General features: G+C 41.0%; 2 protein-coding genes and 2 long non-coding RNA genes across 4 annotated transcripts in view; 3 read left to right on the forward strand and 1 right to left on the reverse strand.

Moving 5' to 3' along the window:
* Positions 1 to 8,200, reverse strand: part of LOC113118526 (extracellular calcium-sensing receptor) — a 14,594-nt gene extending 6,394 nt beyond the window's left edge. The window contains exons 1-4 of the mRNA XM_026287771.1: positions 8,119 to 8,200; positions 7,221 to 8,006; positions 6,870 to 7,091; positions 6,489 to 6,612 (exon numbers count right to left, since the gene is read on the reverse strand). Coding sequence (XP_026143556.1) covers positions 6,489 to 6,612; positions 6,870 to 7,091; positions 7,221 to 7,901 — 1,027 coding nt within the window. The 5' untranslated portion in view covers positions 7,902 to 8,006; positions 8,119 to 8,200. The remainder of the gene's footprint in view (positions 1 to 6,488; positions 6,613 to 6,869; positions 7,092 to 7,220; positions 8,007 to 8,118) is intronic.
* A 33,288-nt stretch (positions 8,201 to 41,488) lies between these two features.
* On the forward strand, positions 41,489 to 45,055 carry LOC113118523 (extracellular calcium-sensing receptor-like). Its single transcript, XM_026287768.1, has 6 exons — positions 41,489 to 41,687; positions 41,992 to 42,283; positions 42,527 to 43,354; positions 43,486 to 43,662; positions 43,883 to 44,006; positions 44,097 to 45,055. The coding sequence occupies exons 1-6, from the start codon at positions 41,524 to 41,526 to the stop codon at positions 45,008 to 45,010; spliced, it is 2,499 nt and encodes an 832-aa protein (XP_026143553.1). The 5' UTR covers positions 41,489 to 41,523; the 3' UTR covers positions 45,011 to 45,055.
* A 669-nt stretch (positions 45,056 to 45,724) lies between these two features.
* LOC113118529 (uncharacterized) lies at positions 45,725 to 54,999 on the forward strand. The gene is made up of 2 exons (XR_003294329.1): positions 45,725 to 45,821; positions 54,789 to 54,999. It is a non-coding gene; the product is annotated as an uncharacterized LOC113118529 (long non-coding RNA).
* Positions 55,000 to 55,240: 241 nt separating this feature from the next.
* LOC113118528 (uncharacterized) lies at positions 55,241 to 57,945 on the forward strand. The gene is made up of 3 exons (XR_003294328.1): positions 55,241 to 56,283; positions 56,470 to 56,596; positions 57,907 to 57,945. It is a non-coding gene; the product is annotated as an uncharacterized LOC113118528 (long non-coding RNA).
* The last annotated feature ends 14,144 nt before the right edge of the window (positions 57,946 to 72,089 follow it).

Here is a 72,089-nt window from a genome sequence, read left to right on the forward strand (position 1 = left end):
GAGAGTCCATAGTTTCTGTTACATCATCAAGTTGTTCTGAGGTTTTGGATATGCTAAGGAATTCGGATACATCAGGAAGATAACTTAAAAAGCAGTCTTTTGTGGTAGAAGTGATGGTTCTTCGATACTTGTAACAAGAAGTAGAATTTACAATTTTGGCTATATGAAGTTTACACAGAACTAAATAATGATCTGAGATATCATCACTTGGCTGAATAATTTCAACACTATCAACATCAATTCCATGTGACAGTATTAAATCTAGAGTATGATTTCGACAATGAGTAGGTCCTGAAACGTGTTGTCTAACACCAATAGAGTTCAGAATGTCTATAAATGCTGATCCCAATACATCTTTTTCATTATCGACATGGATATTAAAATCACCAACTATTAAGACTTTATCTGCAGCCAGAACTAACTCGGATGTAAAATCACCAAACTCTTTAATAAAGTCTGTATGGTGCCCTGGTGGCCTGTATACAGTAGCCAGTACAAACATAACAGGGGATTTATCATTAACATTGGTTTCTCTGGATAATGTTATATGAAGCACCATTACTTCAAACGAGTTATACTTGAAGCCTGTCCTCTGAGAAATCCTGAAAACGTTGTTATAAATTGAAGCAACTCCTCCCCCTTTGCCTTTTAGACGCGGCTCGTGTTTATAACAATAATCTTGGGGGGTGGACTCATTTAAAATAATGTAATCATCAGGTTTTAGCCAGGTTTCTGTCAAGCAGAGCACATCTATATTATGATCAGTTATCATATTATTTACAAAAAGTGTTTTCGTAGAAATGGATCTGATATTCAATAAGCCAATTTTTATCATTTGTTTATCCATATTGCATTTGTTTTTTATTTGTTGAACCTCAATTAAATTGTTAACCTTAACTTGGTTTGGACGTTTTTTGTATTTTCTAGTTCGTGGAACAGACACAGTCTCTATAGTGTGATATCTAGGTGAAAGAGTCTCTATGTGCTGAGAATTAACTGACCTCTGTGACGGGAGGCAGCTAGCAGACGGTCGGTTTAGCCAGTCTGTCTGCTTCCTGACCTGGGCCCCAGTTAGTCAAGTATAAACACTAAGACTATTTGCCATATTTCTAGACAGAAGAGTGGCGCCACCCCAGGAGGGATGAAGACCATCTCTTTTAAACAGGTCAGGTCTGCCCCAAAAGCTCGTCCAATTGTCTATATAACCTATGTTATTCTGTGGGCACCACTTAGACATCCAGCCATTGAGTGATGACAATCTGCTATGCATCTCATCACCACGGTAAGCAGGGAGGGGACCAGAGCATATTACAGTGTCTGACATCGTGCTTGCAAGTTCAAACACCTCTTTAAAGTTATTTTTAGTGATCTCCGACTGGCGAAGTCGAACATCATTAGCGCCGGCATGAATAACAATCTTACTGTATTTACGTTTAGCATTAGCCAGCACTTTTAAATTTGCCAAGATGTCAGGCGCTCTGGCTCCCGGTAAACATTTGACTATGGTGGCTGGTGTCTCTATATTCACGTTCCGTACAATAGAATCACCAATAACTAGAGCACATTCATCAGGTTTCTCAGTGGGTGCATCACTGAGTGGGGAGAACCTGTTTAATGTTTTGATCGGAACAGAAGAGCGGTGTTTTGACCCACGACTACGCTGCCTCACCGTCACCCAGTTGCCCTGCTGCAGGGGCTCTGCTGGAACCGGACAATGTACAGGAATCCCTGAGCTAGACGCATCCAAAGCCGTATCTAGAGCCCTAACATTCTTACTGTCCTCAATTAAAGTTTGGATGCGTGTCTCTAATTCTGAAATCTTCTCTGTCAGCCTAACTATTTCCCTGCATTTATCACATGTGAATCCCTCATCAGCGACAGAGATAGATAAACTGTACATGTGGCAAGAGGTGCAAATAACAATTGTAGGAGAAGCCATTACTCACCGTGCTTGATGAAATATTCTTACTGCGGTTGTTTGATGAACTTGTGGAAAACTGCAGTGTAGGAAAAGAAAACGCTAATGACAAGCTAACGAGTGCTAACGCTTTGCAGGTGTGCTGCAGTCACGGAAGAGTGAACGATCAAAGTTAATCTGATAAGATTGGTCGGTAATATCAGAAATATGGTGTGAATTAAGTTATATTTTACAATTAAAAAAACAAACAAACAGACAGTGATAGTAAGAAAGATTATAGAGAAAAAATATAAAATAAAAACAGCTACATGGAGCTATGATTAGCTAAAGAAGGCCAACAGGAAGTAGAGAAAACACTGTCCATATTTGTGTATATGTGCACAAATCTTTAGGTTGTATATTTCTGGACTGCATGTGCACATCTGTATTTTAAATACGTGTTATATTGTGAAGCTGTGTAGGTTCCGAATTGGTAAACCATATGTGCACCTTTTTTTGGTATACCGTATGTGCACATATTTGTACATATGAATATTTGTACTGTTTGTGCATAGCTATTTTTGTTTGAATTTAATGTGTATTTTTATTTATGTATATTGCATGCATACATTTGTTTTGAATTAAATATGTATTTTGAATATTTGAACTTTATTTATTTGCCATGGGTTCTACATGTTCATTGGTGTATTTTGAATTCATGCAAATAATTTTGCATATTTATATTAAATACTAGGCTCACCAATATAGAGTATTTTTGTCATTTAAAAGTTAAAACAGGTTTTTAAAATTGATGTACTACTTAAATAAACAATTCTTTATTTGAAACCAGTGTATATCATTTATGAAAATAATATCATGAATAGTTCCCACCTTTAGGAAGGTGCTATGTTAACCTATAGTTGGGTTACTTTCGGTGTTATTTTTAACCCAACATTTTTTAATGAGTAGTAACATTTACAAGCAATATGAATGAACCTGAGCTAGATTTCAGCTGTCTCAGATAAGGGTATGAATACTTACACAATGTAATATATATATATATATATATATATATATATATATATATATATATATATATATATATATATATATATATATATATATATATATATTATAAATTTGCGAAGATGTTAAAAACATGTTTTCACTCTACCATTATGGTATATAGAGTATAGACTGATGGGGGGAAAAAAGGTAATTTATAGCAGTTTTATAGCAGTCCTATAACATTTATAGCATAAGTCAGTAAAAAAAAAAGAAAATAATATATATATATATATATATATATATATATATATATATATATATATATATATATATATATATATATATATATATAGAGAGAGAGAGAGAGAGAGAGAGAGAGAGAGAGAGATAGATAGATAGATAGATAGATAGATAGGAATAGACACATATATTTTCATATTTAGATATTTTTCTTTCTTTATAACAAAGCATTCTGTATTTAGAAGATTGTTAAAGAGTGATTATCAGTTCCACACAGAGTTATATAAATTGTACATTGATTTAATAATAATAATAATAATAATAATAATAATAAGGGCGATGATAACGGACCAGTATCTGTATGGGCCAATACTGATCCCTAGGTATTGGAATCAGTATCTGAGGTGAAAAGGATCAAAGCATCATTATTTAAAAAAAAATATATAATTAAAAAAAAATATATATATACTAATTTGTCAAGATTATCATTATGGGCAAAACATATTAATCATAAAAAGTTTTGTTGGTCACAGAGATTATTTTCTGCAGTAATTCAAAACCCAATTGAAAAATCCAACTTTTTTTTCTTTTTTGTCAAAGTAATCACGGTGAAGCTGACTTCTGGGTTGGTCTACAAAATTGCACCATCATTGCAGAACTCTGTTCTGATCTTGCTTCTTCAGGTGGCACTTTTAACTGTGTATAAGTACTGAACATGAGATTTACAACAGATCTTTTATCTTTTTCAAACTATGTTTTTTTTCCAACAATATATATTACAGTACATACAGAGTATACAGTACATATTTGCACTTATAGCATCAATATGTAAAATAGTTAGCCTAAATCAATGGTTTAAAAACCGGTACATTAATATTAAAGGACGACTGATATCTAATATTAAGCAGTTGCCAATTGCGTGAATTTCAGAGGGCTTTTGGCGGTACTTTGCCCATTAAATGTTTTTTTGTATTCTGCTCTGGTCGAAAAACAATAATGAAACACTTGGGAGCAAAAATGCATAGAATCAAACCAAAGCTTGAAGCTAAGATAGCAAATATCTCCACAGCTACGGTGAATTTACCTGGTGAGCTGACATAAGAAGGAATAAATGTGATCCATACAGCACAGAAGATGAGCATACTGAATGTGATGAACTTAGCCTCATTGAAGTTATCAGGCAGCTTTCGGGCAAGAAAAGCTAAAACAAAGCAAAGGAAAGCTAACAAGCCAATATAACCCAGTACAGCCCATAAACCTATTGCTGATCCTAGACTGCATTCTAGAATTATCTTTTCTTTGTACTGATGCATATTGTTATAAGGAAAAGGTGGATATATTTTTAACCAAAGCACACATATAAGTACCTGTACAAGAGTGAAGCCTAAAACACTGAGTCTCTGTTGAAGAGGCCCAAACCATTTCATAACATTACTTCCTGGAAGTGTAGCTTTAAAGGCAATTAACACCACTATTGTCTTCCCCAGAACACAGGAGATACAGAGGACAAAAGTGATTCCAAATGCTGTGTGTCGTAACATACAGGACCATTCAGTGGGACGACCAATAAAAGTAAGTGCACAGAGGAAACTCAGAGTCAATGAGAAGAGAAGCAGGAAGCTTAGTTCTGAGTTGTTGGCTTTTACTATCGGAGAGGTCCTGTTTTTGTAGAACACTAAAGTTATGCTCAAAGCCACTAAAGAGCCAGCAACAGAGAAAGCAGCCAGTATAATCCCAAGGATATCATCCCAGGAGAGAAACTCCACTGGTTTAGGAAGACACTTGTCCTTCTTATTATTAGGCCAATACTCAGGTAGGCATTCGTGACAATCTAAAGAATCTGAAAGATCAAAAAGTCAGTGTATAACAGTCATTCCTGAACCACAGGAAAAAAAATGAAACTTACAGATTATCAGACTAAACTTTTTTAGAATGACCAACTCAGTAGATAAAGAAGGGTAAATGATATCATGCAAAAACGTGTGTGTGTGTGTGTGTGTGTGTGTGTATGTATGTATGTGTGTATATATATATATATATATATATATATATATATATATATATATATATATATATATATATATATATATATATATAGTACAGACCAAAAGTTTGGAAACATTACTATTTTTAAGGTTTTTGAAAGAAGTTTCTTCTGCTCATTAAGCCTGCATTTATTTTATAAAAAATACAGAAAAAAAAGTAATATTGTGATATATTATTACAATTTAAAATAACTGTTTTTCAATTTATTATACTTTAAATTATAATTTATTTCTGTGATGCAAAGCTGAATCTTTAGGATCATTATCACATGATCCTTTAGAAATCATTCTAATATGATGATTCATTATCAAAGTTGGAAACAGTTCTGCTGCTTAATATTTTTTTAGAACATGTGATACTTTTTTAGGATACTTTGATGAATAAAAGTAAAAAAAGAAAAAAAAAAGAAGAAGCTATATATGTTTTAAAATATTAATATTTTTTAATAACAATATACACTACTGGTCAGTAATTTGAGGTCAGTATTTTTTTCTTTCTTCTTTTTAAATAAAATCAATACTTTTATTCAGCAAGGATGTGTTAAATTGATAAAAAGTGATAGTAAAGAAAATATATTATTAGAATATATATTATTAGATTTTTTTTTTTTTTATATAAATGCAGTTCTTTTTAACCTTTTATTCATCAAATATATTAGACAGCAGAACTGTTTCCAACACTCATAATAAATCTGAATATTAGAATGATTTCTAAATGATCATGTGATAGACTGGATGCTACATGTGACACTGAAGGCTGGAGTAATGATGCTGAAAATTCAGCTTTGCATCACAGGAATAATTTTTTTTTTTTAAAGTATATTCAAATAGTAAACCTATTATTTTAAGTTGTAATAATATTTCACAATATTACAGTTTTTTCTGTATTTTTGATCAAATAAATGCAGGCTTGATGAGCAGAAGAAACTTATTTAAAAAACATTAAAAATAGTAATGTTTCCAAACTTTTGGTCTATATATATATATATATATATATATATATATATATATATATATATATATATATATATATATATATATATATATATATATATATATATTTGGTTTATATATATAAAAGGCGGCATATCCAACCCGATCTCGTTGGCATATCATATATGTTAGCCAATTACATCAATGTCTTTTTATTTTTTTTAATTTATGGTGTAAATTTAACTTGCCCTATGCACATTATTTCAGGAGATTTTTTAATGATTCCTTTCTTTATTTTAGACACATACTTATCAGTTAAATGTTTTTAATTTCTTAAGAATAATGTAAAAAAAAAAAAAAAATACCTGTCTCATTGCTGATCTCTCCGTCTGCACAGTTAATGCAGTCATAACAGCAGACAGGTCTTCCATTTTTCACCGCCTTCCTCGTACCTGGAAGACAGCTATCACTGCACACAGACACAGGCACCTGCGGGTGACAGATAGACACAGCATCAGAGTCAGAAAAAAAAAAATATTTGGGTACAAATGTTCTAAAACTGACAGATTCGGTTAGATGTTTAAAATAAAGGGGCAAAATGTTTCGTAATGAATTAATCTGCTTTTATTTCTCATATTTTGGTATGTCTGGTTTCTTTTTTTTTTTCATTAATTTATTAAATCTAAGTATATGACGGGACTAGACTTAAACAATATATTTAAAGTAAATAAATAAATAAAAAGTACCTTTTCACTGCTATCATACCAAATGATAGCTCTGTTCAGACTGAATTCTTGGCCTTTAGGCTTGGATGCATCATATTGACCCACTGTCACAAAATCGACAGAACCATCTCCTTTAAGTTGCCAGTTCACAAGTTCATATCTGGCCACAGGGTCTCCATTGGTGTCGAATGAAACGGGATAATTATTTTTAGTAAAATTCACTCGCTTGAGTTGATCAAAAACCTACATGATGGACAATAAATAAATACATAAACATTACAATTTTATGGTAAGATTCAAAGCTAAATGTATAGCTACTATTATATTAACACTAATTCCTTTTTTAAGTTATTCCACGATGAGCAAACTTACACGTCGGTGCTCAACTTTGATGTTTTTGTCACATTGTTTTTCGTTGCAGATGATGCTATGGAGGGCATGCGCTATAGCATATGTGGCTTTGTACACCATGTTACTGATCCTCAACTGGGACGTGTCTGTGTACGGGTTCTGTATAGCGCGCAGGTCCTCCGTGCCATAACACGCTGGCATTCCAGTGGAAGAACCTGTCTGCCGTTTTAGACTACAGCTGAATGAACTTTCCCATAATTCTGTCAGCAGGGGGAATTTAAGCGCTTGTTCTGGAGACAGGTCAAGTAGAAAATTACGAAAACCAGGGATAACAGACCGCGGAATTGCGAAACCTACAGCACCAATACAAAAATTAAACCGCATCATTTGGGGGTCTGTAACCCACGCCTCGCTGCCGATCCACTGCATCGGGGGAGGAGGCTGCTGGCTCAGCTCTTCTAAGAGAAATTTTATATCACCTACCGCCATGAAGGCAACTATTACGCGAGCCGATGATTTGCGAATAACATCAGCCACTCTTTTCAATTTACTGCGTGGCTGGGTCCTGTAGTAGGCCTCAGAATACTCCACGCAGATTCCCTCCCGCTCCGCAGCTTTCAGGAATGATGCCATGCCATTGTTCCCGTAGTCTGAATCACTGCGCACAGCTCCGATCCACGTCCATCCGAAGTGCTTGACCATCCGTGCCAGTGCTGCCGCTTGATGGTGATCACTGGGGATGGTCCTGAAGAAAGTAGGATGCTGCCGCTTGTCACTGAGACACGCACATGTTGCGTAATGACTCACCTATATGTGTGTGTGTGTGTGTGTTGAGAGAGAGAAAGCGAGAGAAAGAGAAATTGTGATACAGCACCAGCATGTTTTTCATTATAATAATACTATCGTTTTGCGCAAGCACCTGTGGAACTCCAAGAGGACCCAAAAGTCTTGAAATGCTTACAGCCGGCGTGGAAGCGGAATCTCCGACCAGTGCGGGAACTGCAGCAGATTTCGCACAGGAATCAGTGTCGTTAAATACAGGATCTAGTCCGTTGGCAAGCTGCAAAGCTACTTTAATCGCCATTGGCACAGAAGTACACGAGTCATATATGTGGTACCCTATAGTGACGCCCGGTAAAAGATCGGAGCTGTTGTTGATCTCTTGAACAGTGAATTCCAAGACACGAGCCAGTCGCAACCCTCTTAAATCCATGCTGTTGAAATACACACACAATTGCATCCTATTAAAAATAAACGGTTTGCTCGCTTCTTATTTTAACTCATTTTACTTAACCACAAATAAAATAATGCAAATGAAATGTTAGCACAATCAGTAAAAAAAAAAAAAAAAAAAAAAAAATGCCCTGGTCTGTTAAGGATTGTGTTAAATGTTGAATCAAACACAAACCTTCCACTGCACACTAGTGGTTGTGGCCTTCTAGTATAGGTGTACTTCTCTGCTCTCACGTAGTAATGAATTGTGAAAGCCCCTCCAATAATGAAGTCTCCATCCTCGAACAGATCAGGGAGCTGAGGGTCACCTTGGAGGATGCAGGTGCCTAAATTAATCCCACACACAGCAGGACAAAGACTGGTAATGCACAATAGTGTCATTGTCAGTAAAAGATGAACATTCATTTCTCCTGCTATGCAAGCAACCACTCAAAATGTGAGTTGAGCATTATTACACTTTGTTTTATATACCCACCAGCCACTGCTGTTGTAAGTTATAACTCTTCACTGGGAAACCTAAGAGGGTGTGGTTAAGATTTAACTTCAGTCAATAAGAGAATGTGCCTCAAGTGTATAAAAGTTTCAGGTTTTTTAGATCGCTTGTCAACCCCAAGATAAATGAGTCACAATCAAAGCATGTTTGGTTTATATTTGCTTTTACTTTATTTTTATTTTGCAAAGGATTTGTCATGTCTCACTTTTGTTTAATTACACAGACGTGATTATCTAAATGCAATTATAAAACATTATAAATAAAAAGTTACAATCATTGTACTTTTTTTGTCCAACTTTAATTCTATAAAGATCTAAATGCTCTACTTGTCCTATATATAAATTAATTTAAAGAATATGTCAAAATACAAATAAATAATAACCTTAAAATAAAATACATCCATCAAGTTAATAATCAAACCTAAAATCTGTGTGGACGATGGCGCTGTTGTATTATTTATTGGAGCTTTGCCATAAATTCCATATATTATCATTAGAGATTGAAACGTCACATTTTAATTTATAATCAAATGTATTTATTCTGTATTTGACTTTTGAATGAACTGTACATGTAGGCCTATCTATCAGGTAATTGCTGCAAAGCCTGATGTCCGCCCTCACCTCCATTCTCCAAAAGTAAAAATGTCAGCTACTAAAAAAAAAAAAAACAGTGCGAGAGTAACCAGCTAGCCTACTCAGTTGAACTTTTCCGCGTCTTGTGTTTGAATGCTTTAAACTCCTTTGAATGTTTAAATTGGCAAGTGGCTAGTCTTAAAAACACGTGAAAATGATCAGCTTGTGTGATGACACGCAGCAGTGGGCTGTCAACTGTCTTTTTAGGCTGGCCTCAGCCAGAAGGTTGAGATCACCAGGGGGCCCCCCTCAGCCATGGGCACCTATAATCGCCACCACCTTTCACCCCACTAGCGACGGCATCTTTGTAGAATTCATGTTGGTAAATACAATTCAATTCAAGTTTATTTGTATAGTGCTTTTAATGATACAAATAATTGCAAAGCAACTTTACAGAAAATTAAGTTTCTACAATATTTAGTAGTAGCTTATCAGAGGTGACTGTCAGTTTATGGTCATATAACAGACATTTTCAGAAAAACAAATCTACAAGATGTAGTCAACCAGACGATGAACTCTATTAACAATCATTAGCAATCACACTTGTAGTAATAATTGGTAGTTCTGTATGTTGTTTCAGGGTAAGCATCATCTGAGGTCCTCTGAGGGGTTGGCATCATCTCTTAGGTGTTCTGGATCCAGACTGGAGCTGATGTAAATCCTGTGACAAAACAGAGAAACAAATAGAGACATAATTAGCATAGCTGCTGTTCCAACCAAGTAAAATTAATTAGCTTAACCCAAGCTAAATAATAATACTGCACATTTGATCAGATACAACTGCAGTCACAAATTAGGAGATGCATTATTTGAATGCTTGGCAAAAGCGATGTGTTTTTAATCTAGATTTAAACAGAGTGTGTCTGAACCCTGAACGTTATTAGGAAGGCTAATCAGTTCAAGTTCAAGTTCAAATTCTTTATTTGTCCCCAATGGGGCAATTCATTGTGCAACAGATAGTATAACAGATCACACACAATCACATACACAGTACCAATACAAAAGTTGCCTATGGTTAAAATAATAAAAACAATAAACAATCAATAAATAGAAAATCACTAAGTTATCTGTGATTCTTTATAGAATTAAGAAGCAGAATGGATGCAGGCACAAAAGAGTGTTTATATCTGTTGGTTCTGAATTTTAGGAGTTTAAAGCGTAATCCCGATGGCAACATCTGAAATTCAGTGATGGCAATTATCTAACAGGATAGATTCAACCCTTCTTAACATCTTATCTAACAGGATAGATTCAACCCTTCTTAACATCTGCTTCTGATAAAGTTCCTCCAGACCTTTCTGCATAGAACCAGTGATGCTGCTGCTCACCTTAATTCAATCAATACACATGTCCTTGGTCTTAGAGACATTCAGTTCAAGAAAAGCATCCTGACACCATGTAACAAAGTGATCAATGACCAAACTGTGTGAAGTTTCCTCATTGTTCAATAAGCTGACAATAACCGTATCATCAGCAAACTTCACAAAGTATCGGTCCTTAATCACAGACCGACAGTCATTAGTAATCATTAGGTACATGAGCTGATATGGTTGTCACAACTGATTCCACAGGTATGTGCTCCATCCATTTCCCAGCTACACGCACAATGTATTTTCTGTTCATAGTACATTTCTGTACTTTCTGGCAAACATATGTCCAATCGGAATCAAATTTTTCGCTAAGGTGGTGTCAAATTCTGCCTGGACCAGCCGTCTGCATTGGCTGATTATATTAATTCTTATTATGCAGGGTACTGCATTTTCAGGGCCAGAAATGTCTTTGACCACTAGAAAGACACAATTCAAGATCTTGATTCCCATTGCTCACTCCAACCTCTAAGTAACCCAGGTAACACACATTGTCTCTGAAACAAATATTGGTTACTGTGCTTACCTTCCTATGTCCATTAGGCCTTTAGTGGTGACACCACAAATGGAAAGCTCTACCACAGGGCATGTACCAACTGCACATTGCAACAACTGGTCAGATATTTTGCTATTGAGGGCAATTCTTAGCAAAATATCCAGCGACTTGACATTTGAAACATATTGGCTGTCCATCCTCAGTGAACCTTGGCTTTACTTATAAAGCCATGAATGGTTTAGCACCTCAATATTTGAACAAGCTCTTGTTACATTATAATCTTCCATGTCCGCTGCGTTCTTAAAACTCAGGCAATTTGATAATACCTAAAATATCAAAATCAACCGCGGGCAGCAGATCCTTTTCCTATTTAGCACCTAAACTCTGGAATAACCTGTCTAAAATTGTTTGGGAGGCAGACACTCTCTTGCAGTTTAAATCTAGATTAGAGACCCATCTCTTTAACCTGGCTTACACATAACATACTAATATGCTTCTAATATCCAAATCCGTTAAAGGATTTTTAGTCTGCATTAATTAGGTAAACCGGAACCGGTAACACTTCCCATAACACCTGATGTACTTGCTACATCATTAGAAGATTGGAATCCATGCTAATATTAGTCTGTTTCTCTCTTAAGGTCACCCTACCACAGTACGTATCCAGACCAGATGGTGGACCAGCACCTAGAAAGGACCTCTACAGCTCTGAAAGACAGCTGAGACCAGGACAACTAGAGCCACAGATACCGATCCCCTGTAAAGACCTTGTCTCAGATGACCACCGGGACAAGACTACAGGAAACAGATGATTCTTCTGCACAATCTGACTTGGCTGCAGCTTGGAATTTAACTGCTGATTTCATCTGGTCAGAGAAGAACTGGTCCCCTGACTGTGCCTGGTTTCTTCCAATGTTTTTTCTCCATTCTGTCACTGATGGAGTTTTGGTTCCTTGCTGATGTCGCCTATGGCTTGCTTAGTTTGGGACAATTCATTTACAGCAATATTGTTGACTTGATTGAAAATGATTTCACAGATACTATTTAAACTGAACTGAGATGATGACATCACTGGATTCAATGATGAACTGCCTTTAACTCTCATTTTGCATTATTAATACACTTTTTTCCTAATTAATGTTGTTCAGTTGCTTTGACGCAATCTTTTTTGTTTAAAGTGCTATATAAATAAAGGTGACTTGACTTGACTGTGACTTAGGCCTAGAGGTCTCCTCCCTCATACTGCCACACCTGGCAGCCAAATTTTACACAGCTCTAGTCAGTTCACTTATTGCTTTGCCTTGCTCAGCTACCACTTCAAGAACATCCACTAAGGTGACAGTTTTTCTTTCTTGCACCTTGAGGACCATGTCATGTTACTAAAACAGCGAGACTTACTCATTTTTGAACTTGCTGATGGTTCTTCAACAAACCAAAGCTGGGCTTTATCTCGCACATCTATCATTGTACACCTAGGGTGAATTTGCACACATTTGTGAAGTTCCCTTTAAAGTGATGGATCGTGGACCCCTTCAACAAATTGATCTCTTAATACCACCATTTCATTCAAAATAGCATAAGGGGAACATTTCAGAAATTAACTGAGAGCTTGTGACAGAGCATGAGATAAATCTCTTATATTTCCCCCTGAAGTTGTTTTTGACTATAAAAACTGTACAGGAGTTGAGGTCTCTAAACGCCTGAGGTACCCTGAGGTACTCAAACATAACCCCATCATCAGTAACACTACGAAGGCAGACCTCTTTAAAGGCTGTGCCCCTTAACAAAACCATAACAAAATCATTTTGATCTTGGTCATACTGATGTCTAGCATGCAGCACCTGATCTGTCATCTTTCTCCATGTCGCCACAATATGGTAATATGTGCTTTTCTCTTGGAACATACATGTAAGATCTGTGGTTCATTGCGGAAATCGCAGCCATTGCATGTTCATGTTCACTGTGCAACTCTCTTATTTTTTCTTTTACATTAGCTCCACTATGATCATCTTCTGGGGCCGACATTGTGAAACCTCAAGTCCTTAAATGTCTCTATGCAAATATGCATAGAGTGTATAGTGTTCCTTACCCCAAGTACCTGGTGCACATAGACACCAACCATAAACTCATCAGGTATGTCTGCAAGCTTGGTATTAATTAACATTTCTATGCTTGAAATCTTCTTGGTCTGTTGTAACAGTGGTCAGACAGTCTCTTTTAGCTGCCTAGCTGGTGAGATCTCCTGGGTACTTGTGATGCTCCACAATACTCTGCCTCCCTCCTAGCAGGACCCGTTCCTCTTCTCCTGTTCCATCTTGCCTCCAGTAATCTCTTCACCACTACCATATTATTTACTACACTTTATATTGCACACACAGACATACAGACACACACACACACACACACACACACACAACCTTGATTCTTCTAACTCTGTTGAAATACCTTACTTTTGGTACAAGAAATGTTGCCACTGGAAATTAACATGCAGGACCAACAAATATACTGTAGGTGGGGTTTGTTATTTATTCAATTAGGAGTTTCTGTTCCTTTTTCTTTTAAGGCATATGGGCCAACAAAAAAACTGAAAAAATTAAAATAAATAATACAGTGCTGGAATATCTTCTGATTCTGCAGCAAATTATTCACCATCAAAATAAAGATAATATGAAGTAAAATGTGTTGTCTTTCCTTGTGTGCAATATGACAGAACAATTCAGATATTGAAACACTAGCAATAATAATGTAACAGTGGCACTCTAGAAAGAAAACATATTGTCTTAGAACTGCACAAACAGTTTACAACAATAGTCAAAATGTACCTGAAATGACAATGTGCATATTACACACTTTTTTCCAGGTTTCTTACAGTACACACTAATATATCACTTATTCTATGTTAACAGGCCTCATCTGTACACACAGTGTGTTAGCTCAGCCCAGAGGTGTCAAGTAACGAAGTACAAATACTTCGTTACTGTACTTAAGTAGAAATTTTGGGTATCTATACTTTACTTGATTAATTATTTTTCAGCCGACTTTTTACTTCTACTCCTTACATTTTCACGCAAGTATCTGTACTTTCTACTCCTTACATTTTAAAAATAGCTTCGTTACTGTTATTTCATTCCGGCTTGTTTTCATTCCAGCTTGTAATCATTTAAAAAAAAAAAAAAAAAAAAACGTATCCAGATAAATCGCGCCACCCTGATGGAGTGGATTTGATTGTGGTTGGATGAGAAGTATAAACCGATACCATTCCGACACCCTATTGGTTTGTACGCGATCCATCGCACCTGCACATGACACATCACACTCCAGCAAGGACATAGCCAGTTTTGGGTTCGTTTATCAAAAAATATGTTTTTTAAAAGTAGGGCTGGGTATGGAACCGGTATCCGATCGCCTCAGAGTCAGTCCGCTTACATTTCATATGAAACCGGCGTCAGACCGGTCTCCTCCCGTCTTTCAGCGCGCTCTTCAAACCGCAGACCGCGAGAGGAGCAGCGTGAGCTCAAACAGAGACAGAGGACACAAGGTGTGTGTTTATCTATAGATTGTTAGAATATCTGTATCTGTGCAGTTCTTTGTCATAAATAGCTACAGTTTACAAAAGGTCACGAGGGAGCAGTCGCTTTCTCATCCACTGTAAAGTTTTCGTTGTTCACCGCTCATCACTAAACAGCCGTTTCATCCAGCGAAAATCTAGCCCTTAACACATATGAACGCATACTTTAATTACACTTATTTAAATATACTTAAATTTAAATCATACGTACTTTATACATACACTAGCTACTGTGCAAAAGTCTTAGGCACGTTAGTATTTTCGGTGTTCGGCTATTTATATATTTTGCTATAGTGTGTCAGTAGAAAATATCAGTTTACATTTCCAAACATCCATTTTGCAATTGTCAAACTGCTTTTTCATTCAAAATTGCACTAGATTATTATTTAAATTAATGGCAAACTGATATTTCCTACGGACACACTACAGCAAAAGATATACATAACTGAAACCCTTTTTTTGGAGTGAAAATGCTATTTTTTCTTTTCCATAAGACTTTTGCACCAACAACATTGTTGCTACTTTATAAAGAATGAGCATACAGTAGCTAATTCACAGAACTGATTAAAGACAGTGAGAGACGGCACTCATTTTAACTAAATATCAGAGTGAGTGACAGAAATACAGTAGAAACATTATGTGTGGTTTTGTATTAAATAATGACCCAGATTGTGAAATACATTTATTAGCCTTAAATTAAGGGAAGCACAACTTGGGAAATGAGAGCATCCAATGTGAAAGCTATGGATTTATTTCAAATATTTTAAATGTTCTTTAAAGTTATCCATAGTTTTTTGGGGGGTTCTTTTTTTTAAGTATTGGTTCAGGCACCGTTTAGGCGCCGGTACCTTTTAAAAGTATTGAAAAGGCACTGGACCCTACTTAAAAGTTATTATTTCTCACTGGCTCATTTACCAAATGGGTGCTTTCTCTTCGTCCTCCACAAATTAAGCTGCTGTAGGTAGTTCGGTAGCGAGATGTTTTTTATAAATTATCGTTTGCGATTGATGACGCGATTAACAATGTTGTTAAAACTAGGCTTTACCAACTTTGTAACTCGTTACCCCCCGAACACTGGACATAGCAGACGTATGTACCGAATACAAGAAGCTATCAATCAAGAAGGTATCAGGATTATGAGTTATTTTTCATTTTTAGTTTTTGATTAAACACTTGGATTAATCATTAATTTTGACAGCACTATAATGTTTATTGTAAATAGACATCCATACAAGTGTAATTGTTACTAAGCCTGCACCAATGTTCTTATCCATTGCCCTCACAGATACCTGCAGCTAAGCTTCGATGTACATTTTCATTCCATTAAAGGTTATTGATGACTTGCCTCTGAAGTTTGACTTTTTGCACCATAACAATACTTATTGGCAACTAGTCATCGTATCTCTAGCTCTTTAATGTATTTGCATTGTACTAAAATGCGTTCATTTTCAATGGGCATATATGCGGCTGAAACAGGTAGCCTGGTGCATCCCAAAATTTTCAACATGAACATTTTAATATAACATTATATTCATTATGGCCTTTAGAAAAATGTTTTTTTGAGGGGGTGGGGTAGTGCACAATAGGCCCCTGTGGCTCGGCCCAAGCTTTTGTTTTTATTGGCATTTTTCCCTTACATTACTTTTACTTTTATACTTTTACTTTTATACTTTAAGTCGATTTTTAAACCTGTACTTTTACACTTTTACTTGAGTAAAAAGCTTGAGTTGATACTTCAACTTCTACAAAAGTCTTTTTAAACCCTAATATCTATACTTCTACTTGAGTAATGAATGCCAATACTTTTGACACCACTGGCTCAGCCACACTCGCACATCAACACAGTCCTGCTCAACATCCAACTGCTGGATGATAACAGATTACACTCGAACAGCAATTTCACACACATGCAGCATAACTGTGACTTCTTCCATGCGTGCTCGATCTCGCATGTTCAAACATGTACGCAATGATGTCACCTGCTTATTCTTAAAGTGCCTTTAATTTTGTCATCCACAGCTAGGTGCACCATTAACCTTATCCATATTTTAACCTCTCTTAACCATCAACTGTTTAAGAATCTTAAAGGGATACTTCACCAAAAAATTCTAATTCTGTCATTAATTACTCACCCTCATGTCGTACCAAATCAGTAAGTTGATTTTCAAGACATTGTCAGAACAGAAATTAAGATATTTTTGATTAATTCTGAGGCCTCTCTGACCCTCCCATAGACATTAATATACAGTAATTACCACAATCAAGTCCAGAAATGTAGCAAGGATATTGGTAAAACAATCCATGTGACATGGGGTTCAACCGTAATTTTATAAAATTACAAGAATATTTTTTGTACACAAAGAAAACAAAAATAACGACTGTATTCAACAATTTGTCTTTTTGTTGTCACCCTGGTGCCATTTTGGAGAGTATCTACTGAATGTAAACGGTGTATGCTATTCTGTGAATACATTTATTCTTTGAAAAAAGTCGTTATTTGTGTTTTCCTTGCATACAAAAAGTATTCTACTAGCTTCGTAAAATTACGGTGTATGTTCCAAGATGTCACATGGATTATTTTACCAATCCCCTTGCTACATTTTGCATCTTGATCGTGGTAATTACATTGCTGTCTGTGGGGAGGTCAGAAAGCTCTCAGAATTCATCAAAAAATATCTTAATTTGTGTTCCCAAAATGAACGGAAGACTTATAGGTTTGGAAAGAGCGTGAGTAATTAATGCCACTTTTTGGTAAACTTTAATCTGTTTTTACTCATATGTCACAATGTTCAGATTAGATAGGGAACAGCAAAAGTGTTACTTTGTGATTTCTGGGATTTTTATTTTTATTTATTTTTTCTTGACTCTGAACGGCCAGTTATTTTTGGCGCAGGAACATCACAGGTGTGACTTTGTGCCATTTAATACAAAGTAAGAGCCATTTAAATCAAACTCCTTGCTTAAACATTAAAGCATACTGGTGTGACAAACAAACAAAAAAAAAATCATCAGTTTGTGAAGATTATTCCTAAATAATGCACTCAAAAAAATTAGGTGCCTACTCTGAGATAAAAGAGGCCTCCGATTAATCAGATGCAAATATAAATATAAAATGTGTCCTAAATGTATGGAAGAAGTTTAGTCTCAAATATAATTCACGCAAAAAACATGATTCACACATGCGTAGATAATTTCACATTCATCAATCAATCACCTTTATTTATATAGTGCTTTAAACAAAATACATTGCGTCAAAGCACTGAACAACATTCATTCGTAAATCAATAATGCAAAATGATAGTTAAAGGCAGTTCATCATTGAATTCAGTTATGTCATCTCTGTTCAGTTTAAATAGTGTCTGTGCATTTATTTGCAATCAAGTCAATGATATCGCTGTAGATGAGGTGACCCCAACTAAGCAAGCCAGAGGCGACAGCGGCAAGGAACCGAAACTCCTTCGGTGACAGAATGGAGAAAAAAAAAAACCTTGGGAGAAACCAGGCTCAGTTGGGGGGCCAGTTCTCCTCTGACCAGACAAAACCAGTAGTTCAATTCCAGGCTGCAGCAAAGTCAGATTGTGCAGAAGAATCATCTGTTTCCTGTGGTCTTGTCCTGGTGGTCCTCTGAGACAAGGTCTTTACAGGGGATCTGTATCTGGGGCTCTAGTTGTCCTGGTCTCCGCTGTCTTTCAGGGCAGTAGAGGTCCTTTCTAGGTGCTGATCCACCATCTGGTCTGGATGCGTACTGGATCCGGGTGACTGCAGTGACCCTCTGATCTGGATACAGACTGGATCTGGTGGCCACGGTGACCTCGGAACAAGAGAGAAACAGACAAATTAGCGTAGATGCCATTCTTCTAATGATGTAGAAAGTACGGTGTTATGTGAAGTGTTTCCGGTTCCGGTTTACCTAATTAATGCAGCCTAAAAATCCTTTAACGGATTTGGATATTAAAAGCATATTAGTATGTTATGTGTATGCCAGGTTAAAGAGATGGGTCTTTAATCTAGATTTAAACTGCAAGAGTGTGTCTGCCTCCCGAACAATGTTAGGTAGGTTATTCCAGAGTTTAGGCGCCAAATAGGAAAATGATCTGCCGCCCGCAGTTGATTTTGATATTCTAGGTATTATCAAATTGCCTGAGTTTTGAGAACGTAGCGGACGTAGAGGAGTATAATGTAAAAGGAGCTCATTCAAATACTGAGGTGCTAAACCATTCAGGGCTTTATAAGTAATAAGCAATATTTTAAAATCTATATGATGTTTGATAGGGAGCCAGTGCAGTGTGGACAGGACCGGGCTAATATGGTCATACTTCCTGGTTCTAGTAAGAACTCTTGCTGCTGCATTTTGGACTAGCTGTAGTTTGTTTACCAAGCGTGCAGAACAACCACCCAATAAAGCATTACAAATAGTCTAACCTTGAAGTCATAAATGCATGGATTAACATTTCTGCATTTGACATTGAGAGCATTGGCCGTAATTTAGATATATTTTTTGAGATGGAAAAATGCAGTTTTACAAATGCTAGAAACGTGGCTTTCTAAGGAAAGATTGCGATCAAGTAGCACACCTAGGTTCCTAACTGATGACGAAGAATTGACAGAGCAACCATCAAGTCTTAGACAGGGTTCTAGGTTATTACAAGCAGAGTTTTTAGGCCCTATGATTAACACCTCTGTTTTTTCTGAATTTAGCAGTAAGAAATTACTCGTCATCCAATTTTTTATATCGACGATGCATTCCATTAGTTTTTCAAATTGGTGTGTTTCACCGGGCTGCGAGGAAATAGAGAGCTGAGTATCATCAGCATAAGAGTGAAAGCTTTGTATTTTCTAGTTTGGGGAACAGACACAGTCTCTATAGTGATATCTAGGTGAAAGAGTCGCTATGTGCTGAGAATTAACTGACCTCTGTGACGGGAGGCAGCTAGCAGACGGTCGTTTTAGCCAGTCTGTCTGCTTCCTGACCTGGGCCCCAGTTAGTCAAGTATAAACTCTAAGACTATTTGCCATATTTCTAGAGAGAAGAGTGGCGCCACCCCAGGAGGGATGAAGACCATCTCTTTTAAACAGGTCAGGTCTGCCCCAAAAGCTCGTCCAATTGTCTATGAAACCTATTTTATTCTGTGGGCACCACTTAGACATCCAGCCATTGAGTGATGACAATCTGCTGTGCATCTCGTCACCACTGTAAGCAGGGAGGGGACTAGAGCATATTACAGTGTCTGACATCGTGCTTGTAAGTTCACACACCTCTTTAAAGTTATTTTAAGTGATCTCCGACTGGCGAAGTCGAACATCATTAGCGCCGGCGTGAATAACAATCTTACTGTATTTACGTTTAGCATTAGCCAGCACTTTTAAATTTGCCAAGATGTCAGGCGCTCTGGCTCCCGGTAAACATTTGACTATGGTGGCTGGTGTCTCTCACGTTCCGTTCAATAGAATCACCAATAACTAGAGCACTTTCATCAGGTTTCTCAGTGGGTGCATCACTGAGTGGGGAGAACCTGTTTAATGTTTTGATCAGAACAGAAGAGCGGTGTTTTGACCCACGACTACGCTGCCTCACCGTCACCCAGTTGCCTTGCTGCAGGAGCTCTGTTGCCGGAACCGGACAATGTACAGGAGTCCCTGAGCTAGACGCATCCAACGCCGTATCTAGAGCCCTAACATTCTTACTGTCCTCAATTAAAGTTTGGATGCGTGTCTCTAATTCTGAAATCTTCTCTGTCAGCCTAACTATTTCCCTGCATTTATCACATGTGAATCCCTCATCAGCGACAAAGATAGATAAAGTGTACATGTGGCAAGAGGTGCAAATAACAATAGTAGGCGAAGCCATTACTCACCGTGCTTGATGAAATATTCTTACTGCGGTTGTTTGATGATCTTGTGAAAAACTGCAGCGTGAGAGAGGAGAGGAGAGGAGAAAAGAAAACGCTAATGACAAGCTAACGAATGCTAGCGCTTTGCAGGTGTACTGCAGTCACGGAAGAGTGAACGATCAAAGTTAATCTGATAAGATTGATCGATAATATCAGAAATATGGTGTGAATTAAGTTATATTTTACAACTTAAAAAACAAACAAACAAACAGACAGTGATAGTAAGAAAGATTATAGAGAAAAAATATAAAATAAAAACAGCTACACGGAGCTATGATTAGCTACAGAAGGCCAACAGGAAGTAGAGAAAACACTGTCCAACAGCCACACCAACAGGCAGGAGGAATCACACGCTACAATAACCTAACCTTCATAAAACCTAATTCACGTACACACAAAAAAAATTCACGTGCGTGAAAAAAAGAATATATTCACAAAAAAGCAATTCACATGCGCAAAATAAAATTATATATTCATAAAATACATTTCACAAATGCAGAACACAATTCATAGATATACAGCTGTGCACAAAAACCTTTGAATGTTTAAAATGTACGAGTGTCTGAATGTACCAATCATGATTTACTACGAATCCACTCGGATTTGTGTGTGTGTTTTTGAGACCTTCCTGGCAGAGCTCTCTTCCCACGTGGATCTGTCGTACTCTTTAACCAATCAGATGCGAGCTTACCATTCAACCAATCATATCATAAGCCACTGAGTGCATTCAAGGAGCACGATTCTGCGCACCTTTTGCGCAATATGGATTAATTAGAACGGAAATCAAGCTTTTACATCAGTAATCCAGCATGGCGAATGAAGAATGGGAAGCACAGGTAAGAGTTTAGTTTATTTAATAAAAGTCTGAGTTTACACATTTTATCGTTTACACATTCAATCAAGACAGTTTTTCTAGTTAGAAAAAAATACAGTTGTAACAGGACAGTTACAGTAATTATAAATTAAACTGCAATCAGGATAGTAAAAAGAAAGACATGTAAAGACAAAAGTAACATTTTGAGAGTTGTGAAATTATAATTCTAAATAATCTTGTTTTATAAATTGATGTCTATTAGGTCAGTGTGTACTTTCTTACAGTAATACATTTTAAAATATGTAGCCTAGTCATTGTTAACCACTACGTTGAAGCAATGTAGTTCGATCAAGATAAACAACATCAGATATTTAGAAACGTTGTTTAATTTGTAAATATATTGTCTGTACATTGAAATGCATATTTCTCTTCTTATAATTTAGGAAAATCTAAAGCAGTATATTCTTCAGCGACTTCATGGTCGTTTAGTTCATGTCTTGGAGAGACAGCCACTGAACATTGACTACCTAGAGTTTATTTGCAGACAGGAACTAGTTTTTTTTTTAGTGCCCTGGCTGAAATGGTACATGTGTCAGAGGATGTAATGGTAGCTCTTACAAAGCAACCTTATACAGCGTCTGAGGGATATGGAGGCTTTAGAGCAAGTTTCTGTAACAATGGAGCTGGAACCAGGACAGGGACGTGGACGTCCAAGAATTTCAATTTCTATGATCAACCTTACCCATCTAATAGAACTCGGGCTTCCAACCCAGTCTATTGCAAATTTACTTGGTGTGTCTCGTGCAACACTGTTCAGGAGGATGAATGAAAACAACTTATCTGTGAGAGCTTTGTACAAGCACATGTACAGATGAAGAGCTTGATGCCCTTGTCACAGAGATTAAGACCTCCATGCCAGACGCAGGATATCGAATGGCTCGAGGGGCTCTACTGGCACAGGGGCACCGCATACAGTGGGATAGGGTGCGTGCATCCATGCATCGTGTGGACAGTGTTGGTGTTCTCTCCAGGATGACCAACTTCAGATGTATTGCTTGAAGAAAATATAGTGTTCCTTACCCCAAGTACCTGGTGCACATAGACACCAACCATAAACTCATAAGGTATGTCTGCAAGCTTGGTATTAATTAACATTTCTAAAATAACACAACTAAAAAGTCTTCATTAATGTTCAGATTTTTTATGTACTGTTTCTCAACCATCTAATTTTATTTATTTATTTATTTATTTATTTTTTGTCATATGACTTGGCCTGTATGAAATTATAGTGAAAAACTTGACACTTTTGATATAACCACAGGCCATGTGTTTTTAATTTTTATCAGGTACAACATGGTAATCTTCGGTGGAATAGATGGTTATTCAAGAAAGGTAAGACTTGTTTAAATGTTTGTTAATGGTTCAAGCACATAAAATAAAATAAAATAAACCACACATCTCACATATTTCAACAGGGTTCCTTGCTTTATTATTATTTGTTATGAATTTCTTAAATAAACAAACTTCAACAACATAAGGTCAGAACACATAAGAACAGAACACAACCTAACACCCATTCAGTTGTGGCAAGTGGGCCAGTTCCAAAACCCAATTATGGATCCAGAGGTAAAGTTGGCATCCACGTAAAATGGAGGCAAATATTAAATGTGTAAAAGTTTAAACAAAAATTAAAATTATCTATGAAATTTTCTTCAGAACGTAGCCATACCCAACATTGAATGGGAGGACAGCGGATACTTGGAGGACCCAAACATTGGGGTGCATGTTCCTGTGCTTGACATTTCATTGACAGACGATGAAATGTCACAACTTAAAGAAACCATCAACCCCATGCAACATTCTGAGTCTTATGGAGTAGACCTCTATCTTAGCACTGTCCAGTATGTTGAGAGATTAACTGAAAGTCCCTGCCAAATTCCATTTATGCTTTCTTGCCTTGTTGTACACCCTGCTTAATCTGTAGGTGTGGAGCTTTCATTTTTCATATTTACCCACTGTACAATATTTATTGGTTAAAAAAAAACAACAAAAAAAAAAACATTCTTTTTATACACCTACTAGAGTTTACCAACAGGTGCCAAACATTTTTTTCAACATTGGTGTCCTTTTTTTTTTTTACATGTACATGTGGTGTGTATTTACCAACAGGTATTACTCAAGTTTTCAACATTAATGCAAATTTTATGCCAAAAGAAAAGTTCACCCCCCTCCGAAATAAATCTTATCCTCACAATTTAAAGTCAGTGGGAATCTAAATGGGGTCCCTTTATTTATTTAATGTATAAATCAAACTATATGTATAAACTACTGCACTTAGGCCAAACATTAAAATGTTGTGCAGCAAGAAAAATTGTTTAAAGTTAATCTAAAAAAAAAAAAAAAATCCTACAGATTATATTTGAGTGAACTATTCCTTTGACATTTTGATATTGCTTTCTAACACTGTTTTTACTAACAAACAGGTTTTAACTATTAAAAGACATTCAAGAGTATACCAACTTGAAAATTAATTTGATTAAACGTTTAAAACATTGTAAAAGTTAACACTTTAGCCTCTTGTCTTTACTCTTAATTTAGGCTAAATCCTTTTTGCAATTTAAGAACATTACTAAACACACTGCCCCCTGTTATATCATAGTTAAATGAGACCAAATCCACTATTAACAGATTGTAGGCACATTACCATATCCATTTTGAATGTGGTGTAGCTCTGATAGTGACAGGGAAGGCGCAACATATTGAAACACGTCTGAGCAACAGGGAATTTGGCAGTCACCACTTCCAAAACCAGGTTCTCTTCTGGCACCTCCCATCCCACCCAGAACTTCATTAGGTCACTCAGCATGTTTGGTGATGCTATGAAAGAGTAATTAAAAGATATCATACATTTAACTGCTTTATGTAAATGGTATTAAATCGCACAGAATGTCAAGTAACATACATAAAACCATACCTTCTTCAATAAATCGTCTCATGTAGCTTGTGATGACGCTCATTATTCCAACAGCAATGCAGTCATCCTTGTCCTCATCATCATCCACAGGCTTGGGCCATGCAATTTTCTGAAGGACTGTCTATGAGGGTTTGAAAATTTGTGTTAACGGGGTCATGAATTATATATTTTTTTAATCGGTCAGAAAGTAGAAATACATGAACATTTTTTATTCTAGTTTTCTACCTCATTTTGAAACAGTATGGCATATGTGTTCTGATTAGCTAGCATCTTCACATAACTTGTATTCAATACCAAGTGATTGGGTCTCAGATGTGACTATTTGATAATTGCTGTGGATTCATTTTTGTACTAATGTGACCAAGAGTTGGTAACATTTGTCACAAATCCAAGAAAGTAGGCAACGAATAGTAGCAGGGATTTAAGAAGAGTAGGCTGAAGTTTTGAACTCAAATTACTTAAAATATTTGTGTATAGACCTCCTATATGTCAAAAGATAAATCCACATTTTAATTAGTAATCCATGATCCTTTTAATTGTCTACGTTTATCATTTCAGTGACTGCGCTATAATGACATTATATTGTTTAATCTATATTGATATAATCTATTATACATAAGATTTTTCCTTTAGTGCTTTTTCAAATACAAGCATACTAACTTGTGCTGTAATGTCCATTTCTGACTCCCTTGGGAAAACTACTTGGTGACAGTCAAGTCTTTGGGATAGTAGTGGCCAGATACCAGTCTCTTTGAGACCTTTCCTGAGATCTTTAACCTTGCTTTTGACACGTCCAAGTACCTGAAAAAAAAAAAAAAACAGCACAATAAAGATTAAATAATTGATTTCCATTTCATGAAACGTTTTTTTTTTACAAAGATTAAATAATTGATTTCCATTTCACAAAACTTTTTTTTTTCCATAAACAGTGAAGTAATAATGTGTAATATTAAAACAATATAAAACAGCTGTTTTCTATGTGAATATGTAGTAAAGTGTAATTTATTCCTGTGATCAAAGCAAAAAGAAAGGTAGGTAGTTACTAGGCCATTGCTCATATTCTAAGTGGTTACTAGGGTGTTACTAGAATGTTTTAAATCAGGGCAATCCTGCAGCTCTAGAGCTGAAGCCGCACTGTCTGAACTACCTCCAGTTAGGAGGATTACCAATGGTAAGCTCAGTCCAGAAAGACAAGGACCTCCATGGACAAAAGAATGACCTATCATTCGGCCAGCCATTTGGAAAAGGTTGCTGTCACGTAGCACAGCAGATGCAGAGGGGACACGGTGGTTTTTTTCTCCCTCAAAAAGGGTTGTGGAAGTAGAACCTTAAGAAAGACATGAACCTTAGCATGAAACATCTTTACTAGTTCTAAAGCCATAACAGTCTCTGCATTAGGCACATTTTTACTGAACTAAATTGAATATACACACACACATAAATGCTATTTCCCACCACTGGACTGAATCAATCTGAATAAGATAATGAGCAGTTTCAGTTGCTTTTATGGGGTCTTTTTACCCTCCGATGTGCATCAAAATCAAGAATTTATGTAACATGAGAGGTTAACAGTTGTTACCTCGATGACACCTTTAAAAGATTATCTAAAATCCACTCATTGCTGCATTATCATCGTAGCTACTTGAGATACAAAAAAAATCTGTCTGTCAAGGTGTGGCCAAAACGGCACTACGCTTTTAAACAAAATCAATTAATCAAAATTGTAATTATATTTCACAATTACCCTGTTTTAACTGTATTTTGGATTAAATAAATGGAGCCTTGATGAGCAGAAGAGACTTCTTTGTAATGTTTCCAAACTTTTGACTATTTCTGTGTCCATTGAATTGAACTGCAACTGGATTACATACCTAAATTTAAAGAGAAGCCAGTCTTCAGTTTTTGCATAATCATTGAAAGATGTGATGATTGACTTCTTTGCCATCAGCTGCATCTCCTAAAAAGAAATCAATTTAAAAGAAAAAAAAAATAGCAATCTCAAGTAAATTTCGCAAATTGTACAAACAACAGTTACTTCAAACAATGTTCCAGTAATTACAGAGCGTAATACCTGTCAATCTACATTTCAATGATGCTGACCAGTTTACACTATTCATTTTATAAAATGAAATCAGTGTACTGTCCTGCTCATCCAAAGTATCAAATTGGTTGATCTGTAGTGACAAAGATGGACAGTCTGAACTTTGGGAAAGCAATTCTTCACAGAACATTCGAGATGCTTTCTGATGGTCAGTTTCATATTTCCATGCTGAAAAAGAAATTCAAAAGTTATGCAAAAAAAGATTTTACAAATATAGTTGTACAACAAATCGAGGGCTAAAAACAAAGCCACAACTAGACTTTATATTTTTACATATAGATGCACTTGTTTCAAAGCAGTACAACAGTGATAACCAAGCAGAATATGTGTGGGGCATAACCTGCTGATAGTGATGTGGATATCTGTGCAGTTGAGGGTCCTGGCAGTTCTTCTCTTGTTGAAGTGCTTGGAGAATCACTGCCACTGAAAGTCCTCCCTCTAAAATAGTCATGGCACATACATTCACAATACAATTCAACCAGTTCTGAAACTCTTGCATATTAAATGAAGAAAAAGAAGCATCCATTACACATGGAAAATATAAGTCTTTATAGCTAAAGATGTCTGTTATGGGATTAAATAAAAGATTAGTTCACCCAAACATTATATATTTTTAAATCTCCACCTACATTCCATCTCAGCTGTTGTTGAACTTTGTTTATCCTCTGTTCGGTTGTTTATATTTTTAACAAACAATGTCTTTAACAACATGGATCATTCGCCTCTTTGCACAGAAACACATTTTATTTATAGTTAAAAATATTTTAGTTATAGATTTGTTTCTCACAAACAAATGGCATTTTTCTCTTCAGAAGACTTTGAGTGACAAGACTTATAAGGAATAATAGTTTGCTTTATAAATGTTACTGCTAGAAATTTTGATTCCGGTCTTCTTTTTTCTCTGTGAACAAAATTTACCAACAGCTGAGATGGAAAGAAGGACAGTAACTTAAAACAGAAATATCAACTTTGGGTGGACTAATTCTTTAAGATATTAAGTAAGGGTCTAAAGAACATATGTCATTCTACTGTAGCATAACTTTACCCTTCACCACACATGCTTGCATGATAAGGCAAGATATCATTTGGGAAAGAAATCTGGCAAATGGGACAGATCTGTAAAAATAACAAATGTACAGATAACTGTAAGATTACTAATTTCTTTCAGGTACAAGTTAAGAAATTTGCTAGCTAAATAAATATTTATTTCAATATAATTTAAATTACTGTTGAATACTGCATATTTGCTACCTTAGACAAAATTATGCAGAAGGTAATATAAGTTGCATGTCAGTCTCATCGAACTTCAGAATAACCTTGCAGACCTGTTTGCAAGGGACCACAGATTCTTGGGTGTTTATTTTACAAAGCAAAAATAAATTTCTGCATTCGTCAGGAAATTAGTTTTGGTCAAATACCTGGGAAGATTGTTCTTAATCTGTTTGAAGTGGGCTTGGGTGGTCAATGGCTCCAATAACATTTCCATTATCATCCTCATCATCATCATCAAGCACAGTCACATCATTTACTGACTCCTAAAAAAAATAATGTAAACAGATCTGAACTGAAAGAATTAAGAAAGCATCATGTTTTTAAAATATAATAAAAGACAAAAACAATAAAAGTAGAACCTACAGACTCAGTTGTTCTGCACAACTAATTATAAATACCTGTAGATTTGTTAAACATCCAGCCTCCCTGAAGATTTTTTAATTTCGGAAATTCTTCCTCAAGCAGAGTGACAATCTTAAACAAGCAAACACCACATTCATTATTCAAGTCAAGGAAAAAAAAATATTTTACTTGCATCATTACTTCACATTCACTCGTGTTTTGTTTATGTTTGCAATTACCTCACTGTGTTTAAAGGTATCTGGAACACTTAAAAGCCTTTTCCCAAGCCCAGCACGTAAAAGTTCTAAGTCTTCATCTCCTTTTGGAGTAAACATGGTTGGTTCGGAGAGCACATAAATTTGAAAATCTGTCTTTTTCACATTGACAGGTTTGGCCAAAGAGAAACGCTTTTTCCCTTAGGCTGGTCATTTTCAGCCCTAAACATACTTGGGAACTGCCTACGGCCAGAGTGACAAATAGACAATTTCTTGAAGAAAAGTTATTTCTCTTATATGTTTTAATTTGTCATTACCATCTTTTACAATATTTCAATAATGATAAATGTTTAAATGAAAATACATAAAATTACCTTTTTAATGCCTGGCTCACCCTATTTTCTGGTGCTGGCACAGGCGTTAAAGGAGTAATGGCACATGTCGCACTCATTCGCACATTTTCTCTTGTTGGTGTATTAACACTCCTTGATGTACCAATGCTACTAGCTGAAGATGGAGCCAGGTCCCTGGCTAACACATCAATAAGAGCCCTTGCAGCTGATTCCACTTCTGATGATAATGCCTGTTCTGATGATAATTTGATCATTGGTGAAATCGTTACAATATCTAATCGTTGATAATTCACTCCATAATTATTGAATGTTGAAAAGTATATTCCCCTAATTAGGCTTAACAATGTGCTTTGTTAAACTAGATAAAATGCATGCTTCATTATCAATACTGTCCTATATTTTCAGACACAATACATTATTGTCCAATAACATTTTACTTCACTTATGCTGTGTTCACACCAAACGCGAATAGAGCGTCTGGCGCGAATGATTTCAATGTTAAGTCAATGCAAAGGTGCGTTTACGCGCATCTGGGGGTCTCGCGGCGCGAATGAAGTGTTTAGCGCGGCGCGGAAGATGCGAATTCGCCTCATTCGCGAACTAGACGCGAATTGAGCATTTCGCGCGAATGGTGCTATTGTGCATTTAGGCGTTTGATGCGATTTCGCGTGGAGTGGGCCAACCCTGCAGAGAGCCTGACCTGTAGAAACTCCTGAACTGTATCAACTGGGCAGTTTGCTGGGTCTAGCTAGCGGTCTCTGCACCATGAGGTGAAGAGTTTCCACCTCAGGACGTACAGTTCCCTCGTTGAGGGAGCTCTGGATTGGAGGAGGGTCTCAACAACCTCGGTTGAGAGACCAGCTGCTAACAGTCACAGCTTCCACAACTCCGGGCGAGAGTGAATTATCGTGCCCTGCGCCTGTGAGAGTAGGTCTGTCTTGATCGGTATCTCCCATGGAGAGCCGTCGAGGAGCGAGACCATACTCGGCCCGGCCAGAACGGGGCTACTAATAACAGACGGACCCTGTCCCAGCATACTCTCTGCAGAACTCCCGGGAGCAGAGCAATAGGGGAAAGGCGTACAGATGAAGCCTCGGCCAGGTCTGTACCATGAGGAGAGCTGGATGAACTAGAGAGAACCAAATGGGACATTGTGATGTCTCTTGAGTCGCCAAAATGTCTACTTGAGCCCTGCCAAATACTCTCCATATCTGCTTCACCACCTCTGGGTGAAGCCTCTATTCCCCGGGCCTCGGCCCCTGCCTTGACAGTATGTCGGCTCCCATATTTAGTTTCCCAGGAATATATAGGAAGTGCTTCAGTGCACGATAAACTGCTAGCATTTCTAGACAATTGATATTCCATGTTAGATGGCGACCGCTCCACAGACCACGGGCAGGGTGGCCACACATGACTGCACCCCAGCTGGTGAGAGATGCGTCCTTCACTAGAATTACAAGGCGACAAGGAGCTCCCAGCTCCGGGCCCTGATTCAAGAACCAAGGATTCTTCCAGATGTCTAAGGCACGGAGGCAGCACCGCGTGACCTTGATAGTGCGAAGAAGATTGCCCCTTGGTGAAAATTCCTTGGTCTTGAGCCACCACTGTAGGGGTCTCATGTACAGCAGCCCAAGAGGTATCACGTTGGACGCAGCTGTCATCAAACTCAACATTCTCTGAAATTGTTTGACAGTAAGTGACTGGCCTTCTCTGACTCTCTCGACTGAGATAAGGATTGACTCGATACGAGCAGGGGACAGTCGTGCCTGCATCGTGGTCGAATCCCATACTATGCCTAGATAAGTGGTTCTCTGAACCGGAGAAAGTACACTCTTCTTGGTGTTCAGTCTCAAACCCAGCTCCCCCATATGTGCGAGAACGACATCTCGATGCCGAGCCGCAACCTGCTCTGACTGAGCTAAAATCAACCAATCGTCGATGTAGTTGAGAATGCAGATGCCCTGTATGTGCAGGGGAACCAGAGCCGCGTCTACACATTTTGTGAACTTGCGGGGTGAGAGTGCAAGGTCGAAGGGAAGTACTCGATATTGTTAAGCTTTGCCCTTGAAATCGAACCTCAGAAACTTCCTGTGTTGTGGAAGGATGGATATGTGGAAGTATGCATCTTTGAGATCTATTGTGACAAACCAGTCCTCGGACCTGATCTGATCTACAACATGCTTGATTGTGAGCATTTTGAACTTCAATCTCATAACTGAGCGATTTAAGACCCTCAAGTCTATAATCGGACGCAACCCCCCAACCTTCTTTGGAACTATGAAATACTGGCTGTAAAATCCAGACTCCCTGTCTTGAGGAGGGTCCACCTCGATGGCCCCCTTCTCTAATAGGGTTTTCACTTCCTGATCCATAACCAGACCCTGCCTGGGGCTGACTATCATCGGGATGACCCCGTTGAATATTGGTGGCGCAGAGCCGAACAGAATACGGTAGCCTTTTTCTACTGTGTGCAGGACCTATTGAGATACATTTGGCAGTATTTCCACGCTGCTAAATAATCTACTAAGGGAATCAATCTCTCGAGACTGACTTCTGGTGTAAGAGGCCCCCGCAGGGGTGGCAATTGTCTCAGCCCCGCTACGCGAACGGGCGGAAGATACTGAGACCGATGCTCGCTTGGGACCGCTGCGCCCTGGAACACTGTCATTGATGGCAGACCGGCCCCCAGAGAGCGCTGAGGCGAGACGGGCACCGTGTACTGCGGTGTGTACTGCTCTACCCCAGCAGAGGCTGCCCTCTGAAACCCTGGGTTTTTGGCATCAGGGTTTCTTGGCTGAGGACTTCTTAGCTTCTATGACTGCCCTAAGATCTTGTTTGGGCCTAGAAGGCCTCGGCCAAGAGCGTTGCTGGGACTCTCGTTCCCAATGTGGGGGAGCACGAGAGGCGACTCTCTGTTTCTGTGCCTCACGATACGAGGAGCTAGGGTGCGGCTGGGACATCTCCCCCCAGATGCCCCGAGGGAGCAATGAGGGAGGAACTTATGGAAAGCTGCAGCTTGCTTGCAGGCCTCATGATACCTGTCGACGACAGAATTGACTGCATCGCTGAACAGGCCAGTAGGCTGGATTGGGGCGTCCATGAGGCAGACTCTCTCTGTCATATCAGACAGGGTCAACCAGAAGTGCCTCTCCGCGGCCACCATAGCTGCCATGGACCGCTCAATCTCTCGGGCGGTCTTCTTGGTGGTGCGGAGGGAGAGATCAGTGGTCCTTCTTAACTCATATATATCATTGACTTGATCTCCTCTCCCTCGTCTAGCTCTTTAAGCAGGTCAGCTTGGTACGCCTGTAACACCGCCATGGTGTGCAGACACGAACCAGCCTGACTTGCAGCCGCATACCCTTTGCCCATCAAAGCCGATGTTGTTCTGAGGGGCTTTGAGGGCAATGCCGGGGCCTTCAGAGACGATACCGCACTGGGGGACAGATAGCTCAAGAGCGTCTGTTCCACCCGGGACATCGCTCCATAGCCGTGTTTTCCCATCCCCACCACATTTCCATAATAATCAGATGAGGGCATGTAGAGGCGGGCCGAAATTGGGCGTTTCCATGATCTGGCAATCTCATCATTCAGGTCGGGAAAGAATGGAAGGCCCTGGCTCGGAGATAGGGACTGGTCTCCATTCCCTCCAATAAATCCACTTGCGAACCCCACGAGTGCAGCCACCCTTCTGCCTCGGCAGAAGCGGGACCAGCACCGCGGGGAACGTTGGCGAAGGCCCCCTCCTCGAAAAGGGCCCTCCGGGAACAAAGCAGCCGCACCGACATTTGCTCACAGTGCGGACAGTCGTCCCCCTCGAGAGCCGACTCAGCATGCTTCGCTCCCAGGCAAACCACGCATAAGCTGAGTGTATCCCCACCCGTTATATATTGCGGGCAGGGAGGAACACACAACTTATGACGTGATTTGGAATCGTCATCCCAATGCTTAGATTTCGCCTTGCTCTTCGGCATGTCTAAGAGCTCTAACTGGACAGACAACAGTAAATAAGACTCACAAGACAAACAAGTGACATTCACACACAGAGCGCTTGCTGAAAGACGCGAAGCTGACGCCAGCTGCCCGGCACATGCTCTTATAGCTTCCTGGTCGCTTACGTCACCCCGCCTGTGACGTCACCCTCTTCCATTGGACTGATTACACAATATTCAGAGTCGCTCACGATAAGCGCGTTCCCCAAAGCGTATTTGATGCAGCTCGAGTTCCTGAAGAGGAACTAAAACTTAATAAAAGACATAAACAGACAAAATAAATTCATCAAAGTTTCCACCTCAGGACGTACAGTTTCCTCGTTGAGGGAGCTCTGGATTGGAGGAGGGTCTCAACAACCTCGGTTGAGAGACCAGCTGCTAACAGTCACAGCTTCCACAACTCCGGGCGAGAGTGAATTATCGTGCCCTGCGCCTGTGAGAGTAGGTCTGTCTTGATCGGTATCTCCCATGGAGAGCCGTCGAGGAGCGAGACCATACTCGGCCCGGCCAGAACGGGGCTACTAATAACAGACGGACCCTGTCCCAGCATACTCTCTGCAGAACTCCCGGGAGCAGAGCAATGGGGGAAAGGCGTACAGATGAAGCCTCGGCCAGGTCTGTACCATGAGGAGAGCTGGATGAACTAGAGAGAACCAAATGGGACATTGTGATGTCTCTTGAGTCGCCAAAATGTCTACTTGAGCCCTGCCAAATACTCTCCATATCTGCTTCACCACCTCTGGGTGAAGCCTCTATTCCCCGGGCCTCGGCCCCTGCCTTGACAGTATGTCGGCTCCCATATTTAGTTTCCCAGGAATATATAGGAAGTGCTTCAGTGCACGATAAACTGCTAGCATTTCTAGACAATTGATATTCCATGTTAGATGGCGACCGCTCCACAGACCACGGGCAGGGTGGCCACACATGACTGCACCCCAGCTGGTGAGAGATGCGTCCTTCACTAGAATTACAAGGCGACAAGGAGCTCCCAGCTCCGGGCCCTGATTCAAGAACCAAGGATTCTTCCAGATGTCTAAGGCACGGAGGCAGCACCGCGTGACCTTGATAGTGCGAAGAAGATTGCCCCTTGGTGAAAATTCCTTGGTCTTGAGCCACCACTGTAGGGGTCTCATGTACAGCAGCCCAAGAGGACAGTCGTCCCCCTCGAGAGCCGACTCAGCATGCTTCGCTCCCAGGCAAACCACGCATAAGCTGAGTGTATCCCCACCCGTTATATATTGCGGGCAGGGAGGAACACACAACTTATGACGTGATTTGGAATCGTCATCCCAATGCTTAGATTTCGCCTTGCTCTTCGGCATGTCTAAGAGCTCTAACTGGACAGACAACAGTAAATAAGACTCACAAGACAAACAAGTGACATTCACACACAGAGCGCTTGCTGAAAGACGCGAAGCTGACGCCAGCTGCCCGGCACATGCTTTTATAGCTTCCTGGTCGCTTACGTCACCCCGCCTGTGACGTCACCCTCTTCCATTGGACTGATTACACAATATTCAGAGTCGCTCACGATAAGCGCGTTCCCCAAAGCGTATTTGATGCAGCTCGAGTTCCTGAAGAGGAACTAAAACTTAATAAAAGACATAAACAGACAAAATAAATTCATCAAATATAACAAACATTCTAATAAATAACAAATAGAAACAAATCAAACAACAAGTAGTTTATCAGTAATCCTAAAAATAACACTGCCAAACACAGGCAAAAAAAAAAAAAGGAAAAACTTACACAATGTAAGAAAGGGTTATAAAATCTGAAACAGATGCAAAACAAGCAGTAGGAAAGAGGAGAAATAAAAAGCGATTCTCATCTTAGATCCTTTACATTAGCTGACTGAGCTTCAATGGATGTTTTTCCTGACATCAATGCACTGCAAAACTTTTACCCAAATTGTCAAAAGTACAATAGCATCAAATGAGCTAAAGTGAGTCCAAAAGCTTCCCTGACCTCATTTGAAAGACTGCATGTGCTTAGTATGGCACTTAGGGCCTCTATTACTTCTGCAAGTGTTTTGCCACAGGCTTGACAGCATCAATTGGAGCACTCCACCGGGTGTCAGATAAGCTATGCAGAGAGCAGCCTACATTGTCTTTGTATTTAGTCCATCGCTCTGGACTGGCACTTACAACATTCTACAGGTGACTGATGTAGCAAAAAAAAGAAAATAAAAAAAAGCCACATCTGGGCTTGACCCGGCACCATGCACACCCACAAGATTCAATGTATTGGAGGCACAAGGTGAGAATGTGGCAAGATTATTTTTATGTAATATTTGGGCCAGGACTTCCCTGACATATTTGCCATTATCATACCCTTGCCCCCAGCAATCACTGATGTCTATCCCTCGATCCATAAGCACACTCTCTATCATCCCTGCTATTTAATTTCCTGTTTTCTTGTATAAATCCTTGTATTCAGGAAATCTTTCTGTAATTTCCCAATCATCCATATTTTTATTGTAATGCACTTATCATATGAGCACAACATTATGTTCAATGTGGTAAATGTCAGGTGTTAAATGGTGCAACAACTCTAATGGGCTTATCAATACATGGGTACCCACCGTCACCTAGAATAAAGTAGACTTGGGGGATATTCAGCATTGTAGTTTGTTTGTTTTTTTTTTGTTTTGTTTTTTGACGGTAACAAGCTTACTAAAATTGAAACATCAGTGAATACCGTGGATACCAATTTATTTGCTATGCTCAATAACATAAAAGAATGCTAGACATAGCTGTGGCGAGTGGGGCGGGGCCGAGAGGCGTGGGAACGAGGGGTGGGGCGCAGGTGCAGCTCATCTCCAATCACTACACCTGGCCACTCGCCACAATAGCATAATTGCTTTTATATTGACTTGTATGAAATTGAGTAACCTAAAATAATGACTTGTGGATTGATGTGAACACCAACAAGTGGGAATAATGCTCAGAATGCTTGTGGAATTAACATCTCCAATGACGTTCATTGCCATGGATTGATTTTATCGGGTTACAAGAAAAGGTAGGATATGGATTTAACTGCAAACTGGTATAGGCGAGGTATCTAGTTTTTACAATGCTTTGTTATATAGAGCCGTTTGGTAGATCGCAATCTATCTAATTTGTTCGGCAGACTAATGGACAGTAATGGACAGTAAAACAAAGGCAAAACAACATATAACTCCAACCGGCATCGTAACTTCATATTGACGCACAGATAAACAAAGTCAGAATGCCGTAACTCAATTTGAGCATTCCAAACAAAGGGAAAGAGCGGTAACCGGTGTTATATAGTGTTCGGCCTTGGATTCTCTGGGGCTTTTAGAAGTTACTGTTGGGTCGACCCATTATTTACCTTTATTTATATAGCGCTTTAAATAACTTTAAATGACTTGAGGTCATAAATGATTAACATTTCTACATTTGACATTGAGAGCATTGGCCATAATTTAGATATATTTTTGAGATGGAAAAATGCAGTTTTACAAATGCTAGAAACGTGGCTTTCTAAGGAAAGATTGTGATCAAATAAGAATTGACAGAGCAACCATCAAGTCTTAGACAGTGTTCTAGGTTATTACAAGCGCAGTTTTTAGGTCCTATAATTAACACCTCTGTTTTTACCAGAATTTAGAAGAAAGAAATTACTCGTCATCCAGTTTTTTAAATTATATTTTATCACTTAAAAAAACAGCTACATTGAGCTACTATCAGCAGCAGCAAGGACAGCAACCAGGAAGCAGAGAAAACATTGCAGGAGACAGCATGAGGGAGAAACCCTATTGGAGTTTTCTCTAACATTCATGAGTCTGCTAGAGAGGGTTAAACGGCAGTCGCCCAGTGGTTTGCCAAATGTTGACTCTTTATTGCAGGATCAATTTTTTGAACATGCGTGTGAGAGTGGAGAGTCAGCCAAATTCCACTCTTCTGGAAGTGCAAAGTGAATGCAATGGGAACAAGAAGGGACCCCGGGTAGCACTAGGGGCCACAGCCATTCAGTTCTGTCAGTTCAAGAATTCCAGTATAGAGTGGGGGGAGGCACACATACAGGGGTTGGTTGTGTACTTCCATGCTCTGAGTTGAGTGAATTAAGAGAGATGTTTAAGGTACAGCAGAAGCAGCTTGAGCAGCTCACTCAAAGCGTCACACAGTTACAAGGATCTTCAGTGGCAAGGATCTTCTGTCTGTCCACACTTTGATGTCCATATTGGTCCATCTTGTTAAATAGACACAGGTCAATCTACGATCACAAAGACCTGTTTTTGAAGGCATTTTGAACCTTGGGGTCAAGCCCGCTTGAAGTCTTGCCAGTGGCTACCGTTGCGGGTTGCAAATTTACTTTCAATTCCATATATTGGTTATTTGGAACTAGATGTTGAGTTATGAGGGAATGCTGTCCCTAATTGTGGTATTTTGGTTGTTAAGGATCCCCTAGAGGGTATTGGTGTCCAAGCCCCTGGCGTACTAGGGATGAACATCTTGGGATGATGTTACCATCAGTTGTGTGAACTGCATGTTCCTGCATTTTTTTTACTTTCCTTCTGTGGCAGGAGGACCTTCCCTTGTAAAGCAGGCACTGCAACAGTGCCATCAAGTGAATACTTGTACTCCTTTGTGTTGTTCAGGGTGGGTTAGAGTGCATGGTCCTCAGAAGCAGCGAGTGACAGGTGTTACTATTACGTTAAAAGCAGCGACTTGTTCAGAGCAGTTTGTGGATGGAGTAGTACTTCTTAAACCCCCCGAGTCTGGATTACCAGAACATTTTATTTTCAACTTTTTATGGATTACCAGAACATTTGTTCGTCCGTATTGGTTCAGGTCGTTAAGGGCATGGTTTATGTACCAATAGTTAATGTGGTTAATTCAGATGTCATACTTTTCCCGAATCAGGTTTTGGGCACCTAAAGGGCATACACATGGTTAGTTTACCTACAGGCATTACAAAGGTTCGCCAATTGATCACCCTGCAGTGGGAGCACAAATAGATGCGGTTGGGTTGGCTTCATTACCTGATAAAGAACAGAGCAAGGTCAGGGTTTTGTTGCAGCAGTATCAGTAAATTTTTTCTGCCCATGTAAGCGATTTGGGGTGTATGAATCTCATCTCTCACGACATTCCATTAGTAGATGAGACCCTGAGACCCCTGTGAGGCAGTGACACCGACGTGTCCCCCATCTCCGAGTATGAAACCGTCCGTGCCCATATAAACCAGTTGCTGGAGTCCCAGGCCATTAGGGAGAGTTTCAGTCCCTACAACTCGCCTATAGTCTTGGTGAAAAAGAAGGATGGTAGTCTGCACTTATGCGTAGACTATCGTCAATTGAAAGCTAAAACCGGGAGAAATGCTTTTCCATTGCCCCGTATAGAGGAGTTGTTGGATGCGCTGTCGGGAGCCCACTGGTTCTCCACTCTATATCTGGCTAGCGGTTACCATCAGGTCCCCGTCAGTAAGGGAGATAAGCCAAAGAATGCTTTTTGCACCCTGTTCGGGTTGTTTGTCCGGTCCTGTCATAGCTGCACTGGCTCCCTATCAAACATCGTATAGATTTTAAAATATTGCTTATTACTTATAAAGCCCTGAATGGTTTAGCACCTCAGTATTTGAATGAGCTCCTTTTACATTATACTCCTCTACGTCCTCTACGTTCTCAAATCTCAGGCAATTTGATAATACCTAGAATATCAAAATCAACTGTGGGCGGCAGGTCCTTTTCCTATTTGGCGCCTAAACTCTGGAATAACCTACCTAACACAGATCAGAGGGTCACTGCAGTCACCCGGATCCAGTACGTATCCAGACATGATGGTGGATCAGCACCTAGAAAGGACCTCTACATCCCTGAAAGACAGTGGAGACCAGGACAACTAAAGCCCCAGATACAGATCCCCTGTAAAGACCTTGTCTCAGAGGACCACCAGGACAGGACCACAGGAAACAGATGATTCTTCTGCACAATCTGACTTTGCTGCAGCCTGGAATTGAACTACTGGTTTCGTCTGGTCAGAGGAGAACTGGCCCCGCAACTGAGCCTGGTTTCTCCCAAGGTTTTTTTCTCCATTCTGTCACCGATGGAGTTTCGGTTCCTTGCCGCTGTCGCCTCTGGCTTGCTTAGTTGGGGTCACTTCATCTACAGTGATAACATTGACTTGATTGCAAATAAATGCACAGACACTATTTAAACTGAACAGAGATGACATAACTGAATTCAATGATGAACTGCCTTAACTATCATTTTGCATTATTGACACACTGTTTTCCAAATGAATGTTGTTCAGTGCTTTGACGCAATGTATTTTGTTTAAAGCACTATATAAATAAAGGTGACTGATTGATTGTTTGAGTGGAATCGGATGCTGTTTGGGCTCTGCAATGCTCACTCTACATTCAAGCATCTAATGGAGTGGGTCTTTGGAGACCAGCAATGTCAATCTCTTTTGTTGTATTTAAATGACATTGTAGTATTTTTATTTTCTATAAGTCAACACCTGGAACTTTTAGAAGTGGTGTTCTGGTGCTTGGAGAGAGAGAATTTGAAGGTGAACCTGGAGAAGTGTGTCTTTTTCCAGCCTGAGGTAAGGTACCTGGATGACGTTATCTCAAATGAAGGAGTTGATGCTGACCCTAGCATGATTGAGGTGGTGAGACAATGGCCTCGGCCTTCTACCTTTAAAGAACTGTATTCTTTTCTAGGCTTCACCAGCTAATACCGTCTTTGAATGGGTGTGCAAAATTGGCTTCCCCTCTATATTGGCTTGTAGAAGAGCTGATGGGAAGTAATCATAGGTCAGGGCAAAAAGGGAAAGGCAGGTTTTCAAGTGCCTGGGTTAAAGCATGTCAAGGACATTTTGAGGAGTTAAAGAGTAGGCTTACTATGGCCCCATTCTGACAAATGTTGATTTTACCAAACCTTAGACACAATGAGCAGAACATGTCTAATTATAGCTCCATGAAGCTGTAGTTTTTAACACTCAAGTGGGCTATGATCAAATGCTTTAGGGAATACTTGTTGGGTAATCGGTGTGTGTAGTGTACACTGATAATAATCTGCTTGGTCATCTGGCCACTGTCAAGGTGGGAGCTATAGAACAGTGGTGGACTGCTCAACTAGCTGCCTTCAACTTTGACCTTAAGTACAGGAGAGGAAGGATTAATGCAAATACAGATGCTTTGTCTAGGTTGCATCCTCCAACTACAGTAGGGGAATTAGGTTCTGGCACCATGATACTATTGGTGCTGAAGAAAGCAATGGGGGTGGACTGTGTAGCTGAGGCCCCCGAGTGTACCTTATTGGTGTTCCCTGGCTTTTCATCTGTTGAGCTGGAGTCATTTCAGGCTGCTGACTCAGTGATTAGCGAAGCCCAACAGAAGCTGTCGAGGCAGGGTTTTGTTTTGTTGTGGGAGTGGAAACGTTTGATGGAGCGAGACAAGGTTTTGTACCAAAGGGTCATGTGCCCTGATAGTAAGAAGGACTGTGTACCATTTAATGCCCAGAATCCTACAGCTTGGCTGCAGGGGCTGATGGAGCTGTGGCAATCTGCCGCGTCGGTCCGCTTTTTGGGCCCCACTCCTGATTTATAAGGTTTACTCCTCTACACTTGGCCATTGGTTACACCATGGAACTCTTCCACCCTGGTAAGAGTACTGCACAATGCAGTTCACACACCCAGTGGTGCAGTGTATTCAACACCCCTTCACATGGTTTCATCTGCCAGCTAAAGTGGTGTACAAGGGTGTGGCCCTTGGAGCTAACACATGAGAGATTTAGGGGATGGATGAGAACTGCTGGTGTCCGGCCACTCTACCAAAATGAATGCAGCAGCCAGACAACAAAGGTGATATCTCTATCCAGACCCCCTTCACTCCATACTATGTTTTATAATATTGTTCATACTACTGCTATACATAATGGCAACTCTGTCTTTATTCAACAGTGATAGTATCTCTCTCGCTCTCTCTCGCACACACACACACGCACACACACGCACACACATGCACACATTTTGAATTGTGGGGACTTTTCATAGACTTCTGTTTTTCATAGACATTTACACTGACCAAATTATATTTTCTATCACATAACCCTGAATTTATCCCATGGAGAAAACTTGTTTTCATTGTTACATTTTCAGATAAACTTCATTTACTATTTTTAATCATCCAAAGGATGGTCCCCACAAAGTAATAAAATGTTTTTTTTTTTTTTTTTTTTTTTTTTTTTTTTAGAGAGAGAGCGAGAGCATTCTGTATGATTTTATATATATATATATATATATATATATATATATATATATATATATATATATATATATATATATATATATATATATATATATATATATATGGTTAATTATCTATCATGTTTGACATGTTTGGTGTAGAGGTGGAGGCTTACAAAACAAATGACATCATTATTTACAAAGAGGCCAATGGCACCGCCTGCACAAAAAAGAAAAAAAAGTACCTAATAAAAGATGATACATCAGTGAGCTGACTGAGGAGTGACATACATAAAGACGAAATGATGGGGGTAATTCTGTATGCTTGTTTGTTCCTGTCTTGTAACTATATATATGTAGCTTTGATGGCTACTTCAAGTACTTGTAAGCTACAGGGACACTTCACATTGAATGGGATGTTCCAGGATGGAGACCTTCTAATTGGTGGTTTGTTTGAGATTCAGAGGTACCTCAAAGTATTCCCTGAGCTGAGCTTCAGAACAGAGCCAAAACTACCACGATGTGAGCTGTGAGTCTGCAAGCTGTGAGACCAAACCACCTGAAAAACACTTCAAGATAATAAATTGGGAAATTTTGTATATACTTTGTAACTTGTCAATGATAAATTACTCTAAGCAACTAAAATCATGTTACATGATGGATTACAGGAAGCAAAACATTCACTGCATATGTGAAATGTACTTATATTATTTTTTTTATTTATGAAATTTATATTTGAACAGAATGCAATAATAGCCCTTTATGTATTTTTTTTCTTCTGTTACTGTTAGTGTAGTTAATGATCTAACTTTACTTTGTATTGTCTTCTCCAGCTTCTATATGACAAGCTTCCAGCAGGCACTAACAATGGTTTTTGCTATCAATGAGATTAATAACAATCCTAACCTGCTGCCTAACATCACACTTGGTTACCAAATCTATGACAACTGTTTAAGGCTTGGAGTGGCATTCCGTGGTGCTACAGCTCTGGTTAGTGGGACAGAGGAGACCATCTCTGACCTCAACTGCAAAGGCCCACCACCGGTGATTGGAATCATAGGTGATCCAGGCTCTACTCATTCCATTGCAATTTCCAGTGTCCTGGGGCTTTTTCGACTCCCTATGGTATGAGATTTAAAACCTTTTTTTTTTCTGTAAAAAAAATAAAAAATAATAATGAAATAAAAATGATATCTCGTTTGCCACATTTGTTTACATCACAATGGATTTGTTTATCAATTAAGCCATTCTCATATTTTCAATTATAATAGCAGACCACTATGCAAATATAAAAAACTTCACAGACACTTTTTATTTGTTTATCTTCCTCTCACCTTTTTCTCTCTGTCTCTGCTCTCTTCTAATTAGATTAGCTACTATGCAACCTGCTCTTGTTTGAGTGACAGAAAAAAGTACCCCTCGTTCTTCAGAACAATCCCCAGTGATACCTTCCAAGTTCGGGCTATGGTTCAGATCTTGAAGCATTTTGGATGGACCTGGGTTGGTCTCATCTACAGTGATAATGACTATGGCATCTATGCTGCTCAGTCATTCCATCAGGAAATGCAACAATTTGGATATTGTGTTGCTTTTTCTGAAATCTTGCCCAACAATAACAACCCCATAGATATTCAGCGCATAATGGGAATGATTCAGTCCTCTACAGCTAGAGTGGTGGTTGTTTTTTCTGCTTCATCCTTACTGATACCTTTGATGAATGAAGTGGTGTTGCAGAACATAACAGGCAGGCAGTGGATTGCAAGTGAAGCTTGGGCCACTTCACCTGTATTTCGCACACCACGTTTCCAGCCATTCTTGGGGGGCACAATGGGCATTGCTATCAGGCGTGGAGAGATCGAGGGGCTTCATGACTTTCTGTTATGTATTCGACCCAACAATGATCAAAGTAATGATATAGTGAAAATCTTCTGGGAGAACATATTTGGGTGCAGTTTTGAAATTAAGGTTAAAGAAACTGATGGAGAGCAAGTCAAAAAGGTGTGTACAGGACAGGAGGATCTGAGCACAACAAACACACCATTCACTGATGTTTCAGGATTAAGGGCATCGTATAATGTATATAAGGCAATTTATGCCCTGGCACATGCACTTCATGATCTGATGCAGTGTGAGGAGGGAAGAGGACCATTCAGTGAGAACAGATGTGGTGACATAACCAACCTGAAGCCGTGGCAGGTAAGACCCGCATGTATATTTTTTTTTAGGCATATAGAAGAGATGAATTTGGAAAAGCAAAGTATGTTGTATATATTGATTCAAATTACAGATAAAAAATATAAAACCTGTCCTTTCTACAAATTATATAGCTGGTTCACTACCTACAGAAAGTGAACTTCACCACAGGCTTTGGGGATCATGTGTCATTTGATAAAAATGGAGATGCTCTGGCCATCTATGATGTGTTGAACTGGCAGCCAAGTGCTGATGGATCAATAAAGCTCCACAATGTCGGTGTAGTAAATGAAGGTGTGGCAACAGGGATGGTTGTTACACTCGACAAGGATGCATTTTACTGGAATTTTGAAACAACAAAAGTAATTACCTTTGAATGATAACATGTCATCTGTTTTGCAGGTATAAAGTCTAAATAGTAGTAAATTAGAAACTATGATAAGACAATTGTAACTAAATTAATGGACAATCCAAGCTAGTCATTATGTAGAAGACAAACACATGCCTCATAGCAGTTGATGTCTCTTTTAGCCCCCACAGTCAGTATGCAGTGAGAGTTGCCCCCCAGGAACCAGACAAGCCACAAGAAAGGGCCTTCCTCTCTGCTGTTTTGACTGCTTGCCATGTGGAGATGGAGAGATTTCTAATACAACAGGTGAGGAAATTACTGTTGGCCAAATCTGAATCAAATTTGAAAGAAACTTCCTCTTCAAAATGTCATCTTCTATGTTTTGCTTATTTAAAGATTCTATTGAGTGCACAACATGTCCAGATGAGTTTTGGTCTAATCCAGATAAGGATCAGTGTGTCCCCAAAGAAATAGAGTTTCTATCCTATGAGGATTCTCTGGGCATCTCTCTCACCACTGCTTCCCTGCTTGGCACCTTCATCTGTGCTCTTGTGATGATCATCTTTGCTCATCACCGTAACACACCCATAGTACGAGCCAACAATTCAGAGCTTAGCTTTCTGCTGCTGTTGTCACTCAAACTATGTTTCCTGTGTGTGCTACTGTTTATTGGCCAGCCGCAGTTGTGGACATGTCAGTTAAGACATGCTGTGTTTGGTATAAGCTTTGTCCTGTGTATCTCCAGCATCCTGGTCAAGACTATGGTGGTAATAGCCGTATTCAAGTCATCACGACCAGAGGGCAAAGGAGCAATGAAATGGTTTGGAGCAGCTCAACAAAGATGCACAGTTCTGGTCCTAACAGCCCTCCAGGTTGTGAACTGTGCAGTCTGGCTATCAACTGCCTCTCCAACACCCCATAAAAACAACCAGTATACTCACTCTAAAATAGTTTATGAATGTGCCATTGGCTCAGTGGCCGGATTTTCTATGCTGCTGGGATATATTGGACTGTTGGCAGCAGTAAGCTTGCTGTTAGCCTTCCTTTCAAGAAATCTTCCAGATAATTTTAATGAAGCCAAGTTAATCACTTTTAGCATGTTAATCTTCTGTGCTGTATGGATTGCATTTGTTCCAGCATATGTGAGTTCACCAGGAAAATATGCAGTTGCTGTTGAAATATTTGCCATCCTTGCTTCAAGTTTTGGATTACTGGTGGCCATATTTGCCCCAAAGTGCTACATCATCCTTTTACATCCAGAGAAAAACACAAAAAAAGCCATCATGAGAAGAGAAGTACAAAATAAATAGTTTTACAATATAGCGGTCAACCATCTACAGACAACATTGGTGACATTTTCATTTGTATTTTACTTTAATCTTGAAATCTGAATTAAGTCTATATTTTAAAAATTATATTATAACAAGTTTTGTGTGGAAACAGTTTAAACTTCATCAGCCTCTTTACAATGTGATATAATTTAAAAGCATAACAAATATATATCTAAAAAACATCACTGAATTAAGCATTTTTAACAGAACATTAACAGAACATTAAAGGGGTCATATATGATGCTATTTTAAAGATCATTATTTTGTGTATTTTTTGAATATGACATGCTTTAATGTTAAAAAAACACATTATTTTTCAAATAGTGTTCATTATTGTAGGTTATCTATGCCCCGCCTCTCTCAAATACATTGTTTTCTACAGTCCCTCCTTCCGACAAGTGCAGTCTGCTCTGATTGGCCAACTGATGGAACGCCCCTTTCCATAATCGCAAAAATGTAAAGACAGTTAGTAATGTCCTTAGATTTACCATCAGTTCAAGCCCAAAAGAGGAAAAGAGTGGCGTGACAGACACAGTGATGATGCTCGTATGTGTTTGCAGTACACAAGCCACGGACAGTTAAAACAGCTGACTCCAGTGTTTCTCTCTCTCACACACACACACACACACACGTGATGTGCAAAACTTCTGCATTTGAACATTCGATAGCAAATACTTAAACTTATAACAAAACCCTACAGCAGCTGATTCAGAAGAGCCAGACTGTTGTAGCAGTCAGAATTATCTCCTCTCCTGAAACGGTCATCCATAAAATGCCTTGCTGTTCTGTTGTAAGTAATCTTAAAGATTATTAAATGCATCTACTTTTGGAAGGCCAAATAAAGTGCTTTTGCCTTTGCCTAGATACACATAGCATCTCCCTGACGTGGCTGCTTCAACATTAACTGCGGTTACTGAAATCTTGCCTTTTTTCTTTCATTGAACATTGAGTGGCATTACTTTGATAAAATAATATAAAAAAAAAATACAATCTTTTTTTGGATTTGAAACTTTGCAACTTAATAGATCTTCTTCATGCACCAAAAGCTTTTAACACTCCAAAGAGAAAGACAAAACTGAAATCACCTCATATGACCCCTTTAATAATTAGAACTGTAACAGAGATAAAAACAAAGTAAAAACAAAATCTTGGGACCAATAAACTGATATTTTTCCATTATCTAAATGCATTTTGTTGATCTTATTGTAAACATTTCATACATGCATGTGTTTCAGATTTTCAATAACTTGGTCTTCTGGTGAAATAACAGATTTCTCTTGGTTGACATATTATGGTCTTCTCCAATCACTTTCCCCAATTAAATTAAACCAAACACACTATCAACTACAAGCTTGAATTCAGATGTCCCTATATTGTTGAATGTTACACCCACCTATCAAAATCCAGCTGTTTTATTATTTGAACAGAATTTCACAACAGGGCATTCAGAGAACAATATCTTGCTTCAGCATTTTGAAAAGGGTGCTGAATCATTACAAAATGTGCTGAAACTCGTAACTAATATTCAAAATATAGATAAGCAAACAAGTGATTTACAACAAATTTTAATGGGAGACAAATGAATGATAGGAAGTTTTATTGTTGCTGTTGCCAGATCTTGCTAAAAGAAAAACAGCAAATCAAACTGCTTCCTTAGGCTGTCTGTAGCTTGGCCTAGGTACCTGGATCTCCAAGCTCCACCTTGGAAACTCCTTCTCAGCCTGTGGAACCAATGGCTCCTCACTCTTTTGTCTCCACTGTGTATTGTCATCCCTTAGCTTCTGAATGGATCCCTCATCTTTCTGGTTCTGCCTTGGTTAGTCAGCAACCTAATTTTGCCATGGGCTTCCGGACCTCAGCCCTCCACACCTTTGGCTCCACTCCACTCTTCCTTCCCTATGGCTACACCTTTGTTAAAGTATACTTTATTGCCTCAAAATGAAATTTGTTATAGACTTCATGATGCTGCAAAGACGAATAAATAAATAAATCAATCAATCAAAAAGATCAAACATAACCACATATCTTCAAACATACCATCAAGCTTAAAATTCAAATGGATACAGGAACAAAATAATTAACATATCTATTTAATTTACAGAATCCATAGAACTCCATATCTTCTCCCCTGAGAGAAGCAATTAATAATGTAAATTCTAAAAATGAGACTGATTGAGATTATTGAAAATATTCTGCACCTAATTTAGAATCTCTTAATAGCTGATTCGATGAATTCTGGCCATTTTGGTTTTGAAAACATCAGAAGAAAAATTATTATATTTGTTATATTATTGTTGGGGAAAGTGATCACCTTCCACCTTTTCTGTACAAAATATAATGTTGTCCATCATTACTGTTACGGTCCCTGTATAAGGTTCTAGAGTCAGAAGGGAAACATAGCATAGACTGACAACGGCTTACATATTCCAAATAAATGCTTTATTTTAACACAAATTACTCAAAAAGTAACCAAAAATAAGATACAGGTAGCCCATAAACAAAGGAATAAATAATTCAACTAACAGCAACAGCCTGGGATTCCCCACTCAAAACTAAAATGACAATCTAAGAAAAAGTATGTGGTGATGTGGCTGTGAAGAAAACTCTGGCTGGCAGAGAGAGCATGAGAGGGTCCGCCTCATTCCACTTTATAGTCTTGTCTCCCCAGCTCAACCAATCAGAAACTAGAGAAGATAAAACAAAAAAAACTATAAGCACTAATATTTATTTGAGGACTATGGGCCGGGGCGTATGTGAGGCGTGCATAACACCCCCACCCTCAGATGGTGAATGATGAACTGAAAAAGAAAGCAACCAATCACCATCCGACAACGCATATGCCAGGACATTATTTTTGCCAGCTACATGTTTTATTTTTAGATTAAAAGCTTGGACAAACAAAGCCCAATCTCATTAGGCACTGATCGGAATTACCCATTTGATGAATAAAAATGAAAGGATTGTGGTCTGCATAAACAGTAACTGGGCGAGAGGACGAGCCAATATAAACCTCAAAATTATTAAGGGCCAAAATTATAGCAAGAGCCGCTTTTTCAATTGTTGAGTACAACTTTTGATGTTCATTATTATTATTATTATTATTATTATTATTATGTAAATAGCACACAGGGTGCTCAAAGCCAAGAGACTCAAAAGCATACTGGCATTCTGGTGACCACTTAAATGCAGTTTTTGGACTCAACAAGTCAGTGAGTGGGGCAACCACTGAAGACAAGTTTTTACAAAAGCTACGGTAATACCCTGCCATTCCCAATAACCGCTGTAATTTCTGACGAGTTGAAGGAACTGGGAATGAAATAACATTAGGCCATGGTTGCGTCATCCACTGGAAACCTGTCGGTCCCTTACAGTCGGTCACGTTCGACGTTACGAATGGGGATCTCGCCCGAGAGCCCAATCACCTTCGAGTGGTACAAAAAGAGCCAATGGTACACAAAGTACCTTGGTCTGCGGAATTTGCATCGCGAGCTCCGCCCCGCAGAGCGGGTATATAAGGAGCAACGCGAGCAACTCGCATTCAAGCTTTCGCTTCGGAGCCGAGCACATCGCTTGCTACAATCACCGGAGTGTTTACAAGCAAGAGCTGGTGTTGGTGTGACGGCGCAATTCAGCGGTTCGTTTGGCTTTCCTGCGACAGCTCCCGCGTTCCCCTGAGCGCTTCAACACCTCTAAAAGAGACAAATTTCTCTCACAAAAGAGATACGGGCCGATTTGCGTCTTTTTAAAGATGTCATTTCGCCCGTGTGTTTCTGGGTGCGGTCGATATATCGCTCCTCGTGACGGTCACGATAGCTGTGTCACGTGTCTGGGCTTCCAGCACGCTGAGACTGCGTTCGTGGATGGCTCATGTTCTCATTGCGGGGACATGACCATCTCGGCGTTGAGATTGAGATTCGATTACCTTGAAAGGTATAGAGTCCCCTCTGCCACACCCCGTTCTAGCTCTTTTTCTCGTAAGAGAGCTACTTCGGCTGGTGGCCAGGGTGATCTGAGGGATACCGTGTGGGCTTCCCCGACGAGCGAACCTCCTCGGGCCACACCCCCCTCACATACGCCGCAGCCGGTTGAGTTCCCGGATGAGTTTGCTGGACCCTCTCAGGCTCCTGACATCTCATTCGGGGCTTGCGAAGAGGACCGTATGTCGATCGCCGCATCACAAGGCGGGCTTGAGTCCTCGGGAGATGAGGGTACGGCTGCGTTGCCTCCCTCGGGAGTGCCAGCGTTGTCCGAGTCCGATCCCGAGCTGACGGCCGTGCTTTCCCGGGCAGCGGAGAGCATCGGGCTTGAGTGGAATCCTCCACCCTGTCCCGAGCGCTCGAGGCTGGATGATTGGTTCCTGGGGGCTGCTCATGCGGATCGCCAGCACCCCCCTCTGGTTCCTTTCTTCCCGGAAGTGCACCAGGAAGTAACTTGTTCATGGAAGGCACCTTTAACTGCCCGAAACCGTTCTGGTTCTTCCTCTGCCTTCACTGCCCTTGATGGCGGGGCGGCCAAGGGGTATGCTGGGATTCCCCCGGTGGAGCGTTCTGTTGCGATGCAACTGTGTCCACAGAGCGCCTCCGCTTGGCGTGGTGGTCCCAAGCTGCCCTCCAAAGCCTGTAAGTTCTCATCCACGCTTTTGGCCAAGGCTTACAGAGCTGCAGGCCAGGCCGCTTCTGCCCTGCATGCCATGGCCTCACTGCAGGTCTATCAGGCCAAGCTGCTCCGGCAGCTGCACGAGGGCAGTGCTGACTCAGGGGTTTTGCAGGAGGCGCACACTGCAACCGACCTCGCTCTCCGGGCGACGAAGGTCACTGCGCGCTCCTTGGGTCAGGTGATGTCCACTTTGGTGGTCCAGGAGCGCCACCTATGGCTGAACCTGGTAGACATGAGGGAGTCTGATCTCAGATTCACAACCTCTGAGCTCAGCTCCTCAACTCGCCGGTCTCCCAGGATGGCCTCTTCGGCTACGCGGTAGAGAGCTTTGCCCAGCAGTTCTCTGCCACCCAGAAGCAATCTGAGGCCATCAGACACATCCTGCCCCAGCGGCCCTCTGCTGCTTCCACCCCACCGCCTCAGCCTGCTCGTCGCCGAGGGCGCACCCCTGCGGCCTCCTCCACTCCCGCTCGGCCACAGCAGCAGCCTTCACCCCAGCCGCAGCGAGGAGATGGCCGCAGAAGGGCGGCGCAACCCGTCTCTGCCCCTAAACCTGCCAAACGTCAGGCCAAGCGGCGTTCCTGAGACGGACGACCCGGAGTTGGAGACGTCAGCTCATCAGGAGATGGTAGCAGGACCACTCCTTCCCCCGGAGGAGGGCAGGGGGAGAATCCTTTGTTCTCGTTTTCTTTTTGTTCCGCCACTGGCCCTGCGGCCGGTGGTACCCAAACCTTCACTAAAAGAGCTGTTTCCTCTACCTCCGGGTCCCAAGATGCCACGAACGACAGCTGGCGACGTGCTTCCTCGCCGATCTCGTTCCCCTCTCCACTTGCCAGTTTCCATGCAAAGACGGCTCAAGAACGCTTCGCCTTCTCATGCCCTCTTTGCCACTTGGAGTCAGAAGAGTGCCCGCACTCCGCCCCCGCTAAGGGACGCTATGCCTCCCGTGCCGGGGCTGTCTGCTCCACCACGCTGCCCCACTGTGGGTACGCCTGTAGTCCCCTTGACCCTGCTGGTTCGGTTCCTGGGAGCCTGGCTAGAGCTCCCCAGGCCTTCCCGCTGGCTCATCTGGACGCTCAGGCTCGGCTAAGCTATTCAGTTCACCCGGCGTCCCCCCAGGTTTCGGGGTGTCCACGCGACGATGGTGGGCAAAGATGCCCCTGTCATGCGCGCGGAGGTCGCGACCCTGCTGGCAAAGGGCGCGATAGAGCCGGTCCCTCCAGCTGACATGAAGTCCGGCTTTTACAGCCCTTACTTCATAGTACCCAAGAAGACAGGTGGGTTACGGCCAATCCTGGACCTGCGTGCCTTGAACCGAGCTCTGCACAGACTCCCGTTCAGGATGCTAACGTCCAAGCGCATTTTCGAATGCATTCGTCCGATGGATTGGTTTGCAGCGATCGACCTGAAGGACGCGAACTTTCATGTCTCCATTCTTCCTCGACACAGACCGTTTCTTTGGTTTGCTTTCGAGGGGCAGGCATATCAGTACAAGGTTCTCCCATTCGGGTTGGCCCTGTCTCCCCGCGTCTTTACGAAGGTCGCGGAGGGAGCCCTGGCTCCTCTCAGGGAACAAGGTGTCCGTATCCTCAACTACCTCAACGACTGGCTGATCCTAGCTCACTCTCAAGAGCGGTTGTGCGAGCACAGGGATCTGGTGCTCAGACACCTTGCCCGACTGGGTCTTCAGGTCAACTGGGAAAAGAGCAAACTCTCCCCTGTGCAGAGGATCTCTTTTCTCGGTATGGAAATAAACTCGGTCGCCATGTTTGCGCAGCTTACAAACGAGCGCGCGCAGTCACTGCTGAATTGCCTGAGACAATTCAAGAGCAAGAGAGCGGTTCCACTGAAACTGTTTCAGAGGCTCCTGGGGCATATGGCGTCCACGGCGGCAGTCATACCGCTCGGGCTTCTCTATATGAGACCGCTTCAGCACTGGCTTCACGACCGAGTCCCGAGATGGGCATGGCAACAGGGCACGCTCCGAGTGACCATCACTCTGGCCTGCCGCCGATACTTCACCCCGTGGTTGGACCCTTCGTTTCTACGGGCCAGCGTGCCCCTAGAACCGGTGTCCAGACATGTTGTTGTGTCAACAGATGCCTCTGCCACGGGCTGGGGTGCCATGTGCAACGGGCATGCTGCGTCAGGCTCCTGGACAGGACCCCGACTTCAGTGGCATGTCAATTGCCTCGAGTTGCTAGCAGTACATCTTGCTCTGCACCACTTCAGGGCCCTGCTGAAGGACAAGCACGTTCTGGTCCGTACGGACAACACTGCGACCGTAGCGTACATCAACCGTCAAGGTGGTCTACGCTCCCGCCCGCATGTCGCAACTCGCTCGCCATCTCCTCCTGTGGAGTCACAAGCATCTGAGGTCGCTTCGTGTCATTCACATTCCGGGCAGGCTCAATCGTGCAGCCGACGAGCTCTCACGACAGCAGTCTTGCCCCGGGGAATGGAGACTCCACCCCCAGTCGGTTCAGCTGATTTGGGAACACTTCGGAGACGCTCAGGTAGACCTTTTTGCCTCTCCAGAAAATTCCCACTGCCAGTTGTTTTACTCCCTGACCAAGGGCACCCTCGGCACGGACGCCCTGGCACACAGCTGGCCGCTGGGCCTGCGCAAGTATGCGTTTCCCCCAGTGAGCCTTCTTGCACAGACGTTGTGCAAGATCAGGGAGGACGAGGAGCAGGTCCTCATGGTTGCACCTTTATGGCCCGGCCGGACATGGTTCCCCTAACTTGTACTCCTCGCGACAGCCCCTCCCTGGCCAATTCCTTTGAGGAAGGACCTTCTTTCTCAGAGACGGGGCACCCTCTGGCACCCACGTCCCGATCTGTGGAACCTACATGTGTGGGTTCTGGACGGGTCACGGAAGGTTTAGGTACCTTGCCACCACAGGTGGTAGCTACCATCACTTCAGCTAGAGCCATGTCCACCAGACTTTGAAGTGGAACCTCTTAGTCACTTGGTGTTCTTCACGACGTGAGGACCCCTGGAAATGCCCGGTTGTGTCAGTGCTTTCCTTTCTTCAGGAGGGGTTGGAACGAAGGCTGTCTCCTTCCAACCTCAAGGTCTATGTGGCTGCCATTTCAGCTCACCATGACCCTGTTGAAGGTAAGTCTCTTGGAAGGCACGATCTGATCATCAGGTTCCTGAGAGGAGCAAGGAGGCTCAATCCGCCTCGCCCTCAGCAAGTCCCCTCTTGGGACCTCGCAGTGGTTCTATCAGCACTGCAGAGAGCTCCCTTCGAACCCTTGCTCTCAGTAGAGCTAAAGTTTTTATCTTTGAAAACTGCGCTCCTGACAGCTTTGGCTTCGGTGAAGAGGGTCGGGGACCTGCAGGCATTTTCAGTTGACGAAGCGTGCCTGGAATTCGGGCCGGCTAACTCTCACGTTATCTTGAGACCCCGGCCTGGGTACGTGCCCAAAGTTCCCACCACTCCTTTTAGGGATCAGGTGGTGAACTTGCAAGCGCTGCCCCTGGAGGAGGCAGACCCAGCCCTGGCACTGCTCTGTCCACTACGTGCGCTCCGCACCTACGTGGACAGAACTCGGTGCCTTAGGACCTCAGACCAGCTCTTTGTCTGTTACGGAGGCCAGCAGAAGGGAAAGGCTGTCTCCAAGCAGAGGTTATCCCACTGGATAGTGGATGCTATTGTCCTGGCTTATCAAGCTCGAGACCTGCCATGCCCCCTAGGGGTGAGAGCTCACTCAACTAGGAGCGTAGCTTCCTCCTGGGCGCTGGCGCATGGCGCCTCACTAGCAGACATCTGTAGAGCTGCGGTACAGTAAGTCTCTCCGCAGCATGTGTCTTTCCCTTGGCAAGCCCCTTGCCAGCTCTGTCGTTAAAACTCCCACCCTGCGGGCTGGGTACATCAGAGTTCTTACATATCACCACCTTGGTAGATACCTGCTTTCAATCCTCCCACGGGCAGGCAGCCTACTAGCATATGTCCAGCTGGAATATGCTACCCAGTGTATTCTGTGCGAGCTATAGGCCCTCACTCGTGCTGGCCTCACGACAGGGTGCTATCACTCACACGGGTTGCTGGAAGACAGCCATGTGGCGTTTTGTAAGGGACCCCATTCGTAACGTCGAACGTGACCGACTGAAAGGGAACGTCTTGGTTACGTATGTAACCCTCGTTCCCTGAAGGAGGGAACGGAGACGTTACGTCCCCTTGCCACATCGCTGTTCCGCTGAACGGCTGGGTCACTGGCTCGGCTCCTCAGCGAAGACTTGAATGCGAGTTGCTCGCGTTGCTCTTTATATACCCGCTCTGCGGGGCGGAGCTCGCAATGCAAATTCCGCAGACCAAGGTACTTTGTGTACCTTTGACTCGTTTTGTACCACTCGAAGGTGATTGGGCTCTTGGGCGAGATCCCCATTCGTAACGTCTCCGTTCCCTCCTTCAGGGAAAGAGGGTTACATACATAACCAAGACGTTCCCTCTCATAGGTCACTTCAATGCTGCGGTGATGTCACCGTATGGAACACCTTTCGGTGTGACAAATGTCTGAAGCCCTATACCATCCCGCCAATTTTATTGGCTAAATAGCACACATGCGTACACATAGTATACCAGGGTGCCGCACGCTAGTGATGCGCGGGTCGTCTCATAACCCGCGGGCCCGGCGGGTCCGTTTGGGGCAGGTTAAGAAATTGGCACTTTATTGCAGGGCGGGTTGGGGCGGGTCACTAAAAACAACATTTTAAATAATCCATTTATGTTGCATGGAATTTAGTGGTTGAAATTTTGATTTATTCAAGAGATTTGTTGATTTTCAGTTCATTCACTGATTCGTTCAGTGACCATTTTGTCATGATCCTGGCTCTCTTTTTCTTTTTCCCCTCCTTTTTTCACTCAGAGTCTTTCCCTCCTCCTCTCCTATTTTGCACTCACCTTTCCTCATGCTGTTAATCTCCCTCAGCTGCTCCACATTGCGCTACTCTTTGTGATTGGCTTCCCGCACTTATTTCCCCTTCTCCTTTGATTAGCACTCCTACTTCTTTTCCTCTCCTCCCTACCTGCCTTGCTAGATTATTCCTCTAAACTCGCTAACTCAGTATGTCTTGTCCCCTGTCATGTTTTAGTCCTAGTCCTGTCTGTTTGGGGTTGCCGGGAGTGTGAGCCTAGAAGTATTGCCGCTGCTCGTCACCTGACCTGCCAATCTCTCCCTACTGTGCTGTTGCGGAGCTGTCCACCGTACTGATTCCGCCTGGGCGGCCAGTGGTTTTTTGTTTTTCCTTTTTGAACAAGAGAAGGTTTTTTGGTTCCAATTTTTCCCTTTGGGACTCTTTTTGTTTTTACAAGAATTTTCAAGCTCCAGTGTTTTTTTTTCATTAAAGACTGTATCTGCTCCGTGAATTGCTCTCTCTGGTCCTCTTTCCACACAACAGAATAATCTAGCCAGCTATGGACCCAGAAAGAGAGAATCCGATCCAGACGGCCGTCGAGATCCAGGGGGTTATGCTGGGCAAACACGAGGAGGAACTATCGTCCGCGAGACAGGCCAGGCTGCACAGGTGACGGATCTCGCCAAACAGCTCCACCAGTGTTGCCTCAATCCGCCAGCCTTGTCTGGATCTATTCACCCCACGGAGCCTCGAATTAATAACCCTCCGTGCTATTCCGGTGAGCCTACCAAGTGCCGTTCTTTTCTAACCCAATGCGAGGTTGTGTTATACCTCCAGCCGTCAACCTATTCTGGAGACCGGGCAAGGATCACCTATATTATCTCTCTTCTCTCCAGACGAGCTCGCCAGTGGGGAACGGCAGTCTGGGAGGCCAAGGCCGTGTGCACAGAGCGCTTTTCCCTCTTCAAGGAGGAAATGATCCATGTCTTCGACCGGTCTGTCTACGGGGAGGAGGCCTCCCGCCTCTTGTCTTCTCTCCGCCAGGGTAAGCGATCTGTTACGGACTTTTCTATTGAGTTCCGCACATTGGCAAACTCCTGTGGCTGGAATGAGCTGGTGCTGCTCGCTTTCTGGAAGGTCTCAACGGTGAAGTAAGGGATGAGATTTTGTCCAAGGAGGTCACTACTCGTCTGGATTCACTGATTGACTTAGCATTACGCATCAAGAAGTGTTTCGACCTGCTCCGCCGCGCTCGAGGTCTGGAGTCTGCTCTACTGGCTTCGCTACCCTCCCACTCTTCTCATCCAAACCTGAGGCCATGCAACTGGGCGGCATCCGCATATCCTCTACGGAGCAAGAGCGAAGAGTTGTCAATCGTCTTTGCATGTATTGCGCTTCACCTGTGCATTTTGTCGCCGTGTGTCTGTTAAAAGCCAGAGCTCGTCAGTAAGGGGAGGGCTACTGGCGAGCGTAACCACTCTGGTCTCTCCTCCTAACTCCTGCACCACCTTCACTATCCATCTTCACTGGCCTGGTTCCTCTACCTCCTGCAGGGCCCTGATTGACTCTGGGGCCAAGGGCAATTTCATGGATGAGTCATGGGCTCGCGCACAAGGTGTTCCACTGAAGGAGTTAGATGCACCCTCTGCCCTATTTGCTCTAGACGGAAGCTCTCTCCCGAGGGTTAACCATGAGACTCCACCCTTAACTCTCACTATCTCCAATAACCACTGTGAGACCATTTCCTTTTTAATTTTTAATTCCCCATATTTCCCGGTAGTTTTAGGGCATCCCTGGCTTATACAGCACAATCCCCAGATTAACTGGATAAAGGGTACCATTCTTTTGGAATGTTTCTTGTCATGCTGACTGTTTATCCTCTGCTATTCCTCCTGTATCCTCTGTCTCTGTTTTTCAGGAGGACCCAGGTGATTTTTCTGGGGTGCTGGAGGAGTATCACGATCTGCGGATGGTGTTCAGCCGTTCTCGGGCCGCTTCTCTCCCTCCTCACAGTCCCTATGACTGTAGCATCGACCTTCTCCCGGGTACTACGCCACCTCATGGTAGATTGTATTCCATGTTGAGCCCCGAAAGCGAAGCTCTTAAGAAATATCTGTCAGAGTCCCTGGACGCAGGTACCATAGTTCCTTCATCCTCTCCCGCGGGTGCTGGGTTCTTCTTTATGAAGAAGAAGGATGGTTCTTTGTGCCCCTGCATAGACTATCGGGGCCTTAATGATATAACTATTAAGAACCGTTATCCATTAACCCTCATGTCATCGGCCTTTGAGGTCTTGCAGGGCGCCAAATTCTTCATGAAGTTGGACCTTCGAAACGCCTATCATTTGATTCGCATAAGGGAGGGGGATGAATGGAAGACTGCTTTTAACACGCCCCTTGGGCACTTTGAATATCGCTTTCTCCCGTTCGGTCTTGTAAACGCCCCCGCCGTCTTTCAGGCGTTGGTCAATGACGTCCTTAGAGACATGCTCAATTCTTATTTTCTCCCCCTTTCTCCAGGTGCACGTCCAACAGGTTCGCTGCGTTCTTCAAAGGCTTCTCGAGAATAAACTGTTCGTGAAGGCTGAGAAATGCTTCTTCTTCTTTGGTCACTTTTTTGGGGTTAGTCATTTCAGGGGAGGGCATTAGCATGGACCACGCTAAGGTTAAGGCAGTTATTAATTGGCCAGTCCCTGATTCTCGTGTCGCCTTGCAGTGTTTCTTGGGGTTCGCTAATTTTTACAGACACTTTATTTGTAACTTCAGTCAGGTCGCCACGTCTCTAACCGCCCTTACTTCTGTCAAGTCCAATTTTGAGTGGACCGAGTCCGCCCAGAGTGCTTTCGACCGTCTTAAGACCCTTTTCACGTCCGCTCCCATCCTGGAGAGTCAGATCAGCTCTTTGCTGTTCTAGAGACCGGACCCTACGAGTCGCTAATCGCCGCAGAGTCAAGAGCCCTAGATATATTTGCGGTCAGAGGGTTTGGCTTTCTACTCAAAAGACGTCACTTCCTGTTTGTTGTTGACGGCTGTACTGCATTTGAGCTCCGACACTATATTCTTTTCATTGACTAATTTTAACTTAAAAATTAATTTTATGCATCATCGTTTCCGTTTATATAACATGTGAATATATACTCTATTGTATTCTACAACAAAAACAATCAGGGCGCCTCGCTATCACTAGTTTTATTTTGATCTCCCGGGTCCGCTATTAGCTTTTAGCCAGTTAGCATCAGCAAGCGTGGTTGCTGCTAACTGCGCTTACATTGCTAATACTGTATTCACACACATTACCACTGCTGTACTCACTGTTACTTGCTTTAATGGCGGATGAATGTCTACACTCTGTGCAGCTCGAGCTCGAGGCCGTGGGGAAGATTCGCGACCTGGAACAGAGGCAGGCCCAGCTGAGAGAGCCGCGCTGGAATCATCCCGGGCTGACGCTCACAAGTCCGGGGTAAGTATACAGCGTTCTGTTAACAGTCCCACCACGTCTACTCCGTGTGTTTCTCTGCGCAGATGTCCTTCACTGCGACGCCGGGACACCATGGACCCTGGGTGCATCCACAGCGGAGGACGCGAGCCGGGTCCCGGGCGACCACTTCTCCCCCTCCTGCCTTCGAGATCTCCATCCAAAACCGCTTCGCTCCCCTCCGCGAGACAGGACGCGACGCTGTGATCATCGGAGACTCCATCGTCCGACACGTAAGTGCTATGTTAGCCGAAGGTAAAGTGCACACTCATTGTTTGCCTGGTGCTCGTGTTCTCGATGTTTCTGTGCAGATACCCGCGATCCTGAAGGACGACGAGAGCCCCAGAGCGGTCGTGCTTCACGCCGGGGCTAACGACACCATGCTGCAGCAGACGGAGATGCTGAAGAGGGACTTCAGGAGCCTGATCGAGACGGTTCGCAGCACGACGCCCGCGGCGACGATCGTCGTGTCAGGACCACTGCCCACGTATCAACAAGGACACGAAAGGTTCAGTAGACTTTTTGCTTTAAATGAATGGTTGTTGTCATGGTGTAAAGAACAGAAACTGCTATTTGTTAACAACTGGAATCTTTTCTGGGAGCGTCCTAGACTGTTTCGCGCTGATGGATTACACCCCAGCAAAATCGGAGCGGAGCTTCTCTCTGACAACATCTCCAGGACACTTCACTCCATGTGACTAGTAAGACAATTCTCAAATAACTATTATGATGAGTTTTGTTCCACCCGCTTAAATGCTAAAAGTACTTGCGCTGTAAAAACTATCAAGACTGTGTCTGTTCCCCAAATAGTGAGGTCAAAATATAAATATAATGTAGGATCTAGAAAAAATCGTAATTAAACCAGAAAAATGTAAAGTACATGAACAAAAACAATTTTTAAAGTTTGGGCTCATAAATATTAGATCACTCACACCAAAAGCAGTTATTGTACATGAAATGATCACAGATAATAGTTTTGATTTACTCTGCTTGACTGAAACCTGGCTAAAACCAAATGATTATTTTGGTCTAAATGAGTCTACTCCACCAAACTACTGTTATAAGCATGAGCCCCGTCATACTGGTCGTGGCGGGGGTGTTGCAACAATATATAGTGATATTCTCAATGTTACCCAGAAAACAGGATACAGGTTTAACTCTTTTGAAATACTTCTGCTAAATGTTACTCTGTCAGACATGCAAAAGAAATCTAATGTATCTCTTGCTCTGGCTACTGTGTATAGACCACCAGGGCCGTATACAGAATTCCTAAAAGAATTTGCAGATATCTTCTCAGACCTTCTAGTTACAGTTGATAAGGGGCTAATCATGGGAGATTTTAATATTCACGTTGATAATGCAAATGATACATTAGGACTTGCGTTTACTGACCTAATAAACTCCTTTGGAGTCAAGCAAAATGTCACCGGGCCCACTCATCGTTTTAATCATACACTAGATTTAGTTATATCGCATGGAATCGATCTTACTGCTATAGATATTGTACCTCAAAGTGTTGATATTACAGACTATTTCCTTGTATCGTGCATGCTGCGTATGACTGATATTAACTATATGTCGCAGCGATACCGTCTGGGCAGAACTATTGTTCCAGCCACCAAAGAAAGATTCTCAAATAACCTGCCTGATCTATCTCAACTGCTATTTGTACCCAAAAATACACATTAATTAGACGAAATTACTGACAACATGGGCACTATTTTCTCTAATACATTAGAAGCTGTTGCCCCGATCAAATTGAAAAAAGTTAGAGAAAAACGTACTGTACCATGGTATAACAGTAATACTCACTCTCTCAAGAAAGTAACTCGTAGTCTTGAACGCAAATGGAGAAAAACTAACTTAGAAGTTTTTAGAATTGCATGGAAAAACAGTATGTCCAGCTATAGACAGGCTCTAAAAACTGCTAGGGCAGAGCATATACACAAACTCATTGAAAATAACCAAAACAATGCAAGGTTTTTATTTAGCACAGTGGCTAACAAATTACCAGACGCCACCTGATTCAAATATTCCACCAACGTTAAATAGTAATGACTTTATGAATTTCTTCACTGATAAAATAGATAACATTAGAAATACAATAGTGAATGTAGATTCTACATCATCTAACACTTCAGTTTCATCCATCGCACCCAAAGATAAACTGCAGTGCTTTACAACCATAGGACAGGAAGAGCTAAATAAACGTATCACTGTATCTAAGCCAACAACATGTTTATTAGATCCTGTACCCACTAAATTACTGAAAGAGCTGTTACCTGTAGCCGAAGAACCGCTTCTCAATATCATTAACTCATCGTTATCTTTAGGTCACGTCCCAAAACCATTCAAGCTGGCGGTTATCAAGCCTCTTATTAAGAAACCAAAACTAGATTCTAGTGTACTGGCAAATTATAGGCCTATTTCAAATCTTCCATTTATGTCTAAAATTTTAGAAAAAGTTGTGTCTGCTCAATTGAGCACCTTCCTGCATAAAAATGATCTGTATGAAGAATTTCAGTCAGGTTTTAGGCCCCACCATAGCACAGAAACTGCACTTGTTAAAATTACAAATGACCTGCTCCTTGCGTCAGACCAAGGCTGCATCTCATTTCTAGTCTTACTTGATCTTAGTGCTGCGTTCGACACCATAGCTCATGACATACTCATAGATCGATTACAAAACTATACAGGTATTCAAGGGCAGGCTCTAAGATGGTTTAGATCCTACCTGTCCGATCGCTACCATTTTGTTTACTTAAAGGTGCTGTAGGGAACTTTTGTAAAAAAAATATTTTTTACATATTTATTAAACCTGTCATTATGTCCTGACAGTAGAATGTGAGACAGATAGTTTATTAACCGCTAGAGCGTCAAAAGTTCCCTACTGCAGCTTTAAATGGGGAGTCATCTCATTTATCATCAGTAAAATATGGAGTGCCACAAGGATCCGTCCTAGGTCCCCTTCTATTTTCAATATACATGTTGCCCCTTGGTAATATTATTAGAAAATACGGAATTAGCTTCCACTGTTATGCTGGTGATACTCAGCTATATATCTCAACGAGACCAGATGAAAATTCCCAATTATCTAAGCTAACAGAGTGTGTTAAAAATGTAAAAGATTGGATGACAAATAATTTTCTCCAATTAAATTCAGATAAGACAGAGATACTAATTATTGGACCAAAAAACACTACACAGAATCTTGTAGATTACAATCTGCAACTAGACGGATGTACTGTTACTTCCTCTACAGTCAGAAATCTGGGTGTTATATTAGACAGCAATTTGTCTTTTGAAAATCATATTTCCAATGTTACAAAAACTGCATTCTTCCATCTTAGAAACATTGCCAAGCTACGAAACATGTTATCTGTTTCTGATGCAGAAAAGCTAGTTCATGCATTCATGACCTCTAGACTGGACTATTGTAATGCACTTCTAGGTGGTTGCCCTGCTTCGTCAATAAACAAGCTACAGGTAGTCCAAAATGCAGCAGCTAGAGTCCTTACCAGGTCAAGAAAATATGATCATATTACCCCAATTTTACAGTCTCTGCACTGGCTACCTATTAAGTTCTGTGTCAGTTACAAATTATCATTACTTACCTTATAAGGCCCTAAATGGTTTAGCTCCTGCGTACCTAACTAGCCTTCTACCACGTTACAACCCATCACGCACCCTAAGGTCAAAAAACGCTGGACTTTTGGTCGTTCCTAGGATAGCAAAGTCCACTAAAGGAGGTAGAGCTTTCTCACATTTGGCTCCCAAACTCTGGAATAGCCTTCCTGATAATGTTCGGGGTTCAGACACACTCGCTCTGTTTAAATCTAGATTAAAAACACATCTCTTTCGCCAAGCATTCAAATAATGTATCTTTTTAATTGTGAGTGTAGTTGCATCTGATCAAAGGTGCATTTTTATTCATTAGCTTGGGTTAAACTAATTTTACTTTGTTGGATCAGAAGCTATGCTAATGATGTCTGTATTTTGTTTCTATGTCTGTATTTTTTTTCTATGTTCTATGTGGTAACTAGGATTTACCAAGCTCCAGTCTGGATCCAAAACACCTGAGAAGAGATGATGCTGACCCCTCAGAGGATCCCAGATGATGCTAACCCTGAATCAACAAACAGAACTAACAATTATTGCTAAATGTGTGACTGAATCATATAATAACTTAATTAATAATATTGATAGTTCATCGTCTAGCTGACTACATCTTGTATTATTATTATTATTTTAATTTTTTCTAAAATCCTGTCAAATGTGCACAAACTACTAGCTACTACTAAATATTGTAGAAACATAATTTTCTGTAAAGTTGCTTTGTAACGATTTGTTTTGTAAAAAGCGCTATACAAATAAACTTGAATTGAATTGAATTGAATTGAATTGAATTGAATTCTACTCTTAACTTGCCCCTTCAGTCGGTCTCATGCAAGTTGGCTCTCCGTTTCGTTGATCCGTTTCGAATTTCTAAAATTATCAGTCCTGTCGCGGTCCACCTCCAACTTCCTCCCAATCTCCGTCTTATCCATCCTGTTTTTCATGTCTCTTGCATTAAGCCGGTTCTCCTAGGTTAGTCCTAGTCCTGTCTGTTTGGGGTTGCCGGGAGTGTGAGCCTAGAAGTATTGCCGCCGCTCGTCACCTGACCTGCCGATCTCTCCCTACTGTGCTGTTGCGGAGCTGTCCACCGAACTGATTCCGCCTGGGCGGCCTGTGGTTTTTTTGCTTTTCCTTTTTGAACAAGAGAAGTTTTTTGGTTCCAGTTTTTCCCTTTGGGACTCTTTTTTTTTTTACAAGAATTTTCAAGCTCCTGTGTTTTTTCATTAAAGACTGTATCTGCTCCGCGAATTGCTCTCTCTGGTCCTCTTTCCACACAACACATTTCTTCATATTACACAAATATGCCAGCAGTTGGGGAAAAAGAGTGTCTTATGTGTTATGTCTTAAGTCAACGAACGTATTTACTTGTGACAAAACTGATTTGGCTTTATTAAAGTGTGGGCATGAACACATTAAATAAATAGTAAATTGTTCAGATTAACAAAACACGAGGATTTATCGGGGATTAAACGTGGAGTTATGTTCTGTATTCCAAATATGAAAACAAGCGTTTGTGCACCAATAACTGTGCTTTGTATCTGCTGATTGCTGATCGAGATTTACATGCTTGGCTGACTCACCCTGTATACTCATTCATTTCATTCACAAACGAGATGTATCAGTTCATTCAACTCTTTCACCTATCGTATTCATTCACTACATTCAACAAGTCACATGCTCCGTCACATCTTGAGTAACTCTTTTTGACATGATGAAACAGTTCACAGAGCTGTTCACGGGCTGCTCATGCGCTGCTAATTGCGCCGCGCTAACGCGCTGCCGTGGGAGGAACTTCATTGAACGAGAAATTTGTCTTTTACTGTCTATGGTCAGTGGATTAAGTAAATGAGAATGATTCGTTCACGGCGGTCTAAGAAGCAACGTAACCTCCGTGATTTCCCTGATGCACGGGGCAGGCCAAGAAATTTTTTATTTGCGGGGCTGGCTGGGGCGGGCCAAATAATTTCATAAAAGCGGGACTACCGCACGCTATTTTGATCACATTTCATTTCCTTCAGGAAAGCGAATCATCTGTGCCAATCATCTTATCAAGTAAATCATCTTGTGTTCTCAGCGGTTATTTCTCTGAGCAGAGTTAACTCTTCTTTGTGGATACGATGAGTTTTCGGAAGTCTAAGTAGCCGTGTACCAGTTTCATCTCAGGGGGAAACAATCATGAATGGTGCGTAGTGTGCTTGGGTTTACATCACGCACAGGCAGCGCTCTGTGGTCTTTCTTCTTGCCCCCACTGTTATAGCCTGCGGCTTAAAGTACTGCCCTCAAGGGTAGTGTTTTCTATGGTCACCCCCGGGTCCAACCCATACCCTGTTGCTTCTATGACTTCTGAGGCAACGGACGAGGCCATGGTTTGGGGAGACATGTGCGGCCTGGACTATGAGGACAGCACATTGGTTATTCAGCGATGCCGCCGGTGGTAGAGACTCTCGCCAAAGATCTCGCGCCTAATTCAGTCACGGTGTGGAAGTCTCGTCCCCTTCTCCCTTCTAAGGCATGTCGAGTCACGTCCAGCAATGTTGGGAAATCCTACATGGCTGCAGGTCAGGAGGCCGCATAATTACATCCTATGGCGGTTCTTCAGGCATACCAAGCAGAGCTTTTAAAAGAACTTGACGAAGGGGAAGGCATCATACTCGAGGCTGTGAAAGAGGCACTGCATGCTACCAAACATACTGCTCGAGCAGCGGCCGTTCTATGGCTGGGTTCATTAGATCATATCATAGTACTGAGACTGCTCTCCTTAGAGTTACAAATGTCCTGCTCTTATCATCTGATCGTGGTGGTATCTCTCTGTTAGTGCTATTGGATCTTAGTGCTGTGTTTGAAACTATTGACAACAACATTCTTTTGCATAGACTAGAAAACTTTGTTGGCATTAATGGAAGTGCATTAGCATGGTTCAAATCATACTTATATGACCGCCATCAATTCATAGCAGTGAATGAAGAGGTATCATATTGATCACAAGTGCAGTTTGGAGTACCTCAAGGCTCAGTACTAAGACCACTACTCTTCAAGCTTTGCATGTTACCCATGGGAGATATCATCAGGAAACGTGGTGTTAGCTTTCACTGTTATGCTGATGATACTCAGCTCTATATTTCAACAATACAATTTGAAAAACGAATGGAATGCATAGTCGATTTAAAAAAAATGGATGACGAGTAATTTCTTACTGCTAAATTCTGAAAAAAAAACAGAAGTGTTAATTATAGGCCTTAAAAAATCTGCATGTAATAACCTAGAACGCTGTCTAAGACTTGATGGCTTCTCTGTCAATTCTTCATCATCAGTTAGGAACCTAGGTGCTATTTGATAGCAGTCTTTTCTTAGAAAGCTGTCACTCTGTCTAGTCTCTGTTTCCCTGGGTTTCCACTAGTGGGCTCACTTCCCATTAGGCACTTCACCGTAGGCACTATAATTCCTCTATTCTTGTCCTGTCATCACAGTAATTGCACTCCTGTTAATTGCACCAGGTGCAGACACTTTATTGTCATTAGCCTGTAAAAATCTTAGTGTGATATTCAAACAGAAGAAACTTTCTTAACATTCCTTCCAGTTGCATCATCTCGTAACACAAAGACCTGCTTTAGACCCTCTTTATTCTACAGCATTTAATGCGTACTAACTACTCTTCTTCTGTAGAGCTGCTGCAGGTATCAGATTTTAGCATCTCACTGTCTTCATCATTTCCATCAGAAGTACTCACATTATTCTTACTTTCACACAAGACATTGTACATTTACATCTGATGAACTACTAAAGATTTCATGATTGTATTTACAGCTCTTTTAATCATTCACACTACACAAGGCCACATACACAGCAAAAATAAAATCATGGCCAGTGCTGAGATGGCAATTAACCCAATGTATTCTTCTTTCTGCCATAAACCCTTAAACCAATTCCATTCCCAATCATCATTGGCATATACTTCTCTTGCTATTAACCTGTGAATTGAATTAGTCATGTTTTGAATACATTTCCCACAAGTACACACACATCCCCACCAGGAGATGGGGAGAGCTGGTCCATGACAAATCTTGCAGTGCAGTCGCCCTCAGTCCTCGTAGTTTCTTCTTGATACCTTCCATCATCACCTTAGTAGTGTTCATGAAACTCATCAGTTCATACCAAGCGATTTCAACAAGTGTTGCTGTCATCCGTTGGCCCAAATGGACCTCAGATCACCCCACAGTGATGTTGCTGCGTGTTCAGCTCCCATACACCACTGTATGTTTCTACACCTAAGTCAGCCAGACGTCCCCCTTGGCACGGGGCAGCTGGTCAATCACTTTACTGAGCTGTAGCCATCTGGTGGCGCTGGAACCTTCCTGCAGTGACTTGCATGTACCCATGTAGCTCCCTCTGCCACTTTAACCTCTGTGTTATCAGCAAGACCTGATATAATGCACTGATATAATTCCACTGACTTGGGCAGAGCGTCCTTGACCTGCTAAGATATCTGAGAGAGAACAAGAGACAACTTTTTACAATACTTTAGCATCGCATCTTCACACAAGGCTGTAGAGGACAGTGGTTGTGGTTCTGGTCCAACTCCATAGGAAGTTGGCCTACCAAGCTAAATTTAAAATGTTATTTTTGTCATTCTCATATACATTAACACAATGGAGAGTGCTTTTACCCAAGACAGTCCTGTCTGCTCACAACACTTAATTTTCTCTTTTATGTCATATCTGACTGATGGTTTTATTTGGATTATCAATTGTGCTTTCAATTGTACATTATATTATAAATTCTCTGATTTGGAAGTGGGTGTGCAACTTGAGACATCATTTGTCCTCTGTCCACTTTGCTTGTGGCACAGATCATACATGAATGACAATACCTGTCTGCAAAGGAAGTGAATCCCTTTGTGAACCAATATTAATTTAGCAAATCAAACATTCCCCCTTTACTCGTGATCTAGGCCATGTACAAGTTGGTCTGTCTTCAGTACTCGGACAAACAGAGTTTGCACTCGGCCTTGACCCATTGTTTCTTCTCCTCTGCTGTGGCAAAAGCTTGCATAGCTGTAAGATAATCAGAAGGGAGTGTAAATTAATCATTGTTAAATGTTACACAGGTAAAAGAAAGTTCTGTTATCATAGCTGTGTCCTTCGCCATGGTATCGGCTTACTTTTTACCTAAAATCACAAAATCATAACTTTTAGAATGTGTGACGCATTTGCAGATAGCAACTAACTTTGGGAGCAAAATTGCTTCAAACAATGCTGCTATTTTATCGTGGTTTAAATCAGGCTTACCATTAGACTTCAGAAAATTTCCTGTGTTTCCACAATGCCCCAAAATCATGACAAACCCCAAAAGAGTAACAATAATTTGTGTAAATTGTTTGTCCATCAGCAATTTTGCAAGCCTCCGTCAATGCTACTAATTCAGTCGCTTGCGCAGAGCAATGCGCGGGGATCGCTACAGATGTTACTGTTGCATATGCAGTGGTTACGGCTTAATTTGCTCTGTTTTTGCCAATTATTTGGGTCTCCAGATTCTTAACCATCAATGAATAGAATTAAGTCAGCATTTTCTAAGGTTGTTTCTTTTAAAATCTGGTCTTGGTGTACAGACCTGTTCAAATGTGGCAACACAGTCATGTTCTTCCCCATCCTGCTTCGTAGGGAGCAGTGTAGCTGGATTTAACACTGTGCATCTTTTAATTGTGATGTTTGGCATTTCTAACAGAATTGCATTGTACCTGAGACACCTGGCCTTTGACAAATGGGATTGGGATGGGTTTTCTGTTCCAACAGAATCACAGAGATTGTGTGTGGCACAAGCAAAGTCATACCAGAGTACCCCACAATTTCCCTTGAAGCTAAAATAGCTTTTTCTGAAGATGCAACAGGCATTTTTGGCATGCCTACCGCTACCGGATCGAGCTTACTCAAAATAAATAGGCCACAGGTCTCCCCCATGATCCTGTAACAGAAGAAAACCCATTCTCTCATCAACAGTTTGTACAAAATTTCTCTCTGGGTCTGGGAGTCCCAGTGTTGGTGATGTTATGGGGTGATGTTTGTAGCAATAGTATATTCTTAAATGCACTCTCTGCTTCTGGAATCCAGGTCAGTTTGTCATGGGGTTGCAAGCCCTTCCCAAGAGCCAAAGCGCTCAGTGGCGATTCATGATTTTTTCATGCTTTTTCATGATAAGCTTTAGAATCTTTTGAAATGTCTCTTTTTGTTTCTTAGAAAAAGTTTTGCCATTTTTAGTGATGATGACCTAAAAATGTCACCTCCCTTTTTACAAACTGCAGTTTTGACAAACTGGCTTATGACCCTCAGCAGCCAAAAAGTTCTTAAAGTTTTACAGTGTCTTGTTTTTATGTTTCTTAATCTTTTTTAACAGGGAAAATAAGTGTACGCACAGGATAATTTTCACAGAGCACAATTACCCCAGCTGCTCTAAATGATTCAAAAACTAGTATTCACAGAGTCTGTAATCAGACTTTGGAGTGACTTGAACTGGTTCGCAATTTTTAACCAGCCCCAAGTCAAATTTAGATAAAATCCAAAGTGTTTTAGGGAATTCTTTGAGCACTGTTCTTTACGCCAATTTATGTAATTTATTATAAAACCCTGTCTGTTTACTTAAGTAAAAGATATAGGTGTCATGCCATAACATATTTTTAATACGACTGACTTAATATTAAATGTGAATTTAACATTGAAAGTTAATGTGATATAAATATTGCAACTAATCTTTCATTGTTCAGAAAGAGAGCAAATAACATTTACATTATTAAAGATCATTTTCACTGACAGTCTAGAGTTCAATCGCTCTCAGAAACTCCCATTAAAATCACTGAAACTGTTAACACTGTGAAATCAATATCTTAATTATAGATTCGTACACACATCTGCACTTTGTTGTTTCTGACGAGAGAATTCGCCAGAAGGTATTTAGTCAGTGAGCAAGTGAAGGAAGCACTGGCATTTCAGCGATGACTCATCTGAACGCCTCTAATTGGCCATTGCATTCAAAAGCTCAACAGAATCATGTGTGATAGGTTATAATGTACAGCGCTGTAAAAACGCGTCTGACTCTGGCTCAGCGCCAGCAAGCGAACACAGATCTGAATTTAGCAGCTGATCATATGACTTGCTGAACGTACTCGCACCGGTGTGATTGTAGTAAAATTAATAAAATCTTAATCGGCTAGTTTTTGTCTTTAGGAAGCTGCATTCAACTTGACTCCCCTCTATTATAAGCCACACAAGTACAACAAACTAATGTCACAGTGGAATCGTGTACTGTAATCGAATGTAGCCCAAGTTTTTACATGTTAAACATTAGACAGCACACGCGGTGTTCATCTAATAAGGATCTCCATCGCCAGCAAATAATAGCCTTTGCAGATTTGCTTTCAATTCAGTGCAGTTCCATAGCCCCGTTTTCAACGCTGCTGATGTTAAATGTTACAACTCTAAGTGAACTGCTTCAGACGCTCAGTGCACGTGGCAGGGAACTGAACGAATCATTCAAACTTATTCATGAACCAATTCACTCGTTTGCCAATTGGTTTGATCAAGCCTTTGAACAGAATTGACTCAAAAGAATGAATCATTCGCTAATGGGCATCGCTCATTGCCCAGAGAAAAGTAGACGGCGCTTTTGGAATAAACTGAAGCATTTATAACATTTATTGCATTAAGATAAAGTAACGAGAGGAGTGTCGCCCACAGTAACGAAGTAAAAGTACAAATTTTCCCCCAAAAATTTACTCAAGTAAGAGTAAAAGTACCCATCTTCCCAATATACTTCACTATAGACTAGAGACATCAGAGTCAGCAGCAAATTCTAGAAGATCTGGCCGAGGTGAGGCACTCTCGGCAGGTTTATAAATGCTGAATGGCCGCTGATGCCCTGGAGCTCACATCTCAGTAAACTCCAAAGCAAATTTTCAAAATAGATGTCATATTTATTAACAAACTGCATATTTGAGGTCCAAACAAGTACATTATTGCAATAAAATAAAAAAAAATGCAATGAAACCCGCTGTGAGAAATAGGGCAATTTTGGCAAGCAGAGTGATAAAAATGGGATTTTGATGGTTCCTTACCCATTAGATGTTTTTTTTGGTATTCTGTTCTGGCCTAAATACAATAATGAAACACTTTGGAGAAAAAATACAGAGAATCAGACCAAAGCTTGATGCTAAAATAGCAAAAATCTCCACAGCTACAGTAAATTGTCCTGGAGAGCTGACATATGCTGGAATAAAGGGGATCCATACAGCACAAAATATGACCATACTGAATGTGATGAACTTAGCCTCATTGAAGTTATCAGGCAGCTTTCGGGCAAGAAAAGCTAAAACAAAGCAAAGGAAAGCTAGGAAACCAATATAACCCAGTACAGCCCAGAAACCTATTGATGATCCTAAATTGCATTCTAGAATAATCTTTTCTTTGTAGTGTTGCATATTGTTGTAAGGAAAAGGAGGGGATATTGTTAACCAAAGCACACATATAAGTACCTGTACAAGAGTGAAGCCTAAAACACTGAGTCTCTGTTGAGGAGGCCCAAACCATTTCATGCTTTTACTTTCTGGAAGTGTAGCCTTGAAGGCCATTAACACCACTATTGTTTTCCCGAGAACACAGGAGATACAGAGGACAAAAATGATCCCAAATGCTGTGTGACGCAACATACAGGACCACTCAGTGGGCTGACCAATAAAAGTAAGTGAACAGAGAAAACACAGAGTCAGTGAGAAAAGCAGCAGGAAGCTTAGTTCTGAGTTGTTGGCTTTTACTATCGGAGAAGTCCTGTTTTTGTAGAACACTAAAGTTATGCTCAAAGCCACTAAAGAGCCAGCAACAGAGAAAGCAGCCAGTATAATCCCAAGGATATCATCCCAGGAGAGAAACTCCACTGGTTTAAGAAGACACTTGTCCTTCTCATTATTGGGCCAATACTCAGGTAGGCATTTGTGACAATCTAATGAATCTAGGAGATTAAAAAAATAAATAAAATTCAGTGCATAACAGTCATTCATGAATCACAAGAACAAAATGGAGACATGCATCTGATCAAACTACTGTATTAAGAAAGATACAACTCTCAAAGAAAGGTGTATGTTATGGTCCGTTTATTTTTAGTAATACATCAGATTAATATGCTGTTTGGTGATAAGGCTAAATACACATCTCAGAATCTGCAAAATGTTAATGGTTAATAAGTTATTATTAATTTGTTATGTCATTTATCCATTTTATTTATTTGTTTTTTAATATAGTATTGCCTTGAAAAAAGCTACAGTATTGAATATAGCAGATGTTCACATAAACAAATTAAAAGAAAAATTAAACAAATTAAATGGCTCAAAAGTTTACATAGCCTCGAGTCTTAAAACTGTGTATTACTACCTGGATGATCAATGACTGTTTTTGTGTTTTGCAATTGCTGTTTCTGAGCCTCTTGTTTGTCCTGAGCAGCTAAACTGCCCACTGTTCAGGGCCAGACTGGGACTGGGAAATTTCAAGGCCAGACAGAAAAAAAGGAGCCAAAATGTAAACTTTTGGGTACAACAGCTTTTCACTGGAGCAGTACTCTTAAAAGGGTATCTTTTTACCTTTTGTACCTCTGATAGGTACATTAGTACATTAGTGTAGTTATCTGTACCCTTAAGGTGGTAAAAAAACAAACAAAAAAAAAACCTTTGGCCACTTTTTTTTTTATACAGCCTATACATTCACAACAATTTCTGAAACCACAAAATAAAAACTATTATTTTTATGGCTATCACATAAAAAGGTCTAAATCCTTAGCCTGGGGCCGTAAAAAAAAAAAAAGTAAGGTTATCCCTTGAACTTCACCAATTCACTTTCCTTTACCTTTTCTTAATTTCCCCCAATATCTCTGTCTCTCCCTTCTTTTTCTTACCTGTTACTTCTTTACCAGCAGGTCTACTGATGTGAGCAGAACTGTCCACCTTGTTGAAAACAACCACTTCATTTCAATTCAATTCCATTTTTAGCACAAAATGTAATTTATCTTAAAATTACTTAAATACCCTAGATTTAACTACGGACGTTCTAAGCGGCCATGCATTATAATTTTTTATGTTTTCTCGTTATAACGACTTAATTTTCTCGTTATCTCGAAATAATGAAGTTCGTTTTCTCGTTATAACGACTTATTTTTCTCATTATCTCGACATAACGAAAGTTTGTTTTCTCATTATAACGACATGACAGTTTCACTGTTGCTATAGTAATGAACTCAACTTTGACAGGCATCTGATGGACAACCATGCAGGGGCTATACTGTAGCCTATATTTCGCCTAGGTAATAACGTCTTCAATACTGTTTATAAATAAAGGCTGATCAATCACTGTTGATTTTTCCAGAGACAGTACAACGAACGTTTTGTTTTTGTAATTAACATGTTTAAATGGCAACACC

Source organism: Carassius auratus, chromosome 18 (assembly GCF_003368295.1).
Source record: "Carassius auratus strain Wakin chromosome 18, ASM336829v1, whole genome shotgun sequence".
In the NCBI taxonomy this organism is placed as follows: Eukaryota; Metazoa; Chordata; class Actinopteri; order Cypriniformes; family Cyprinidae; genus Carassius; species Carassius auratus.

Coding starts and splice junctions, on each gene's coding strand:
- LOC113118523 (XM_026287768.1), top strand. CDS start 41,524: ATGGCTACTTCAAGTACTTGTAAGCTACAGGGACACTTCACATTGAAT. Junction 43,663..43,882: donor AAGGTGTGGCAACAGGGATG/GTTGTTACACTC, acceptor TGTCTCTTTTAG/CCCCCACAGTCAGTATGCAG. Junction 44,007..44,096: donor AGAGATTTCTAATACAACAG/GTGAGGAAATTA, acceptor GCTTATTTAAAG/ATTCTATTGAGTGCACAACA.